Source organism: Pseudophryne corroboree, unplaced genomic scaffold (genome assembly GCF_028390025.1).
Source record: "Pseudophryne corroboree isolate aPseCor3 unplaced genomic scaffold, aPseCor3.hap2 scaffold_1582, whole genome shotgun sequence".
NCBI classification, from domain to species: Eukaryota; Metazoa; Chordata; class Amphibia; order Anura; family Myobatrachidae; genus Pseudophryne; species Pseudophryne corroboree.
In genome coordinates this window covers 8,502-80,590 of record NW_026968215.1, presented here as the reverse complement: position 1 = coordinate 80,590, position 72,089 = coordinate 8,502, and the positions used below count along the sequence as shown (strand labels likewise).

The following is a 72,089-nucleotide window of genomic DNA, read 5'->3' as shown; positions in this document are numbered from 1 at the left end:
AAATTGTGAATAAAGTTGCACTACTGTGAGGCATAAGTTGAATTGGGGTAATATTGTGTGGCCATGCCCCTTGCCAGCAAAAACACATACCTTTTTGGGCTGTGCGCTGAATTTACACACTGTTCTTATTTAAAATACAGTGGGTAGGAAAACAAAAAAAAGGACTGCTATGGGTGGGGGGTGATAGTGCTGGGAAAGGGGTGCAGGGTCAGAGGCGGAACTAGCGGTGGTGCTAGGGGGCACCAGACAAAATTTTACCTAGGACATCATATTGGTTAGGGCCGGCTCTGTATGCGCCCATGCCATAATCGCCACTAATATCTTTTAAGATAGCATGCCATTGTATAGCATACCTCCCAACATGACCTTCTCCAGGAGGGACAGAATGCTCTGCTCCTGGACTTCTCTATTAATCTATGATTGCCAGCACCTGTGCTGAAATGCCTTTCTCATCTATTAACGCATTCAACACAGGTGTCGGCAATCATAAATTAAGAGAAAAGTCCAGAAGCAGAGCATTGTGTCCCTCCTGGAGAGGGTCATGTTGGGAGGCACTGACCATTCCGACAGCTGCAGCTATCATATTCAACAGCTGCAGCTGTTGTTGTCCCACCACCACAGCAGTGATAGCTCTGTCCCTGGCTGCAGGATGGTTGCAACATCTTGAACATGCCCAGTAGAGCCGACCTGGAGGTGAGACACAGCGCATCAGCACCAGGCGGCAGGGATTGCTGATGGGGGAGTTTTCCCTCCCCACTCCGGCATCTCAGATGTTAATACATCGCGTTGGTGCTGCTTCCTGCTTCACCTCTGTAAAATGGCAAAGTAGGAAGCGCTTTAGCTGCACAATGCATGCTGCTATAATACATATGCCCTTAATTTTCTCTGTTACTGTGTTACTGTTGTAATATTTTGTTAAATAGATAGGGAAAGGCTGGGAATTTAAAAAATGGTTGCACAGAGTGCTAGTACAACTGGGGTCGGCCCTGGAAACAGCGATATGTCTCTATACGGGAATGGAACATCAAAAAATTTGGAGAGGGAATCTGGCAATGCAGTCTTCTAGGAATGAGTGTGGGCCTGTACATGAACATTGAAGCATATTTGCCTACCCTCCCGGAATGGGCGGGAGGCTCCCGAAAATCGGGTGACCCTCCCGGCCACCCGAAAGGGCAGACAAGTCTCCCGATTTCAGCGGTCACCCCCTGCCCGGCCGCCCACTTAGCGAGTAAAGTGGGCGGTCCGAGCAGGCGATGACGCGATTCTTGTTGAATCGCGTCATCATAGCCACGCCCCCTGCTGTATAATGCAGAGAATAGCGGCATTACACAGCGGGGGGCGTGGCTTACATGACGCGATCAATCAGCCACGCCCCCGTTCCGCCTCTGGTCCGCCCCGTTCTGCCTCTGGCCCGCCCCCCTCTGGACGTCACCTCACTTCCTGCCTGCCCTGATGAGCCGACCGGCTGCTCTCTCCCGGAGAGAGCAGCCCAGAAGTAGACAAGTATGCATTGAAGCCCTTTTTTTATTGAGTGCAGTCAACGCCAGAACCTATCTTCAAGCCTCAGTACTGCTTTACACCCTGCAATGGTGGAAATTATAAAAGTCATAAAAGGGAAAAGGATTGGTGGCGAATAACAGCTCAAAGCTAAAGGATCATATAAGCATTTCATTTAAAAACATGTTTTTTTTAAAGGGTTTTTTTTCGGTTAAATGCTTTTTTGTTTTCATATATTATGTCCTCTAAAAATAGTAGTGAATTATAGAGCTGAGCGGGTTCGGTTCCTCGGAATCCGAACCCCCCCGAACTTCACCCATTTTACACGGTTCCGAGGCAGACTCGAATCTTCCTGCCTTGCTCGGTTAACCCGAGCGCGCCCGAACGTCATCATCCCGCTCTCATATTCTCGCAAGATTCGTATTCTATATAAGGAGCCGCGCGTCGCCGCCATTTTCACTCGTGCATTGGAGATGATAGGGAGAGGACGTGCAGCGTTCTCCCAGTTGTGTTCAGTTTGCTGCAAATATCTGTGCTCAGTGTGCTGCAAATATCTGTACTCAGTGTGCTTGCAAATATCTGTGCTCAGTGTGCTTGCAAATATCTGTGCTCAGTGTGCTGAAAATATCTACGTTCTTTGCCTGAAAAATGCTCCATATCTGTGCTCAGTGTGCTTTATTGTGGGGACTGGGGACCACCAGTATTATATATTAGGAGGACAGTGCAGAGTTTTGCTGACCAGTGATCACCAGTATTATACGTTCTCTGCATGAAAAACGCTCCATGTCTGTGCTGCATTGTAGTAAATAGTAGGAGGACAGTGCAGAATTTTGCTGACCAGTGACCACCAGTATTATATCCGTACGGTACAGTAGTCCACTGCTCTACCTACCTCTGTGTCAAGTATACTATCCATCCATACCTGTTGTGCATTTTAGTTGTTGTGCGCAGTATATATAGTAGGAGGACAGTGCATAATTTTGCTGACCACGAGTATATAATATATAGCAGTACGGTACAGTAGTCCACTGCTCTACCTACCTCTGTGTCGTCAAGTATACTATCCATCCATACCTGTGGTGCATTTTAGTTGTGCGCAGTATATATAGTAGGAGTACAGCGCATAATTTTGCTGACCACCAGTATATAATATATAGCAGTACGGTACAGTAGGCCACTGCTCTACCTACATCTGTGTCGTCAAGTATACTATCCATCCATACCCGAGGTGCATTTTAGTTGTTGTGCGCAGTATATATAGTAGGAGGATTGTGCATCATTTTGCTGACCACCAGTATATAATATATAGCAGTACGGTACAGTAGGCCACTGCTCTACCTACCTCTGTGTCGTCAAGTATACTATCCATCCATACCTGAGGTGCATTTTAGTTGTTGTGCGCAGTAGTAGGAGGACAGTGCATAATTTTGCTGACCACCAGTATATAATATATTGCAGTACAGTACAGTAGGCCACTGCTCTACCTACCTTTGTGTCGTCAAGTATACTATCCATCCATACCTGTGGTGCATTTTAGTTGTTGTGCGCAGTAGTAGGAGGACAGTGCATAATTTTGCTGACCACCAGTATATAATATCTAGCAGTACAGTACAGTAGGCCACTGCTCTACCTACCTTTGTGTCGTCAAGTATACTATCCATCCATACCTGTGGTGCATTTCAGTTGTTGTGCGCAGTATAATATAGCAGGACAGTGCATAATTTTGCTGAACACCAGTATATAATATATAGCAGTACGGTACAGTAGGCCACTGCTCTTCCTACCTCTGTGTCATCAAGTATACTATCCATCCATACCTGTGGTGCATTTTAGTTGTTGTGCACAGTATATATAGTAGGAGGACAGTGCATAATTTTGCTGACCACCAGTATATAATATATAGCAGTACGGTACAGTAGTCCGCTGCTCAACCTACCTCTGTGTCGTCAAGTATACTATCCATCCATACCTGTGGTGCATTTTAGTTGTGCGCAGTATATATAGTAGGAGTACAGTGCATAATTTTGCTGACCACCAGTATATAATATATAGCAGTACGGTACAGTAGGCCACTGCTCTACCTACCTCTGTGTCGTCAAGTATACTATCCATCCATACCTGTGGTGCATTTTAGCTGTTGTGCGCAGTATATATAGTAGGAGGACAGTGCATAATTTTGCTGACCACCAGTATATAATATATAGCAGTACGGTACAGTAGGCCACTGCTCTACCTACCTCTGTGTCGTCAAGTATACTATCCATCCATACCTGTGGTGCATTTTAGTTGTTGTGTGCAGTAGTAGGAGGACAGTGCATAATTTTGATGACCACCAGTATATAATATATAGCAGTACGGTACAGTAGGCCACTGCTCTACCTACCTCTGTGTCATCAAGTATACTATCCATCCATACCTGTGGTGCATTTTAGTTGTTGTGCGCAGTAGTAGGAGGACAGTGCATAATTTTGCTGACCACCAGTATATAATATATAGCAGTACGGTACAGTAGGCCACTGCTCTACCTACCTCTGGGTTGTCAAGTATACTATACATCCATACCTGTGGTGCATTTTAGTTGTTGTGCGCAGTATATATAGTAGGAGGACAGTGCATAATTTTGCTTACCACCAGTATATAATATATAGCAGTACGGTACAGTAGTCCACTGCTCTACCTACCTCTGTGTCGTCAAGTATACTATCCATCCATACCTGTGGTGCATTTTAGTTGTGCGCAGTATATAAAGTAAAAGTACAGCGCACAATTTTGCTGACCACAAGTATATAATATATAGCAGTACGGTACAGTAGGCCACTGCTCTACCTACATCTGTGTCGTCAAGTATACTATCCATCCATACCTGTGGTGCATTTTAGTTGTTGTGCGCAGTATATATAGTAGGAGGACAGTGCATAATTTTGCTGACCACCAGTATATAATATATAGCAGTACGGTACAGTAGGCCACTGCTCTACCTACCTCTGTGTCGTTAAGTATACTATCCATCCATACCTGTGGTGCATTTTAGTTGTTGTGTGCATTATATATATTAGGAGGACAGTGCATAATTTTGCTGACCACCAGTATATTATATATAGCAGTACGGTATAGTAGGCCACTGCTCTACCTACCTTTGTGTCGTCAAGTATACTATCCATCCATACCCATGGTGCATTTTAGTTGTTGTGTGCAGTAGTAGGAGGACAGTGCATAATTTTGATGACCACCAGTATATAATATATAGCAGTATGGTACAGTAGGCCACTGCTCTACCTACCTCTGTGTCGTCAAGTATACTATCCATCCATACCTGTGGTGCATTTTAGTTGTTGTGCGCAGTAGTAGGAGGACAGTGCATAATTTTGCTGACCACCAGTATATAATATAAAGCAGTACGGTACAGTAGTCCACTGCTCTACCTACCTCTGTGTCATCAAGTATACTATCCATCCATACCTGTGGTGCATTTTAGTTGTGCACAGTATATATAGTAGGAGGACAGTGCATAATTTTGCTGACCACCAGTATATAATATATAGCAGTACGGTACAGTAGTCCACTGCTCTACCTACCTCTGTGTCGTCAAGTATACTATCCATCCATACCTGTGGTGCATTTTAGTTGTGCGCAGTATATATAGTAGGAGTACAGCGCACAATTTTGCTGACCACCAGTATATAATATATAGCAGTACGGTACAGTAGGCCACTGCTCTACCTACATCTGTGTCGTCAAGTATACTATCCATCCATACCTGTGGTGCATTTTAGTTGTTGTGCGCAGTATATATAGTAGGAGGACAGTGCATAATTTTGCTGACCACCAGTATATAATATCTAGCAGTACAGTACAGTAGGCCACTGCTCTACCTACCTTTGTGTCCTCAAGTATACTATCCATCCATACCTGTGGTGCATTTCAGTTGTTGTGCGCAGTATAATATAGCAGGACAGTGCATAATTTTGCTGAACACCAGTATATAATATATAGCAGTACGGTACAGTAGGCCACTGCTCTACCTACCTCTGTGTCATCAAGTATACTATCCATCCATACCTGTGGTGCATTTTAGTTGTTGTGCACAGTATATATTGTAGGAGGACAGTGCATAATTTTGCTGACCACCAGTATATAATATATAGCAGTACGGTACAGTAGTCCGCTGCTCTACCTACCTCTGTGTCGTCAAGTATACTATCCATCCATACCTGTGGTGCATTTTAGTTGTGCGCAGTATATATAGTAGGAGTACAGTGCATAATTTTGCTGACCACCAGTATATAATATATAGCAGTACGGTACAGTAGGCCACTGCTCTACCTACCTCTGTGTCGTCAAGTATACTATCCATCCATACCTGTGGTGCATTTTAGCTGTTGTGCGCAGTATATATAGTAGGAGGACAGTGCATAATTTTGCTGACCACCAGTATATAATATATAGCAGTACGGTACAGTAGGCCACTGCTCTACCTACCTCTGTGTCGTCAAGTATACTATCCATCCATACCTGTGGTGCATTTTAGTTGTTGTGTGCAGTAGTAGGAGGACAGTGCATAATTTTGATGACCACCAGTATATAATATATAGCAGTACGGTACAGTAGGCCACTGCTCTACCTACCTCTGTGTCATCAAGTATACTATCCATCCATACCTGTGGTGCATTTTAGTTGTTGTGCGCAGTAGTAGGAGGACAGTGCATAATTTTGCTGACCACCAGTATATAATATATAGCAGTACGGTACAGTAGGCCACTGCTCTACCTACCTCTGGGTTGTCAAGTATACTATACATCCATACCTGTGGTGCATTTTAGTTGTTGTGCGCAGTATATATAGTAGGAGGACAGTGCATAATTTTGCTTACCACCAGTATATAATATATAGCAGTACGGTACAGTAGTCCACTGCTCTACCTACCTCTGTGTCGTCAAGTATACTATCCATCCATACCTGTGGTGCATTTTAGTTGTGCGCAGTATATAAAGTAGGAGTACAGCGCACAATTTTGCTGACCACAAGTATATAATATATAGCAGTACGGTACAGTAGGCCACTGCTCTACCTACATCTGTGTCGTCAAGTATACTATCCATCCATACCTGTGGTGCATTTTAGTTGTTGTGCGCAGTATATATAGCAGGAGGACAGTGCATAATTTTGCTGACCACCAGTATATAATATATAGCAGTACGGTACAGTAGGCCACTGCTCTACCTACCTCTGTGTCATTAAGTATACTATCCATCCATACCTGTGGTGCATTTTAGTTGTTGTGTGCATTATATATATTAGGAGGACAGTGCATAATTTTGCTGACCACCGGTATATTATATATAGCAGTACGGTATAGTAGGCCACTGCTCTACCTACCTTTGTGTCGTCAAGTATACTATCCATCCATACCTGTGGTGCATTTTAGTTGTTGTGTGCAGTAGTAGGAGGACAGTGCATAATTTTGATGACCACCAGTATATAATATATAGCAGTACGGTACAGTAGGCCACTGCTCTACCTACCTCTGTGTCGTCAAGTATACTATCCATCCATACCTGTGGTGCATTTTAGTTGTTGTGCGCAGTAGTAGGAGGACAGTGCATAATTTTGCTGACCACCAGTATATAATATAAAGCAGTACGGTACAGTAGTCCACTGCTCTACCTACCTCTGTGTCATCAAGTATACTATCCATCCATACCTGTGGTGCATTTTAGTTGTGCACAGTATATATAGTAGGAGGACAGTGCATAATTTTGCTGACCACCAGTATATAATATATAGCAGTACGGTACAGTAGTCCACTGCTCTACCTACCTCTGTGTCGTCAAGTATACTATCCATCCATACCTGTGGTGCATTTTAGTTGTGCGCAGTATATATAGTAGGAGTACAGCGCACAATTTTGCTGACCACCAGTATATAATATATAGCAGTACGGTACAGTAGGCCACTGCTCTACCTACATCTGTGTCGTCAAGTATACTATCCATCCATACCTGTGGTGCATTTTAGTTGTTGTGCGCAGTATATATAGTAGGAGGACAGTGCATAATTTTGCTGACCACCAGTATATAATATATAGCAGTACGGTACAGTAGGCCACTGCTCTACCTACCTCTGTGTCGTCAAGTATACTATCCATCCATACCTGTGGTGCATTTTAGTTGTTGTGCGCAGTATATATAGTAGGAGGACAGTGCATAATTTTGCTGACCACCAGTATATAATATATAGCAGTACGGTACAGTAGGCCACTGCTCTACCTGCCTCTGTGTCGTCATGTATACTATCCATCCATACCTGTGGTGCATTTTAGTTGTTGTGTGCAGTAGTAGGAGGACAGTGCATAATTTTGATGACCACCAGTATATAATATATAGCAGTACGGTACAGTAGGCCACTGCTCTACCTACCTCTGTGTCGTCAAGTATACTATCCATCCATACCTGTGGTGCATTTTAGTTGTTGTGCGCAGTAGTAGGAGGACAGTGCATAATTTTTCTGACCACCACTATATAATATATAGCAGTACGGTACAGTAGGCCACTGCTCTACCTACCTCTGTGTCATCAAGTATACTATCCATCCATACCTGTGGTGCATTTTAGTTGTGCGCAGTATATATAGTAAGAGTGCAGTGCATAATTTTGCTGACCACCAGTATATAATATATAGCAGTACGGTACAGTAGGCCACTGCTTTACCTACCTCTGTGTCGTCAAGTATACTATCCATCCATACCTGTGGTGCATTTTAGTTGTGCGCAGTATATATAGTAGGAGTACAGCGCACAATTTTGCTGACCACCAGTATATAATATATAGCAGTACGGTACAGTAGGCCACTGCTCTACCTACATCTGTGTCATCAAGTATACTATCCATCCATACCTGTGGTGCATTTTAGTTGTTGTGTGCAGTATATATAGTAGGAGGACAGTGCATAATTTTGCTGACTACCAGTATATAATATATAGCAGTAAGGTACAGTAGGCCACTGCTCTACCTACCTCTGTGTCGTCAATTATACTATCCATCCATACCTGTGGTGCATTTTAGTTGTTGTGCGCAGTATATATAGTAGGAGGACAGTGCATAATTTTGCTGACCACCAGTATGTAATATATAGCAGTACGGTACAGTAGGCCACTGCTCTACCAACCTCTGTGTCGTCAAGTATACTATCCATCCATACCTGTGGTGCATTTTAGTTGTTGTGTGCAGTAGTAGGAGGACAGTGCATAATTTTGCTGACCACCAGTATATAATAAATAGCAAGCAGTATGGTACAGTAGGCCACTACTCTACCTACCTCTGTGTCGTCATGTATACTATCCATCCATACCTGTGGTGCGTTTTAGTTGTTGTGCGCAGTAGTAGGAGGACAGTGCATAATTTTTCTGACCACCACTATATAATATATAGCAGTACGGTACAGTAGGCCACTGCTTTACCTACCTCTGTGTCGTCAAGTATACTATCCATCCATACCTGTGGTGCATTTTAGCTGTTGTGCGCAGTATATATAGTAGGAGGACAGTGCATAATTTTGCTGACCACCAGTATATAATATATAGCAGTACGGTACAGTAGGCCACTGCTCTACCTACCTCTGTGTCGTCAAGTATACTATCCATCCATACCTGTGGTGCATTTTAGTTGTTGTGTGCAGTAGTAGGAGGACAGTGCATAATTTTGATGACCACCAGTATATAATATATAGCAGTACGGTACAGTAGGCCACTACTCTACCTACCTCTGTGTCGTCAAGTATACTATCCATCCATACCTGTGGTGCATTTTAGTTGTTGTGCGCAGTAGTAGGAGGACAGTGCATAATTTTTCTGACCACCACTATATAATATATAGCAGTACGGTACAGTAGGCCACTGCTCTACCTACCTCTGTGTCGTCAAGTACACTATCCATCCATACCTGTGGTGCATTTTAGTTGTTGTGCGCAGTATGTACAGTAGGAGGACAGTGCATAATTTTGCTGACCACCAGTATATAATATATAGCAGTACGGTACAGTAGTCCACTGCTCTACCTACCTCTGTGTCGTCAAGTATACTATCCATCCATACCTGTGGTGCATATTAGTTGTGCACAGTATATATAGTAGGAGGACAGCGCATAATTTTGCTGACCATTAGTATATAATATATAGCAGTACGGTACAGTAGTCCACTGCTCTACCTACCTCTGTGTCGTCATGTATACTATCCATCCATACCTGTGGTGCACTTTAGTTGTGCGCAGTATATATAGTAAGAGTGCAGTGCATAATTTTGCTGACCACCAGTATATAATATATAGCAGTACGGTACAGTAGGCCACTGCTCTACCTACCTCTGTGTCGTCAAGTATACTATCCATCCATACCTGTGGTGCATTTTAGTTGTGCGCAGTATATATAGTAAGAGTGCAGTGCATAATTTTGCTGACCACCAGTATATAATATATAGCAGTACGGTACAGTAGGCCACCGCTCTACCTACATCTGTGTCGTCAAGTATACTATCCATCCATACCTGTGGTGCATTTTAGTTGTGCGCAGTATATATAATAGGAGGACAGTGCATAATTTTGCTGACCACCAGTATATAATATATAGCAGTACGGTACAGTAGGCCATTGCTATTGATATATTACTGGCATATAATTCCACACATTAAAAAATTGAGAACAAAAATGTAGAAGTTAAAATAGGGAAAGATCAAGAACCACTTCCACCTCGTGCTGAAGCTGCTGCCACTTGTCATGGCCGAGATGATGAAATGCCATCAACGTCATCTGCCAAGGCCGATGCCCAATGTCATAGTAGAGAGCATGTAAAATAAAAAAAACAAAAGTTCATCAGAAGTCAGTGACAAGTTCAAAAAGTTTGGGTGACAGCGGAAGCAGTCCACTGACAACTAAATCCCTTCCTCTTGTAACCAAGCTCCTGCATACCACACCATCAACTCCCTCAGTGTCAATTTCCTCCTCAGACAGGGAAGCCAATAGTCCTGCAGGCCATGTCACTGTCAAGTCTGACGAGTCCTCTCCTGCCTGGGATTCCTCCGATGCATCCTTGAGTGTAACGCCTATTGCTGCTGGCGCTGCTGTTGTTGCTGCTGGGAGTCGATCGTCATCCCAGAGGGGAAGTCGGAAGACCACTTGTACTACTTCCAGTAAGCAATTGACTGTCCAACAGTCCTTTGCGAGGAAGATGAAATATCACAGCAGTCATCCTGCTGCAAAGCTGATAACTCAGGTCTTGGCAGCTTCGGTGGTGTTAAACGTGTGTCCGGTATCCAGCGTTAATTCAGGGAACTAGAGAATTGCTTGAGGTAGTGTGTCCCCGGTACCAAATACCATCTAGGTTCCATTTCTCTAGGCAGGCGATACCAAGAATGTACACAGATGTCAGAAAAAGTGTCACCAGTGTCCTAAAAAATGCAGTTGTACCCAATGTCCACTTAGTCACGGACATGTGGACAAGTGGAGCAGGGCAGACTCAGGACTATATGACTGTGACAGCCCACTGGGTAGATGTATTGCCTCCCGCAGCAAGAACAGCAGCGGCGGCACCAGTAGCAGCATCTCGCAAATGCCAACTCGTTCCTAGGCAGGCTACGCTTTGTATCACCGCTTTCCATAAGAGGCACACAGCTGACAACCTCTTACGGAAACAGAGGAACATCATCGCAGAATGGCTTACCCCAATTGGACTCTTCTGGGGATTTGTGGCATCGGACAACGCCACCAATATTGTGCGTGCATTACATGTGGGCAAATTCCAGCACGTCCCATGTTTTGCACATACATTGAATTTGGTGGTGCAGAATTATTTTAAAAACGACAGGGGCGTGCAAGAGATGCTGTCGGTGGCCCGAAGAATTGCGGGCCACTTTCGGCATTCAGCCACCGCGTGCCGAAGACTGGAGCACCAGCAAACACTCCTGAACCTGCCCCGCCATCATCTGAAGCAAGAGGTGGTAACTAGGTGGAATTCAATCCTCTATATGCTTCAGAGGATGGAGGAGCAGCAAAAGGCCATTCAAGCCTATACAGCTACCTACGATATAGGCAAAGGAGGGGGAATGCACCTGACTCAAGCGCAGTGGAGAATGATTTCAACGTTGTGCAAGGTTCTGCAACCCTTTGAACTTGCCACACGTGAAGTCAGTTCAGACACTGCCAGCCTGAGTCAGGTCATTTCCCTCATCAGCCTTTTGCAGAAGAAGCTGGAGAGATTGAAGGAGGAGCTAAAACAGAGCGATTCCGCTAGGCATGTGGGACTTGTGGATGGAGCCCTTAATTCGCTTAACCAGGATTCACGGGTGGTCAATCTGTTGAAATCCGAGCACTACATTTTGGCCACCGTGCTCGATCTAAAGGTGTGTACACACGGTAAGATATTTTCTTCCGATTCTGACTATATAGTCAGAATCGGAAGAAAAGATAGTGCAGATCGCAAGGTGACAGTCACCTTGCGATCCCGATCCGATGCCGATGCGCGGCCCCGCGCGGTCGGCATCGGCAGAAAAAATAGGCTGTGCAGGCAAGTCAATCCTGGCTATCTCTATAGAAGAGATAGTCAGGATTGACATCGCACATAGCCAGCATCGCAAGCACACTCATTATGTGCTTGCGATACTGGCTAAGTGCCGACCCGGCCCCCTGTCGCACGGTGAGAATCGGATAAGTCCGAATCTCACCGTGTGTATGCACCCTTAGATTTAAAATCTATGTTGTATCTCTCTTTTCGGCAGACACAAGTCTGCAGAGGTTCAAAGACCTGCTGGTGAGAAAATTGTCAAGTCAAGCGGAACGTGACCCGTCAACAGCTCCTCCTTCACATTCTCCCGCAACTGGGGCTGCGAGGAAAAGGCTACGAATTCCGAGCCCACCCGCTTGCGGTGATGCAGGGCAGTCTGGAGAGAGTGCTGACATCTGGTCCGGACTGAAGGACCTGCCAACGATTACTGACATGTCGTCTACTGTCACTGCATATGATTCTGTCACCATTGAAAGAATGGTGGAGGATTATATGAGTGACCGCATCCAAGTAGGCACGTCAGACAGTCCGTACGTATACTGGCAGGAAAAAGAGGCAATTTGGAGGCCCTTGCACAAACTGGCTTTATTTTACCTAAGTTGCCACCCCCTCCAGTGTGTGCTCCGAAAGAGTATTCAGTGCAGCCGGTCACCTTGTCAACAATCGGCGTACGAGGTTACTTCCACAAAATGTGGAGAAGATGATGTTCATCAAAATGAATTATAATCAATTCCTCCGTGGAGACATTCACCAGCAGCAATTGCCTCCAGAAAGTACACAGGGACATGAGATGGTGGATTCCAGTGGGGACGAATTAATAATCTGTGAGGAGGAGGATGTACACAGTGAAAGGGGTGAGGAATCGGACGATGAGGAGGTGGTAGACATCTTGCCTCTGTAAAGCCAGTTTGTGCAAGGAGAGATTGATTGCTTCCTTTTTGGTGGGAGCCCAAACCAACCAGTCATTTCAGTCACAGTCGTGTGGCAGACCCTGTCGCTGAAATGATGGGTTTGTTAAAGTGTGCATGTCCTGTTTATACAACATAAGGGTGGGTGGGAGGGCCCAAGGACAATTCCATCTTGCACCTCTTTTTTCTTTAATTTATCTTTGCATCATGTGCTGTTTGGGGACTATTTTTTAAATCTGCCATCCTGTCTGACACTACAGTGCCACTCCTAGATGGGCCAGGTGTTTGTGTCGGCCACTTGGGTCGCTTAGCTTAGTCACACAGCGACCTTGGTGCACCTCTTATTTTCTTTGCATCATGTGCTGTTTGGGGACTATTTTTTTAATCTGCCATCCTGTCTGACACTGCAGTGCCACTCCTAGATGGGCCAGGTGTTTGTGTCGGCCATTTGGGTCGCTTAGCTTAGTCACAAAGCTACCTCATTGCACCTCTTTTTTTCTTTTGGATCATGTGCTGTTTGGGGACTATTTTTTAAAACTGCCATCCTGTCTGACACTGCAGTGCCACTCCTAGATGGGCCAGGTGTTTGTGTCGGCCACTTGGGTCGCTTAGCTTAGTCATCCAGCGACCTCGGTGCAAATTTTAGGACTAAAAATAATATTGTGAGGTGTTCAGAATAGACTGGAAATGAGTGGAAATTATGGTTATTGAGGTTAAAAATACTATGGGATCAAAATGGCCCCCAAATTATATGATTTAAGCTGTTTTTGAGGGTTTTTTGTAAAAAAACACCCGAATCTAAAACACACACGAATCCGACAAAAAATTTTCAGGGAGGTTTTGCCAAAACGAGTCCGAATCCAAAGCACGGCTGCGGAACTGAATCCAAAACCAAAACACAAAACCCGAAATATTTACGGTGCACATCTCTAGTAAATTATTAATTTTATATTTAAATCAACTTCAGTTGTTAAGCCAGATAAGAAGTGTTTAAAAGATTATTACCCAACACTTAATCCTTAGACATCTGCTCTTCACAACTACATGTTCACCACAAAGCAGAGCTGCCTTTCAAGTAAAGCCTTCTCTCCTTTATTGTGCTGCCCTTGAGGAACTTAACATCCTGCGCCTGTACAACACTAACAGTCAATGGTGTGACTATTACTTCCTGGGCAATGGTGGTCATTCCGAGTTGATCGCTCGCTAGCTAGTTTTAGCAGCCATGCAAACGCTATGCCGCTGCCTACTGGGGAGTGTATTTTAGCTTAGCAGAAGTGCGAACGCATTTGCAGCCGAGCTCTGCAAAAACAGTTTGTGCAGTTTCAGAGTAGCTCTGAGCCTACTCAGCGCTTGCGATCACTTAAGCCTATTCGTGTCCAGATTTGACGTCATACACCCGCCCAGCGAACGCCCAGCCATGCCTGCGTTTTTTCAGACACGCCCGCGTTTTTGCAAACACTCCCAGAAAATGGTCAGTTGACACCCAGAAACGTCCCCTTCCTGTCAATCTTGTTGCGGATGTCAGTGCGACTGAAAACTTCGCTAGAAACTGTGCAAAACAACAACAGGCTTTGTATCCGTACGACGCACATGCGCATTGCGGTGCATGCGCAGAAAAGCCGTTTTTTAGCCTGATCGCTGCGCTGCGAACAACGGCAGCTAGCGATCAACTCGGAATGACCCCCAATAGGTACAGGACTTTTTTTTAACAAGTCTTTAAGTAGTCTTTAATCCATTGTAACGTCAATAATACAAGTGCACAGTAGGGGGCGCATTGGTTCCAGTACAGGTCTGCTATGAACATTTTGCTTGTTTGTACTCTAGCTATCTGCATCACCCAAGCTGTTATGTGCAGTCATTGCAGCAATCAAAAGTTAAACCATAGATTTTGTGTGAAATACATTACAGCTCTTGCAATAACAAAATCTTTTGTCTTATTATCACTTCACTACTACAATATTTTGTCATTTTAAGGTCTACCATTTTACAGTAGTACCATTTTAGTAGCAACCACTCACGGGTTACTATATTAGCAGTATGGGGGTCATTCCGAGTTGTTCACTCGTTGACGATTTTTGCTATACTGCGATGTCGCTTACTGCGCATGCGCAAGGTTCACAGAGCGCATGCGCTTAGTTATTTTACACAAAAGTTAGGTATTTTACTCACGGCATAACAAAGCTTTTTCATCGCTGTGCTGATCGGAGTGTGATTGACAGGAAGTGGGTGTTTCTGGGTGGAAACTGGCCGTTTTATGGGAGTGTGCGGAAAAACGCAGGCGTTCGAGTTGCAAAACACAGGAGTGGCTGGAGAAACGGGGGAGTGGTTGGGCAAACGCTGGGTGTGTTTGTGACGTCAAACCAGGAACGAAAAGGACTGAGCTGGTCGCAATGGCTGAGTAAGTCTGGAGCTACTCAGAAACTGCTAAAAAATTTATATTCGCAATTCTGCTAATCTTTTGTTCGCACTTCTGCTAAGCTAAGATACACTCCCAGGGGGCGGCGGCTTAGCGTGTGCAATGCTGCTAAAAGCAGCTAGCGAGCGAACAACTCGGAATCACCCCCTATATGCAGTAGTTGCCAACCTGATCTCAAATGACAACTCTGAGCACTGTACTGTACATGTCCTTGGAAATGTCTCTCTATTCTTCAGCAGTACAATGTATTGGAAGGCTTCAGAGATTTTTAATTAAATATACTTTCTATACATGGAGTATACTGGAGTATTAGAAATGCAGAAATACATTACACCAGAATTTAGTATGTAACACTTCATGATTGATCATTTACAATTTTTAATACTATGATTGTTCAGATAGAAAAATGAATGGCAACCACAAACCCCAACTGCAGCGACAGTGGTGATTATGGGGAATAGAATATGCAAGGGACAAATATCACATGATGTGTAACTAGCTAGACTTATTACTTTTAAATATGGATCAATCAGATGAAGATCATGTGCTTAGTTTTAAGTGAATAATAGTACATATTGTGCACTAAAAATCACTACTATAGTGTTTGCATGAAATACATCTACAGTAGATCATGATTTGTTATCACAGTACCCCATGTGAGGGTACAGTAAATTGGTGTGCCAAAGTTTATAGTAAGTATACATACATATATGTACATACACCTTTACAAATGTATGTATGTATGTATGTATGTATGTATGTATGTATGTGCTGTAAGTATATTTATCAAAATCACATCCTGACTTGACTTCTTATGATTTCAAATGTTTTAAAAATAATCAGGATGGGTAAGTTTCATATATTTACTAATACAGTTACTGTTATTTTGAGTTATGTGTTCCTGAAAACACACTGTTGGGGTACAGGTATCATAGATTGAGAACCTAGGTTATAGAACATTATATCCCATAGTTGTGGTCTGTGGGCCTAATTCAGTAGGGTTACCACCTCACCCCTTTAATTCTGGACACATTCATTACACAGGTTCTGTGGCTGATTAAAACCAGGTGAAATGGAGTCTTGAAATCAGCCAGCAACAGAACCTGTGTAAAATTAATATGTGTCCAGAATTAAAGGGTTGAGGTGGTAACCCTATAATTCAAAGATCTACTCAAACCGGATTGTTAAGTACATCTACAGTGTTAGGTGATCTGCCCATGCACAGGGTCTGTACTGTGCATGTGAAGACCTATTTCTGCAATGACTGATGCAGTGCCCCCTAAGACGCCACATGATTTATATCAGGCGGCAACTCCCAGTGTTTCAGGGGTGCGCTAATGCATTTTCTGGTCATGCAAAGGCCAGTGGCTGTGTCCTTGGACACAGATTTACTGGCCCCGGCAATGTGAAAACACTGGACATTTGAGTTACCTGAGGGTAACCAGATGACTGATGTTCTTCGGATACAGCAGAGGATCAGAGAAGCAGGCAGGAGGCATCTATTTCATACTTGCCTACTCTCCCCGGAAGATGCAGTAGGCTCACGTTTTTTGGGGTAGCCCCCCGCCCCCCCGGAAGAGTAGGCAGGTCTCCCGCATCCTGCTCGCACCCTAGTGATCCGGGCAGGATGGAGATAATCTCCCGTATTCACTGGTCTGTGCGGTGGGGAAGGGGTTAAAATTATGAAAAATTGATGATGTCACAGCCCGGCCATGCCCCCCGAAGTCTTCTGCAGCGTCAAGTAAGTAAGTATGGTCTATTTACACAAGACATCTCAAGCGGCATTAGCAATTAGCATATTATTCCACAGCGGCTGCATACAAAATCACAGCAGCTGTGCAATAGTGTCCATCTCTGATCACTGTTTCAATGCATAACAAGACATTTTCCAGAAGCTTGAAGTTCCAGTGATACAATCTTTATGTTTGAATTGTTCTTTCTAATTCTGTGGAATTCCATTTAGAACCTTCACTTATAGTATATTTATTAAGCCCAAAAATGAGGCCAGACCACAGAAACGTCTGTTTTCAGAGGACTGTCATATTTTTGCGCCTCCTCCTGATATCAGGGAGGTGCCTGCTACAATACAGCTGTTCACATTGCTTAATAGCAATTCTACTGACAGAATTCAGTACTTTGACAGCAGAATCATTTAAGTGTGACAACGTGTAATGTTGAGGAAGTGTATCTAAGCATACTGTATACGAAAGCTGCAACTTCCTGTTCAGACAATCGCAACACTTGGATGACCTTGCTCAAAGTCATTGCTACAGTACGTGCACGAGACAACAAATATCTCGCAAATGGAACGGGCCTGTTTGAAGTCTCTGATAAACAAAAATTGTGCAGTTAAATTAATATACAGTGGGGATTGAAAGTTTGGGCACCCCAGGCAAAAATTAATTTTAATGTGCAAAAAGAAGCCAAGGAAAGATGGAAAAATCTCCAAAAGGCATCAAATTACAAATTAGACATTCTTATAACATGTCAAAAAAAGTTTGATTTTATTTCCATCATTTACACTTTCAAAAGAACAGAAAACAAAAAATGGCGTCTGCAAAAGTTTGGGCCCCCTGCAGAGTTAATACCTTGTACTGCCCCCTTTGGCAAGTATCACAGCTTGTAAACGCTTTTTGTAGCCAGCCAAGAGTCTTTCAATTCTTGTTTGAGGTATCTTCGCCCATTCTTCCTTACAAAAGTCTTCCAGTTCTTTGAGATTCCTGGGCTGTCTATGACGCACTGCTCTTTTAAGGTCTATCCATAGATTTTCAATTATGTTGAGGTCAGGAGACTGTGAAGGCCATGGCAAAACCTTCAGTTTACGCCTCTTGATGTAATCCACCATGGATATTGAGGTGTGTTTAGGATCATTATCCATTTGTAGAAGCCAGCCTCTCTTTAACTTCAGCTTTTTCACAGATGGCATCAAGTTAGCGTCCAAAATTTGCTGGAATCTTATTGAATCCATTTTTCCTTCTACTCGTGAAATGTTACCTGTGCCACTGGCTGCAATACAACCCCAAAGCATGATTGATTCACCCCCATGCTTAACAGTTGGACAGAGGTTATTTTCATTAAATTCTGTGTCCTTCCTTCTCCAAACGTACCTTTGCTCATTCCGGCCAAAAAGTTCTATTTTAACCTCATCGGTCCACAGAACTTTATTCCAAAATGCATCAGGCTTGTCTATACAGTATGTTCATTTGCAAACTTCAAACGCTGATTTTTGTGGTGAGGACGTAGAAGAGGTTTTCTTCTGATGACTCTTCCATGAAGACCATATTTGTACAAGTATCTCTTTATTGTGGAATAGTGTACCACAACTCCAGTGTCTGCCAGATCTTCCTGGAGGGATCGTGCAGTCAAACTTGGATTTTGACTTGCTTTTCTCACAATCCTGCGAGCTGTTCTGTCTGATATTTTTCTTGGCCTTCCAGATCTTGCTTTAACTTCCACTGTTCCTGATGACTGCCATTTCTTAATTACATTCCGAACAGAAGATATGGGCATCTGATAACGCTTTGCAATCTTCTTATAGCCTTCTCCTGCTTTGTGAGCATCAACTATTCTCAGTTTCAGTGTTCTACACAACTGCTTAGAGCAGGCATTCCCAACCACGGTCCTCAAGGCACACCAACAGTGCAGGTTTTAGTGATATCCAGGCTTCAGCACAGGTGACTTAATTAGTAGCTCTGTTATTTTGATTTAACCATCTGTGCTGCAGCCTGGATATCACTAAAACCTGCACTGTTGGTGTGCCTTGAGGACCGTGGTTGGGAATGCCTGGCTTAGAGGAACCCATGGTGCTGATTGTTGGAGCAAGGTCAGATGAGTCTGGGCTTTTAAAACCTTTGATATTGACATCACCTGGTCTTTCCAGACGATGACTGAGAACAATCCATGACACTGCCAGGTCTCAGCTGTCCAAAGGGGGCAGTACAAGGTATTAACTCTGCAGGGTGCCCAAACTTTTGCAGACGCCATTTTTTGTTTTCTGTTATTGTTATTGTTATTGTGATAGTGTAAATCAGAGGTTCTCAAACTCGGTCCTCGGGGGCCCACACTGTGCATGTTTTGCAGGTCTCCTCACAGAATCGCAAGTGAAATAATTAGCTCCACCTGTGGACCTTTTAAAATGTGTCAGTGAGTAATTAATACACCTGTGCACCTGCTTGGTTACCTGCAAAACATGCACCGTGTGGGCTCCCGAGGACCGAGTTTGAGAACCTCTGGTGTAAATGATGGAAATAAAATCAAACTTTTTTTGACATGTTATAAGAATGTCTAATCTGTAATTTGATGCCTTTTGGAGATTTTTCCATCTTTTCTTGGCTTCTTTTTGCACATTAAAATGAATTTTTGCCTGGGGTGCCCTGTAACTATGAGTGCCATTACTCTAATATTTATTCACATTTTAAACATTCTGCCTTCAAGTATCACTAGGCTAAACAGAGTGATTATCGTGCAGGAATGGCTGCAGTAGGCATAATTTTGAAATGGATCTATCATACAAACTACGCCCCATCCTCCAGGCTGATCAAAATGGCATTAAAGTAACTGGAATTCTTTTTCATTATTATCATTATATATATATATATATATATATACAGTATATGTGCTGGCACTGTATGTGTTAAATTGAATGTGCACGTACACACAACTCCTACAATCCTCCCTTTTTTAGGAGACGCCCTGCAGTATATTTCAACCAATCAGCTGTTTTTGCAACGTGGCAGGAATTAGTATTGTGTTGCTAGTGCATCATGGGAGATGGGCAGGCCCCTGCTGGGACTTGCAGTTGCTAGGTAACCGCTGTTGGTATGCAGAGTGTACAGGCACTTGTGCTCTTTGTACATAGACACTTCTGCTTGCTGAGATTAACCCTTTCTCCTCTCCGCAGTGCAGCACAGTAAAAAAGAAAAATATGTATTTGATCTACAGTTCTCCTTTATAGCAATAGAACAATTTCTGCTACAAGAAACATTTAGTGGTATATTTGTTCAAATGTATTAGTTGTGAAACAAAGGCATTTGTAACAGAAAAAATACCTATTATTATTATTATTATTATTATTATTATGTTTATTATTAAGTCAGCGCAAGCATTCCATTTCACTGTACAAGGGGATAAAAATGACAACAGGATACATAAGTACAGACTAATACAAACAGTATAGAAATTCAAATACACATAATTACATTGAGCAATTGCCATAATAATGTAGAAAACACAAAGGGGAAAGGGTCCCATACATATGAGTTTACACTCTATAGGGGATATGGGTAGACACAATGGGAAAAGCACACTGAGGGGCAGGTACAATTAGCCACAATGACGTTATGCAGGATGTTATGGTAGTGAAAGATTGTTTATTTTTGCTCACACCCCATGGAGGTAATATCGACTGTAATGCAGCTCCTGGCTAATTGAGAATGTCCTTAAACATATGTAACAATAGATGTTCTTTGTCTTCGTCAGGCTTTCACGTACAGCACATTTAATTCATCTCTACTAACCTGAGCCATGTCACAGTGTATGACTATCTTAGGTGCAGGGTCACAGGGGCATTTTAAAGCAGTGATTCTCTGACCATTACATAACATTAAGGTGAATGGGGATGCTGCAGTTCAGCTGTGATAGCATAAAAAAGAGATAACATGCACAAGGGACAAACATTGTGTTACTACTGCATAAGTTCCTAGTTAACCAAATTTAGAATATGGTGTACAGTTTTGGGTATGTTATTGTTAGAAAGGTATATGTTCAGGATCCCGGCTGACGGGAATCACAGCAGCTGAAATACCGATTCTGACATCTGTCAGAACACTGACACCAGAACCCCAACCAGGTCAGCAACCCTGTGGGGGAGTGGGGGGGGGGGTTTGTTAGGTTTAGGTGCCAACCTGGGGAGTTAGGGTTAGGCTGCGGGGGGAGGGGGAGGTTAGGATTAGGCTCCAGGGAGGGGGGTTGGGGTTCGGCACTACCAGGGAGTAGGGGGGTGTTAGGTTTAGGTACCAAGGGAAGGGAGGGTTAGGGTAAGGCTACATAAAGGGGTGGTTAGGTTCAAGCACTAAGGAGGAAGGTTAGGGTTAGGCACTAAGGTGGGAAGTTAGGGTTAGGCACTAAGGGGGAAGGTTAGGGTTAGGCACTAAGGGGGAGGTTAGGGTTAGGCACTAAGGGGGAAGGTTAGGGTTAGGCACTAAGGGGGAGGTTAGGGTTAGGCACTAAGGGGGAAGGTTAGGTTTAGGCACTAAGGGGGGGTTAGGCACTAAGGGGGAAGGTTAGAGTTAGGCACTAAGGGGGAAGGTTAGGGTTAGGCACTAAGGGGGAGGTTAGGGTTAGGCACTAAGGGGGTAGGTTAGGGTTAGGCTGCGGTAAAGGAAGGTTAGAATACTTATCTCACCCCTGTCGGGATTATGAACATCAGGGTGCCGGTGTTGCTATTGTGAGTGACTGTTGGCATCCCGGCCCCCGGGATCACATACCGATCCAGTAGAAGGTTATAGAGGAACACAATAGGTGTGCAACCTCATTAATAAAGGGAATGATGATGAGTTATGTTATAAATAAAGGTTAGAAAAAGTAGGTTTGTTTAGTTTGGAAAAAAAGACATTTAGGGGGCAATTCAATTGATATCGCCCGTCTAAAGTGACGATAGATCACAGGGGCGATATTCAATTGATGCCATTATCACGCTTATTTCACCCAATAGTGTTAGGTTTAACTGCATAAAGCAGCTAAACCTGACTAAACTAATGGGCACGACACAAATAAGTCCCATTTGAGCACTCGAACGGATCACTTTTTGTGCATTTCAGCTCACCACCCCCAGGGATGCAAGCTGAAATGCCGGCGCTGGCAGCTGATTGCGCCCAGAGTGAGCTACAACTGAATAGCTCCGTTGGGTGCTATCTGCTGGCTGCCAGCGAAAATAATTGAATTACCCTTTAGAGGTCACTTAATTAATTTCACCCTTGACTACTCTCCCAGAATGTTTGCAAACAACACTCCTACATCCTATCCACGTCTGCAGTCATGTGGGCAGAGTGAGGCTGTGAAATGCGTTTCCCTGTGAATCTTGTCATCGTGGCCCTGCCTCCCATGAACGGCTGTATTTTGCCACAGAGTGAGGACAGTGATGATGCAATTTACAGAGCCACAGTCTGCACAAATGCCCCTGGGACTACCCACTACAAAGTTGTCTATTATGATTGAAATGTATAAATATATCCAGGGTAACTACAAACATTTAATTAATTAATAATGAATTAATAATTAACTAATAATTACCTTTTCCTACCAATGACCATGCACAGGACAAGGGATCATCAGAGAGGGGTGGTCTTCTGGTTGCCGACTGCCGGCATACCATACTACACCCTCAGAGAGAAGGTTTCACCACAGGGAAGGTGCATACACACTTAGCCTATATCGCTCATTTTTCACCTCCTGAGCGATTTAGTTTACTATATCACCCAGTGTGTATGCAGCTGACGACGAGAGATGTGTGGCCTCGTGGGTCGCTAATGACGTGCATGCAGCTCAATTTGGACTCATCGTCCAAAGCTGCATGCTCCGGCCGGCGATATCGCATAGTGTGTATGCCTGCCGTCGGCAGTCCGGCTCGGGAGAGGAAACACTAGGCGAGGTCGCTTACCGAGCACTTTGTCTAGTGTGTACCCACCTGGAGAGGGTCATACCTTTCACATGAGGTGGTGCTGGCAAATTCATTAAATAAAATGTAACAACGTATGTGGTGTCCTTCTTATTGTTATTATTTATTTATTAACAGTTTCTTATATAGCGCAGCAAATTCCGTTGCGCTTTACACTTGGAAATAACAATGATATAACAAACTGGGTGATAACAAACAGTCAGAGGTAGGAAGGCCCTGCTCGCAAGCTTACAATCTATAGGGAAATAGGCATGGATACACAAGGAAAGGTGCTATCTATTGCATAGTTGTCCGCCAGATTGCAAAGGTTCTTGGTGGGCTGTATGATATGGTCATGCAGCAATGATGAACGGGTTCGAGAGGAAGGGAAAGTGAAGAATGAGAAGACATGTGAGGATATGTGTGGACTGTACAGAGTGGATGCAATTTGATAGCGGTTAATAGCGTCCTACAAGGGGATAGAGATGACTACAAGATGCATGAGTGCAGACTTACATATACAGTGTGAACTATATTTACTTAAATAGACAGGATGCATTAATTCTACAGACAAATCACATACTGATAGTGCCAATTGATGAGTTTATTATATAAGACAACTAAATACTTGGCTGTACAGGAGACACAATTTGGAGGTAAAGAGATTTAAAGGTGTTTTTTTTAGGTATTCTTTCAGTCCTCTGTTCTGCAATTCCCCATATTAGTCACATTCTATATATGATATGCATACCCTCCAACTGTACCTTTTTAATAGGTACAGTACCTTTTTTTCATGGTCTGTACCCATTTTTGGCTCTCCAAACTTCCATTGAAAGTATAGGAAAAGGGGCGTGACCACGCCCCCTTTACCCGCGGCCACGCCCCTTTTTCGGATTTGTACCGATTTTTCTGTGTAAAATGTTGGAGGGTATGTATATGGGTATGGGACTCATGGTCGACAGTGTTTAGGTTGACACCCATTAGGTCGACAGTGGCTAGGTCGACACTAGAAATAGATCGACGTGGTCATTAGGCCGACATGAAAAAGGTCGACATAAAAAAGGTAGACGTGAGTTTTTCATGTTTTTTTGGTGTCGTTTTCTTCGTAAAGTGACCGGGAACCCCAATTAGTGCACCGTGTCCCCTCGCATGGCTCGCTTTGCTCGCCATGTTTCGGGCAAGGTGCCTCCCTGCGCTTGGTACAGGTTACCATTCCCAATCGTAGTCCAGGTAAATCGTAAAATATGAAAAAGTAAAAAAAAAATGTGAAAAACTCATGTCGACCTTTTTGTTTGTTGACCTTGTTCATGTCGACCTATTTCTAGTGTCGATCTAGTCACTGTCAACCAATGGGTGTCGACCTAAGTGGTGTCGACCCAGAGTCCGGATACCATATGATATGCTATCTATAGTTACGCCCTTGAGTAAACCCAGAAACAGCGTAGAACAGTCATATAAATGTCCAAGGCTAGCTGCATACTGAACTCGTTAGTTGAGATTTGTTAGTCATTAAATGTTTCAGTTGTGGTTGTTGTTTTTTTTTTAAACATCTTGTGTCTTAGCTATACAGACCATCTATTTTAATTACTCATTTAAGCTTGTTTGTATGTTGACAGACAAATTGGAACAAAGAACATTGCATGGCTACACCCTATTCTTTAAATGCCTATATTTATTATTGGAAGTGAAACTCATTTATAGCACAATGATCTAGAACGTGATTATCACTATTAAAACTGGTGTATTTTGTTACTGCTTTATAAACATATTTTTGCTTGATGATTAAGTGTAAAGATCAAAAATTAATTAATAGTACTATCATAATGAAACATAATTTGGTCTTGTATCTTGCTTAGAAATCTTAATAACTGCTGATGTATAATAAATCTGAATATCATTGTAAATACATTGGGGTAAACTTACTGAAGCTTCTAAAACAGAGAATTGGTGATGTTGCCCATAGCAACTAATGAGCTATTGTCTATCATTTTCTAAAAGGCAATAGAGAAATGATAGACAGAATCTGATTGGTTGCTATGGGCAATATCACCAATTTTCTGTTATAGAAGCTTTAGTAAATTTACCCCCTTGGCTCCACACATAAGACATCAGGGAAATATATATCTGCTTCTGACTTTTTGTCTGATGAAACTGAGCATACAGGGGCAGATATATTGACCTGGAAAAGGCATAAGGAAGTGATAAACCAGTGATATGTGCAAGGTGATATAGGCAGCAGCCAATCAGCTCCAATATGTAAATTAACAGTTAGGAGCTGATTGGCTGGTGCATTATCACCTTGCACTTAACACTGGTTTATCACTTCCTTATGCCTTCTCCAGGTTAATACATCTGCCCCACAGTACTTTATACTTGCCTACTTTTGAAAAAGCATTTCAGGGACATTGTGAAAGTAACACCTATAAGCGCAGACGAGCACTGATTCACGTGAGAGGTGTGTCATGAAAATTACTCTCATCCAAATGTAAATGAGCCCCAAAATTAGTAATGGGAGGTACATACGGAGAGAGCCGTGCTTAATTTCTAAGCAATCTGACTAGATTGCATCGCTATCGCCGGTACTAGATTGGCCTTGCGCTGAGCTGAGTGCTAAGCGGGAGGAGAGATGTGTGCTGAGCGTTCTGTGCTAGATCGCTCAGCACACATCTTCCGGTGTGTAACCCCCCCCCCCCCCCCCCCATCCCCCCTTAAGATCTGCTTGTTTAAAAGACACTGATATGTTTCAGAAATTGTTTGTGTTTTGTATTTTACAAAAGCTTCCATATACTGTAAGTGGGCACTAGAAAAGTGTATTTAAGATGCATGTAGCCATAGGGATCATTGTGCCTTATAAACAATGCAGGGAAATAGCACTGATGAGCTCATACGAATGTATATGTATATATCTCTGATTTCTCCCCACCAAGAATGTAACAGCTACTTAATGCATACCTCCCAACTTTACAGTTACCTAAAGAGGGACACACGCGCCCCGAAAAGGGGTGTGCAGAGCCGGCCCTAACCAATATGATGCCCTAGGCAAGATTTTGGCTGATGCCCCCTAGCCTCTGACCTTGTATCCCCTATATTTTAAATAGGAACAGTTCGCACATTTGGCGCACAGCCCAAAAAAGGGTGTGTTTTTGCTGGCAAAGGGCATGGCCACACAATAACCCCAATTCCAATTACGCCACACAGTACTGCAACTTTATACACATATGATCATGCGATAGTGTTCATAATTCATATTACATCCCACAGTAGTATCACTTTACCTTATAAACGTTACTCCTCACAGTAGAGCCCCTTATTCACATTACATCACACTGAATTGCTTCTTATTCACATTACACCACACCCTATTGCTCTTTATTCACATTAGACGACACAGTAGTGCCCTTTCTATACGCAACGCCACATAGTAGAGCACCTTATACACATAATGCCACACATTAGTATTGCATTTACACACATTCCACACAGTAATGCCCCTTACACATGAGACACCTTATTAATGTCCTTATAAACATAATGCGCCTTACACATTATGACAACCTTTATTAATGCCCTTTTACACATAATGTCCCTTACACATATGCCAAACCAATATTAATGCCCTTATACACATAATGACACACATAGTGCCCCCTACACATTTGCTGCACATTATTAGTGCCCCTATACACATAATGACACACATACAGTAGTACCCTGTTACACATATGCCGCACATTATTAATGCCCTTATACACATAATGACACACATAGTGCCCCTTACACATATGTTGCACATTATTAATACATTTTACATGACACACATAATGCTCCTTACACATATTCTGAACACTACTGCACAACCAACCCACTCACATGCACACAGCACTCACATTGCCACTAGCACTGTGACCTCTGCCTCTGCTTGGATACAGATGTGTCCTCATAAATCTTGCCTCAATGCTAACGTCGGGCACACCTTTTTTTATGAAAATGCATCTTATTTGCTTTGCTATGTGGCTAGGATGCACAAGCAGCTTCTGCTGATTAAAATTATATGTGGCACGCATATATACTGTGTGAGACTGTGGCTGTATCTGCATATGAAATGCTACACACAGAATATAGGCATGCTGCATATCATTTTAATCAGCAGAAGCTGCTGATGCCCTTGGGCATAGCAAATGCCCTAGGCAATTGCCTAGTTTGCCTATGCCTGTGGCCGGCTCTGGGGGTGTGCCCTAAGAAAAGGGGGTGTGGCTTCGCTGGAGGACCCGCGAATGCGAGCCACGACCCCGTTTTCGTCACTGAGGGGACATGCCCAGCGCTCTGTGAGCCGCTGGCATGCCCCCTCTCCCTCTGAATCCAGTGAATAGACCCTGTGTGCATGCGCACAGCGTCTATTCACCGCTGCCCTGCTAAGCAGGGCAGCGAGACACAGAGACTCCCAACTGCCCCCCCCCCACCGCGGGACACTGCGGCCCGCGGGTGGGACAGCGGGACAGTCCCCAAAAAACGGGACTGTCCAGCGAAAATCGGGACAGTTGGGAGGTATGTTAATGGGGGAAGGTGCAATCAGGGAGATTGCTGGTCTATTCAGGGAGTGAGGGAGGTTGCTTCTATTTCAAGGAGTCTCCTGCAGAATGAGGGTGGGTAGACAAGTATAGCATACTTATGTGATATAATACATACCTTTCCCATCAAGTTAATTAAAAAGTTTGTGCTGTCAAAAAAAAGTAGTAAGGAAGGACAAGAGCAGACAAACATGTTCCTGATTCATCAGGCTGACAACTATGTGATCTGTAGGAAGCTCTAGAATACAGCCTGTTATGCTGGAATAGTGACTCTTTTCTCCTCTGAGGGTCATTGTGTCTGATTGGTTATCCACTTGGAACAGGAAGCGATTGTCCACAGTACTTATATTTAGCAGACCGAGCAAGCAGTGCTGTGTATTCAGGGGAAAAATATGTGGCCGGTGCTGTAAGCTCGTGTGGATAAATTGTTTACAAAAGCAGAAGTGGTGCAATTCTGTATAGTAATATCTAGAGATGAGCGGGTTCGGTTCCTCGGAATCCGAACCCGCCCGAACTTCATTTTTTTTTACACGGGGCCGAGCGACTCGGATCTTCCCGCCTTACTCGGTTAACCCGAGCGCGCCCGAACGTCATCATCCCGCTGTCGGATTCTCGCGAGACTCGGATTCTATATAAGGAGCCGCGCGTCGCCGTCATTTTCACACGTGCATTGAGATTCATAGGGAGAGGACGTGGCTGGCGTCCTCTCCGTTTATAGAGAAGAGAGTGAGACTAGAGTAGAGAGAGACACAGTAGTAATTTTGGGGAGCATTAGGAGGAGTACTACTACTTGCTGAAGTGATAGATAGTGTGACTGTATATCTGACTTGTGGGGGAGACACTGACAGTGGGGAGCAGTTAGAGTCTGAGAGCAGGACTCAGGAGTACATATAACGTACAGTGCACACTTTTGCTGCCAGAGTGCCACACTGCCATTGTGACCACACTGACCACCAGTATATATTGTGATTGTCTGCTTAGGAGTACTATTTGCAAGTTGCTGATAGTGTGACCAGTGACCTGACCACCAGTTTAATTAATCACCACCAGTTTAATATATATAACGTGTAACTCTAAATTTGTGGTGTATCTCTTGTCTTGCCCATGTGGATTGCACTATGTGGGCAAGACAGAGTGCACATTCAAAGTGAGGATGACACAACATAGATCGGCCATTAGGGCAGCATTAACAGCAGGAACCAGCGAACAACCGGTAGCTAGGCATTTTGCCATAGCTAAACACTCACTTTCAGCACTCAGGTACCGTATTGTGGACCAGGTGCCCTTCTCCATTAGGGGGGGTGATAGATCCAAGCGCCTCCTACAATTAGAAACTAAATGGATTATCGCACTGGAAACATTGAGACCAAGAGGACTCAATGAATCTCTGGGTATGAGTTGTTTTGCTTGAAACCTGGGGATGTTTGACTAAGTATAATGAAAATGTCAATTTGGTAGTGATAGATCAGATTAACAGTTCCTCCCCTGAAAATGCAGGCCATTGTGAAGTAAATGTTTATATTTGGCAAATAGAACAAACATGCTTACCTGTACAGAACGGTTTCTGGAATACGGGGTTCTGAACTTATTAGATGTAACCAACTGTTAAAAAATCTATTTTAAGCATTCACAGTTCATACACATGTTTTTAAAGTTTTAATGTTTACTTTATCACACGATATGTCTCAGGCAGATGTGAGATTGCCTGTCTTGTTTTAAGAATTGCACTATGATCTGTGTGTTTTGTATGTGTTTACAGCTCGCACCATAGCAACGGCCTCCCCCGCCCCCTGCATGACGGCACTGGGAGCTCGCGTCACGGACCAGGGTCACCTGACCGGAAGCGCTGAGTCCGGAAGTCGGGCAGCGGCGAGGAGAGCACGGCTGGAAGCGCGCCTGGTAAGTCTATTTAAATGTTTATTTTTCACTTGTTTTATCACTGTGTGTCCTGATGACGGGGGCTTGCACCCCGAAACGTAGATAAAGTCTCACTTGACAAAGTTTGCTGCTTCACCAAAGTCTCCAGAGTGCCGCCTCGTTTCTTCATTCCATATATACAGACCAACGGGTTTGCCTGGGAGGGCACCGGAGCGTGAGCCTTGCTCTATCAGCCCACGGGAGAGTGCCAGACATATTTCTTCTATATATGTCCAGTGCAGCAGTGAAGTCCTCACTAGCATTGGTAGTCGTGGCACCTCAAGGCTTTGTTTTAACCTATTCAGGACGCTTCCAGCAATATCTTTTTATTCACATTTTTTTGCACAGCACAGGAGTTGTGACTCCTAGCACTTTATTTGCACATAATCAGCAGTTTTTTGCACATATCACGGCTGGTGATATATACCGGCTGAGTTCACAGCGGGTGGATAGACATCTTGCAGGATCAGCACATTGCATGGACTTTTTCACGTTTTAAACTTTTCATAAAATGGCACAAGGGGGAGAAGATGCAGATGATTTGTCTGCATACTTCCAGCAGTGTGATAATTTTGAAACATTGAGTTTCTCAGAAGCCGAGGCTGAGAATATCCTGTACAGCGAACCTGCATTTAGTGCGGAAGATGTCACTACGAATGATGATTTGTATAGAGATTTGTTCAAACTTAAAAAGAGAGAGATTGATTTCCTGTTTCATGGCAAGACCCTGTCAGACTACTACAGGGCAAAACAAATTCCACGTGGGTTTCGGATTCACAATATGCCTACCATAGGCAGATACAGCATCCCTTTCTGCAAACGCTGGATCTCGGTGTTAAACAAATGCTCTATGGACTTAATCCTCTTGGTGATTGAGGAATCCAAGAGAGAGCTGTCCCTGACCAAACAAAATATCACCAAATTTGAATCAGAACATCTGGCCAGTTTGTCCGCAGATACCACCACTAAATGGATGGACAAACTGACACAGCAGTTGGAGCAATACCAACGCGAGCTGATCAAATACAAGAAAGACAAATTGGTGCGAGTACAGCAGGATTACTCACAACATAAAGTATACTCGTGGTTGGGAGCGAATGCACCTAAACAACAGCAAGGACCCAAGGGAGCATTTAGGAGAAGAACCAATGTGCGGTTCATTAGTACATCTGCAAGTGATACAGACGAGCCTAACACCAGCACAGGAGCTGACACCACGCAGGGTGGCCCTTTAGGGGCACATACCCGGGCTGGAGGCAACAACAGAAGAACAAACCCACGAGGAGAGGGGGGCAGACGAGGCGGAGGGAGAGGATCAAAGACAGACAAAAAGCCTCCGAGAGGAACGCGCAATTAATTTTCAACCTATCCTCTAGACCCCTTTCGCCTGAAGCCATTGGGGTATTGAGTAAGGGACTGTCATATGTTCCTACACATACCCCAGATGAGACACAATGGAAAATTGACAATTACCGGCTTCAGAGGAAACTAAAATTACAGGAACATTACGGTAAAAATCCTAAGGCTGCTGACAGTACGGACAACACGTTGGCTTCCCAGGTCTTGCGCAGAATTAGACCTAAGTCGAGCTTTGAGCCCGTATCAGTAAATCCCTCAATAAAAACTTTTTCGCGGATGCTTGAGGGTACTTTGACAGAGGATCGGGGAAGAACCCGGCCCAATCTGACTAAAGATGAGAAGTTGGCCTTGAAGGAGTTGGGAGCACGTGAGGACATAGTGATTCGTGGAGCAGATAAGGGAGGGGCCATTGTGGTGATGGACAAAGAACAATATATGAGGGAATGCACTAGATTATTGAGTGACACTGTAACATATATAGGCCTGCCTCGGGATCCCACTCAACAGTTTCAGAAAGAATTGAACACATTACTGTCTGAGGCAGTTGGTCAAGGCATCATATCAGAAACAGTGTTTAGAGCTTTGTCCAAACCACACCCAGTAGTCCCACTATTCTACATTATCCCTAAAATACATAAAGATGAACATAACCCCCCTGGCAGACCCATCATTTCTGCCCGGGGGTCATTATGTGAGGCCATATCTATTTATTTAGACGCCTTTCTGCAGCCGTGCATTCAACATACACACACCCACCTAAAGGACACCTCTACTTTGTTACGAAAGTTTGAAGAACTGGGGACAGTACCTGAAAGCACTTTATTGGCTACCCTTGATGTGTCCAGCCTTTATACCTGTATTCCCCACGAGATGGGGATACAGGCAGTAAGAGCACTGATAACTAATAATGTATTGTATGAAGGCCCAGAGACAGAGTTTTTCTTAAAACTATTAAGGTTTACGTTAACTCACAATTACTTTGTTCATGACAATAAGTTCTATATACAGTTAACGGGGTGTGCGATGGGGTCGTGTGTGGCCCCGTCGTTCGCCAACACATACATGTGGGCAGTTGACCAGGATTTATTTCTCAGTCAGCCAGTCATAACACAGTACATAATTTTGTATTTCCGTTACATTGATGACCTGTTACTTTTCTGGTCAGGGCCACAATATATTCTGGAAGATTGGATTGCAGCTCATAACAACTCCTCCAGCCCGGTCAAGTTAACTATGACTGTGGACCCACAGCAAATAGATTTTCTTGATGTACATATTACAATTAGAAACAGTAAGATTAATACATCAATGTACATCAAAAGCACTGACCGCAACACTTTGTTGCGGTATGATAGTTTTCATCCAAGGGCCACAATCAATAGTTTGCCGTACTCACAGATGCTACGGGTCTGTAGGATCAATAATGATCTACAGGTGAGGGATCAGCAGCTGGACGAGATGTACATTAAGTTCAAAGACCGGGGGTACCCTGACAAGTTACTACGTGAGGCTAGGGCCAAAGTCATTGGGCTACCTAGGCAACAATTGTTAACTGAACGGGTCCAAACTACCAAAGAGAAAAGGGTCCCCTGGGTTAATCAGTTTAACACGTCCAGCAGACACACCAGTAGAAGAGCTAAGGAATTTTGGCCCATCATAAATACTGACCCTGAGCTTAAGATGTTCAAAGATACCAAATTGATGCCGTGTTACACCAGGAGCCGAAACATCAGAAGCCTAGTTGTTAAAACTGATGTGGCTAAAAAAATTAGATCAGAGGGCGGTCTAATTAGGTCTAGAAAGGGATGTTACAGGTGCGGGTGCACTACATGTAACTTTCTGGTACCTGGGGATTCGTTTAAACATCCTTACACGGGCAAGACCATTAAATTGAAGGACGCCTATACGTGTAACTCTAAATTTGTGGTGTATCTCTTGTCTTGCCCATGTGGATTGCACTATGTGGGCAAGACAGAGTGCACATTCAAAGTGAGGATGACACAACATAGATCGGCCATTAGGGCAGCATTAACAGCAGGAACCAGCGAACAACCGGTAGCTAGGCATTTTGCCATAGCTAAACACTCACTTTCAGCACTCAGGTACCGTATTGTGGACCAGGTGCCCTTCTCCATTAGGGGGGGTGATAGATCCAAGCGCCTCCTACAATTAGAAACTAAATGGATTATCGCACTGGAAACATTGAGACCAAGAGGACTCAATGAATCTCTGGGTATGAGTTGTTTTGCTTGAAACCTGGGGATTTTTGACTAAGTATAATGAAAATGTCAATTTGGTAGTGATAGATCAGATTAACAGTTCCTCCCCTGAAAATGCAGGCCATTGTGAAGTAAATGTTTATATTTGGCAAATAGAACAAACATGCTTACCTGTACAGAACGGTTTCTGGAATACGGGGTTCTGAACTTATTAGATGTAACCAACTGTTAAAAAATCTATTTTAAGCATTCACAGTTCATACACATGTTTTTAAAGTTTTAATGTTTACTTTATCACACGATATGTCTCAGGCAGATGTGAGATTGCCTGTCTTGTTTTAAGAATTGCACTATGATCTGTGTGTTTTGTATGTGTTTACAGCTCGCACCATAGCAACGGCCTCCCCCGCCCCCTGCATGACGGCACTGGGAGCTCGCGTCACGGACCAGGGTCACCTGACCGGAAGCGCTGAGTCCGGAAGTCGGGCAGCGGCGAGGAGAGCACGGCTGGAAGCGCGCCTGGTAAGTCTATTTAAATGTTTATTTTTCACTTGTTTTATCACTGTGTGTCCTGATGACGGGGGCTTGCACCCCGAAACGTAGATAAAGTCTCACTTGACAAAGTTTGCTGCTTCACCAAAGTCTCCAGAGTGCCGCCTCGTTTCTTCATTCCATATATATATAATTGTATATAATATATATATAATATTGTATACCACCTACCCGTGGTTTTTTTTTTTCTTTCTTCTTTATACATACTACTATAGTAGCTTACTGTAGCAGTCTGCGGTGCTGCTGAGCTGACAGTGTCCAGCAGGTCCGTCATCAGTCATTACATAATAAATATATATACCTGTCCGGCTGCAGTACTAGTGATATTATATATATATATATATATTAATTTCATCTCATTATCATCCAGTCTATATTAGCAGCAGACACAGTATGGTAGTCCACGGCTGTAGCTACCTCTGTGTCGGCAGTCGCTCGTCCATCCATAATTGTATACCACCTACCCGTGGGTTTTTTTTTTTTTTTCTTCTTTATACATACTACTATAGTAGCTTACTGTAGCAGTCTGCGGTGCTGCTGAGCTGACAGTGTCCAGCAGGTCCGTCATCAGTCATTACATAATAAATATATATACCTGTCCGGCTGCAGTACTAGTGATATTATATATATATATATATATATATATATATATATATATATATATTGATTTCATCTCATTATCATCCAGTCTATATTAGCAGCAGACACAGTACGGTAGTCCATGGCTGTAGCTACCTCTGTGTCGGCAGTCGCTCGTCCATCCATAATTGTATACCACCTACCCGTGTTTTTTTTTTCTTTCTTCTTTATACATACTACTATAGTAGCTTACTGTAGCAGTCTGCGGTGCTGCTGAGCTGACAGTGTCCAGCAGGTCCGTCATCAGTCATTACATAATAAATATATATACCTGTCCGGCTGCAGTACTAGTGATATTATATATATATATATATATATATATATTGATTTCATCTCATTATCATCCAGTCTATATTAGCAGCAGACACAGTACGGTAGTCCACGGCTGTAGCTACCTCTGTGTCGGCAGTCGCTCGTCCATCCATAATTGTATACCACCTACCCGTGGTTTTTTTTTTTTTCTTCTTTATACATACTACTATAGTAGCTTACTGTAGCAGTCTGCGGTGCTGCTGAGCTGACAGTGTCCAGCAGGTCCGTCATCAGTCATTACATAATAAATATATATACCTGTCCGGCTGCAGTACTAGTGATATTATATATATATATATTGATTTCATCTCATTATCATCCAGTCTATATTAGCAGCAGACACAGTACGGTGGTCCACGGCTGTAGCTACCTCTGTGTCGGCAGTCGCTCGTCCATCCATAATTGTATACCACCTACCCGTGGTTTTATTTTATTTTCTTTCTTCTTTATACATACTACTATAGTAGCTTACTGTAGCAGTCTGCGGTGCTGCTGAGCTGACAGTGTCCAGCAGGTCCGTCATCAGTCATTACATAATAAATATATATACCTGTCCGGCTGCAGTACTAGTGATATTATATATATATATATTGATTTCATCTCATTATCATCCAGTCTATATTAGCAGCAGACACAGTACGGTAGTCCACGGCTGTAGCTACCTCTGTGTCGGCAGTCGCTCGTCCATCCATAATTGTATACCACCTACCCGTGGTTTTTTTTTTCTTTCTTCTTTATACATACTACTATAGTAGCTTACTGTAGCAGTCTGCGGTGCTGCTGAGCTGACAGTGTCCAGCAGGTCCGTCATCAGTCATTACATAATAAATATATATACCTGTCCAGCTGCAGTACTAGTGATATTATATATATATATATTGATTTCATCTCATTATCATCCAGTCTATATTAGCAGCAGACACAGTACGGTAGTCCATGGCTGTAGCTACCTCTGTGTCGGCAGTCGCTCGTCCATCTATAATTGTATACCACCTACCCGTGGTTTTTTTTTTTCTTTCTTCTTTATACATACTACTATAGTAGCTTACTGTAGCAGTCTGCGGTGCTGCTGAGCTGACAGTGTCCAGCAGGTCCATCATCAGTCATTACATAATAAATATATATACCTGTCTGGCTGCAGTACTAGTGATATTATGTATATATATATTGATTTCATCTCATTATCATCCAGTCTATATTAGCAGCAGACACAGTACGGTAGTCCACGGCTGTAGCTACCTCTGTGTCGGCAGTCGCTCGTCCATCCATAATTGTATACCACCTACCCGTGGTTTTTTTTTTTTCTTTCTTCTTTATACATACTACTATAGTAGCTTACTGTAGCAGTCTGTGGTGCAGCTGAGCTGACAGTGTCCAGCAGGTCCGTCATCAGTCATTACATAATAAATATATATACCTGTCCGGCTGCAGTACTAGTGATATTATATATATATATATATATATTGATTTCATCTCATTATCATCCAGTCTATATTAGCAGCAGACACAGTACGGTAGTCCACGGCTGTAGCTACCTCTGTGTCGGCAGTCGCTCGTCCATCCATAATTGTATACCACCTACCCGTGTTTTTTTTTTTCTTTCTTCTTTATACATACTACTATAGTAGCTTACTGTAGCAGTCTGCGGTGCTGCTGAGCTGACAGTGTCCAGCAGGTCCGTCATCAGTCATTACATAATAAATATATATACCTGTCCGGCTGCAGTACTAGTGATATTATATATATATATATATTGATTTCATCTCATTATCATCCAGTCTATATTAGCAGCAGACACAGTACGGTAGTCCACGGCTGTAGCTACCTCTGTGTCGGCAGTTGCTCGTCCATCCATAATTGTATACCACCTACCCGTGTTTTTTTTTTTTTTTTTCTTTCTTCTTTATACATACTACTATAGTAGCTTACTGTAGCAGTCTGCGGTGCTGCTGAGCTGACAGTGTCGGGCAGGTCCGTCATCAGTCATTACATAATAAATATATATACCTGTCCGGCTGCAGTACTAGTGATATTATATATATATATATTGATTTCATCTCATTATCATCCAGTCTATATTAGCAGCAGACACAGTACGGTAGTCCACGGCTGTAGCTACCTCTGTGTCGGCAGTCGCTCGTCCATCCATAATTGTATACCACCTACCCGTGGTTTTTTTTGTTTTCTTTCTTCTTTATACATACTACTATAGTAGCTTACTGTAGCAGTCTGCGGTGCTGCTGAGCTGACAGTGTCCAGCAGGTCCGTCATCAGTCATTACATAATAAATATATATACCTGTCCGGCTGCAGTACTAGTGATATTATATATATATATATATATTAATTTCATCTCATTATCATCCAGTCTATATTAGCAGCAGACACAGTACGGTAGTCCACGGCTGTAGCTACCTCTGTGTCGGCAGTCGCTCGTCCATCCATAAGTATACTAGTTTCCATCCATCTCCATTGTTTACCTGAGGTGCCTTTTAGTTGTGCCTATTAAAATATGGAGAACAAAAATGTTGAGGTTCCAAAATTAGGGAAAGATCAAGATCCACTTCCACCTCGTGCTGAAGCTGCTGCCACTAGTCATGGCCGAGACGATGAAATGCCAGCAACGTCGTCTGCCAAGGCCGATGCCCAATGTCATAGTACAGAGCATGTAAAATCCAAAACACCAAATATCAGTAAAAAAAGGACTCCAAAATCTAAAATAAAATTGTCGGAGGAGAAGCGTAAACTTGCCAATATGCCATTTACCACACGGAGTGGCAAGGAACGGCTGAGGCCCTGGCCTATGTTCATGGCTAGTGGTTCAGCTTCACATGAGGATGGAAGCACTCAGCCTCTCGCTAGAAAAATGAAAAGACTCAAGCTGGCAAAAGCAGTAGCACCGCAAAGAACTGTGCGTTCTTCGAAATCCCAAATCCACAAGGAGAGTCCAATTGTGTCGGTTGCGATGCCTGACCTTCCCAACACTGGACGTGAAGAGCATGCGCCTTCCACCATTTGCACGCCCCCTGCAAGTGCTGGAAGGAGCACCCGCAGTCCAGTTCCTGATAGTCAGATTGAAGATGTCAGTGTTGAAGTACACCAGGATGAGGAGGATATGGGTGTTGCTGGCGCTGGGGAGGAAATTGACCAGGAGGATTCTGATGGTGAGGTGGTTTGTTTAAGTCAGGCACCCGGGGAGACACCTGTTGTCCGTGGGAGGAATATGGCCATTGAATGCCTGGTGAAAATACCAAAAAAATCAGCTCTTCGGTGTGGAAGTGTTTCAACAGAAATGCGGACAACAGGTGTCAAGCCGTGTGTTGCCTTTGTCAAGCTGTAATAAGTAGGGGTAAGGACGTTAACCACCTCGGAACATCCTCCCTTATACGTCACCTGCAGCGCATTCATAATAAGTCAGTGACAAGTTCAAAAACTTTGGGTGACAGCGGAAGCAGTCCACTGACAAGTAAATCCCTTCCTCTTGTAACCAAGCTCACGCAAACCACCCCACCAACTCCCTCAGTGTCAATTTCCTCCTTCCCCAGGAAAGCCAATAGTCCTGCAGGCCATGTCACTGGCAATTCTGACGATTCCTCTCCTGCCTGGGATTCCTCCGATGCATCCTTGCGTGTAACGCCTACTGCTGCTGGCGCTGCTGTTGTTGCTGCTGGGAGTCGATGGTCATCCCAGAGGGCAAGTCGTAAGCCCATTTGTACTACTTCCAGTAAGCAATTGACTGTCCAACAGTCCTTTGCGAGGAAGATGAAATATCACAGCAGTCATCCTGTTGCAAAGCGGATAACTGAGGCCTTGATAACTATGTTGGTGTTAGACGTGCGTCCGGTATCCGCCGTTAGTTCACAGGGAACTAGACAATTTCTTGAGGTAGTGTGCCCCCGTTACCAAATACCATCTAGGTTCCACTTCTCTAGGCAGGCAATACCGAGAATGTACACGGACGTCAGAAAAAGACTAGCCAGTGTCCTAAAAAATGCAGTTGTACCCAATGTCCACTTAACCACGGACATGTGGACAAGTGGAGCAGGGCAGGGTCCGGACTATATGACTGTGACAGCCCACTGGGTAGATGTATGGACTCCCGCCGCAACAACAGCAGCGGCGGCACCAGTAGCAGCATCTCGCAAACGCCAACTCTTTCCTAGGCAGGCTACGCTTTGTATCACCGGTTTCCAGAATACGCACACAGCTGAAAACCTCTTACGGCAACTGAGGAAGATCATCGCGGAATGGCTTACCCCAATTGGACTCTCCTGTGGATTTGTGGCATCGGACAACGCCAGCAATATTGTGTGTGCATTAAATATGGGCAAATTCCAGCACGTCCCATGTTTTGCACATACCTTGAATTTGGTGGTGCAGAATTTTTTTAAAAACGACAGGGGCGTGCAAGAGATGCTGTCGGTGGCCAGAAGAATTGCGGGACACTTTCGGCGTACAGGCACCACGTACAGAAGACTGGAGCAACACCAAAAACGCCTGAACCTGCCCTGCCATCATCTGAAGCAAGAAGTGGTAACGAGGTGGAATTCAACCCTATATATGCTTCAGAGGTTGGAGGAGCAGCAAAAGGCCATTCAAGCCTATACAATTCAGCACAATATAGGAGGTGGAATGCACCTGTCTCAAGCGCAGTGGAGAATGATTTCAACGTTGTGCAAGGTTCTGATGCCCTTTGAACTTGCCACACGTGAAGTCAGTTCAGACACTGCCAGCCTGAGTCAGGTCATTCCCCTCATCAGGCTTTTGCAGAAGAAGCTGGAGACATTGAAGGAGGAGCTTACACGGAGCGATTCCGCTAGGCATGTGGGACTTGTGGATGGAGCCCTTAATTCGCTTAACAAGGATTCACGGGTGGTCAATCTGTTGAAATCAGAGCACTACATTTTGGCCACCGTGCTCGATCCTAGATTTAAAACCTACCTTGGATCTCTCTTTCCGGCAGACACAAGTCTGCTGGGGTTCAAAGACCTGCTGGTGAGAAAATTGTCAAGTCAAGCGGAACGCGACCTGTCAACATCTCCTCCTTCACATTCTCCCGCAACTGGGGGTGCGCGGAAAAGGCTCAGAATTCCGAGCCCACCCGCTGGCTTTGATGCAGGGCAGTCTGGAGCGACTGCTGATGCTGACATCTGGTCCGGACTGAAGGACCTGACAACGATTACGGACATGTCGTTTACTGTCACTGCATATGATTCTCTCCCCATTGAAAGAATGGTGGAGGATTATATGAGTGACCGCATCCAAGTAGGCACGTCACACAGTCCGTACTTATACTGGCAGGAAAAAGAGGCAATTTGGAGGCCCTTGCACAAACTGGCTTTATTCTACCTAAGTTGCCCTCCCACAAGTGTGTACTCCGAAAGAGTGTTTAGTGCCGCCGCTCACCTTGTCAGCAATCGGCGTACGAGGTTACTTCCAGAAAATGTGGAGAAGATGATGTTCATTAAAATGAATTATAATCAATTCCTCCGTGGAGACATTCACCAGCAGCAATTGCCTCCACAAAGTACACAGGGAGCTGAGATGGTGGATTCCAGTGGGGACGAATTGATAATCTGTGAGGAGGGGGATGTACACGGTGATATATCGGAGGATGATGATGAGGTGGACATCTTGCCTCTGTAGAGCCAGTTTGTGCAAGGAGAGATTAATTGCTTCTTTTTTGGTGGGGGTCCAAACCAACCCGTCATTTCAGTCACAGTCGTGTGGCAGACCCTGTCACTGAAATGATGGGTTGGTTAAAGTGTGCATGTCCTGTTTATACAACATAAGGGTGGGTGGGAGGGCCCAAGGACAATTCCATCTTGCACCTCTTTTTTCTTTAATTTTTCTTTGCGTCATGTGCTGTTTGTGGAGTATTTTTTTGAAGGGCCATCCTGCGTGACACTGCAGTGCCACTCCTAGATGGGCCCGGTGTTTGTGTCGGCCACTAGGGTCGCTTATCTTACTCACACAGCTACCTCATTGCGCCTCTTTTTTTCTTTGCGTCATGTGCTGTTTGGGGAGTGTTTTTTGGAAGGGCCATCCTGCGTGACACTGCAGTGCCACTCCTAGATGGGCCAGGTGTTTGTGTCGGCCACTAGGGTCGCTTATCTTACTCACACAGCTACCTCATTGCGCCTCTTTTTTTCTTTGCGTCATGTGCTGTTTGGGGAGTGTTTTTTGGAAGGGCCATCCTGCGTGACACTGCAGTGCCACTCCTAGATGGGCCAGGTGTTTGTGTCGGCCACTAGGGTCGCTTATCTTACTCACACAGCTACCTCATTGCGCCTCTTTTTTTCTTTGCGTCATGTGCTGTTTGGGGAGTGTTTTTTGGAAGGGCCATCCTGCGTGACACTGCAGTGCCACTCCTAGATGGGCCAGGTGTTTGTGTCGGCCACTAGGGTCGCTTATCTTACTCACACAGCTACCTCATTGCGCCTCTTTTTTTCTTTGCATCATGTGCTGTTTGGGGAGTGTTTTTTGGAAGGGCCATCCTGCGTGACACTGCAGTGCCACTCCTAGATGGGCCAGGTGTTTGTGTCGGCCACTAGGGTCGCTTATCTTACTCACACAGCTACCTCATTGCGCCATTTTTTTTCTTTGCGTCATGTGCTGTCTGGGGAGTGTTTTTTGGAAGGGCCATCCTGCGTGACACTGCAGTGCCACTCCTAGATGGGCCAGGTGTTTGTGTCGGCCACTAGGGTCGCTTAGCTTAGTCATCCAGCGACCTCGGTGCAAATTTTAGGACTAAAAATAATATTGTGAGGTGTGAGGTATTCAGAATAGACTGAAAATGAGTGGAAATTATGGTTTTTGAGGTTAATAATACTTTGGGATCAAAATGACCCCCAAATTCTATGATTTAAGCTGTTTTTTAGTGTTTTTTGAAAAAAACACCCGAATCCAAAACACACCCGAATCCGACAAAAAAAATTCGGTGAGGTTTTGCCAAAACGCGGTCGAACCCAAAACACGGCCGCGGAACCGAACCCAAAACCAAAACACAAAACCCGAAAAATTTCAAGTGCACATCTCTAGTAATATCTTACATAAGGAAATGCAGCAAGACTAGTAATCTAATGTTCATTCACATTCTCTAACTCTAATCATATTGTCAGGGGTATGCTATGCACAAAGGCACACATTGCAGATAATTACCGTAGAGCTACATTGCAAATTTGCCTGTGCACCTCTGTAGGATGCAAACGAAAAAGTGTGTTTGTGGCCGCACTTTGCATGTACATACAGCACATTACAGGGAGGGAGCACACGTTACTCACGGCCATCACTATTAATTGAATTGCCCCAAAAAATGTGAAACAATAGTTGAGTTTAGTATAGTGTATAACTAATTTTAATATAAATACCCATTCAATTCCCTTTTTATTATATAAATATGACCACAATGGTATTAAGTAAGTTAAGTAGTCTCTAAATCCACTAACTTGTGGCTAAAATCTGACGATGAGGTGCTTTGGCTCAATGGGCAATGTTTATTGCAGGTGGCTGATGACCACACAGTCATGAAGCAATGATAGGACAACCATTATTTCTTCCAGCACAACCACCAGCTCTCCTATTACTATAACCCAGAGGTTCTCAAATGCGGCCCTGAAGGTACCCCAACAGTTCAGGTTTTAAGTATATCCATGCATGGCCACAGGTAACTTAATTAGTATCTCAGTATATTTGATTTAACCATCTGTGTTGAGCCATGGATATACTTAAAACCTGGACGGTTGGGGTGTCTTGAGAACCGCGTTTGAGAACCTTTGCTATAACCAACATAACTGTCCATATTATCATGTATGGGCATCAGGGTCGAAACTGGGCTCCACACCACCCTGTGCCGGCCCTGCCCTGTAAACTCATGATGTCATGACTCTAGGAAGGAGTGTACTGCTCACTTCACACGCTGCAGGGTGAATGGCCATAATGTCCATTGGATACTCCCGGAGGCTCTGCAGCATCGCCTAAGCCAAAAGTTTCTTATTGAGAATTTCTGCAAAACTTATTACACTCAGTGAATGTAATCCTTAGGTTCAGTTATGTGGTAGTGGACCGGTTGTATTTCTGTTTGTCCATGTCATTTATGATTGCGAGCCCCCATCATTGATTTTGCCTATCTCACTGATCACAATTTCATTTGGTAATGAACTACCAACCCGTGGCACCCCTGCAAGTGCCTTAAGGTACCCTGGGTACCACAGCACCTAGTTTGGGTACCACTGGGTTAACCCACCAACAATGGAAGTTGAAAACTAGGTACTAATATAAAGAGGAAAGAAATTGAAAAGGAAATACACGCATTACATTTGTACATATTGGGCTCTGTCCACATGAACATTCTTTTTTTTAGCTAAACAGATGAGAGACTTAAGGACAGATGTACAAAGCCTTGGAGAGTGATAAAGTGGAGAGAGATAAAGGGCCTGATTCAGAGATGGATGAAAATGCAGTGCTGCATGCAAGCAGCATTGTATTTTCATCCAATCTCCAGGAGGTGCATGCAGGCGACGTCTCAGTAGAAGAGACGCCTCCTGCATGTAGCTGCAATTCCAGCACTGCAACCGATTTCGCAAGTTGGGATCCAACATTGCAACCACCGCTCCAGCTTACTCAGCTGACCTATGGAAGTAGGGGTTGTGAGGCCAGGACGTCTGCATGATGACACGCAGACCCCTAGCTCTCCTCTCCCAGAAAATGGGGGTGATGTGCCCCGTTTCTGAGAATGCTGGCCAGGAACGCCCCCGCACCGCCTCCCAAATTCCTCTGCCTGTCTATCAGGCAGAGGCTTGGGGGAACTGCGTGTGGTATCGTGGGACCCATTCTTCACATCTGCAGAATGGGTCATGCGCAGGCGTTTACCCCAAAATATTGGAGATGTTCATTAATTGACGGACTAACCAGGCCAAGTACCAACCAACCAGCTCCTAAGGCTGGGTACACACTAGAATGATGTGTATCCGGCCAGCCGATGACCCGATATATCGTATCTGTGGTACACATCAGAATTATGTAATGAAGGACAGACTGATGCCTCGTCCAGCGGTGCAAGTGGGCAGATACGGGTGGGTACGACCAGGGGCGGATTGGGATCGAATACCAGCCCGGGAAATTTATGAAAGCAGCCCTAATGAGGGTGGAGTCTGTTGAGGGGGAGGGGCCTGTCAAGAGGGCGGGTCACTCCTCCGAGGTCCTGATTCTGAGATAGACACAGTTGGGGCCTCCTTTGCCTTATGTTATGCTAAAGTTTACCTGTGACTGTGGCCCTCATTCTGAGTTGACCACTCGCTAGCTAATTTTAGCAGCCGTACAAACGCGTTGTCGCCACCCACGGGGCAGTGTATTTTCGCTTTGGAAGTGTGCGATCGCATGTGCAGCCGAGCGACACGAACATATTTTGTGCAACACAAGACCAGCCCTGTAGTTACTTATCCTGTGCGATGATTCTAGCGACGGAGGTCCTAGAATTGACGTCAGACACCCGCCCTGCAAACGCCTAGACACGACTGCGTTTTCCCAAACACTCCCAGAAAATGGTCAGTTGCCACCCACAAACGCCCTCTTCCTGTCAATCTCCTTGCGATCGGCTGTGCGAATGGTTTAGTTGCTTAAAGCATTGCACAACAACGATGCTCTTTGTACCCGTACGACGCACGTGCGCATTGTGGTGCATATGCATGCGCAGTTTTGCCATTTTTTTACCTGATTGCTCGCTGCCGATTTTCGCAGAGCTGCGATCAACTCGGAATGACCCCCTTTATGCATTTGCTGCTACAATACCCTTCCCTGATGCACATCTGTACGTCTGAATATACAAGGATTGATATGCCCACTTCCATTGTCTACTGACACTGCAGTCATGCCTTTAATCTACTTCTGATTTTATTGATTTTTCATTCTACAAACCCCTTTTTTAACCTTATATGTTTCAAAGTACAGGGAGGAGGAGCACACACTACATACAGCACAGTACAGGGATGGAGCACACACTACATACAGCACAGTACAGGGAGGGAGCACACACTACATACAGCACAGTATAGGGAGGGAGCACACACTACATACAGCACAGTACAGGGAGGGAGCACACACTACATACAGCACAGTATACGGAGGGAGCACACACTACATACAGCACAGTGCAGGGAGGGAGCACACACTATATACAGCACAGTATAGGGAGGGAGCACACACTACATACAGCACAGTACAGGGAGGGGGAGCACACACTACATACAGCACAGTATAGGGAGGGAGCACACACTACATACAGCACAGTACAGGGAGGGGGAGCACACACTACATCCAGCACAGTACAGGGAGGGAGCACACACTACATACAGCACAGTACAGGGAGGGAGCACAGCACACATTACATACAGCACAGTATAAGGAGGGAGCACACACTACATACAGAACAGTACAGGGAGGGGGAGCACACACTGCATACAGCACAGTATAGGGAGGGAGCACACACTACATACAGCACAGTACAGGGAGGGAGCACACACTACATACAGCACAGTACGGGGAGGGAGCGCACACTACATACAGAACAGTACAGGGAGGGAGCACACACTACATACAGTACAGTACAGGGAGGGGGAGCACACACTACATACAGCACAGTATAAGGAGGGAGCACACACTACATACAGCACAGTACAGTGAGGGGGAGCACACACTACATAGAGCACAGTACAGGGAAGGAGCACACACTACATACAGCACAGTATAGGGAGGGAGCACACACTACATACAGCACAGTGCAGGGAGGGAGCACACACTACATACAGCACAGTACAGGGAGGGAGCACACACAAGTAGTGAAACACAGACACAGGGGACCAGCGCAGCAGAATCTGTCCCAGTGGCTAATCCGCCCCTGATTACATACATAGCCACCATATTACATACATAGCCACCACATTATTACATGAATAGCACCACATTATGCAAATAGCACTGCATTACACATATAGCACCACATTACACGTATAGCATCGCATTACATGTATAGCACTACACGTATAGCACTGCATTACACAAATAGCACCACATAACACGAATAGCACAACATTACAGGTAAAGCACCGCACTACGGGGGTAATTCCAAGTTGATCACAGCAGGAATTTAGTTAGCAATTGGGCAAAACCATGTGCACTGCAGGGGAGGCAGATTTAACATGTGCAGAGAGAGTTAGATTTGGGTGGGTTATTTTATTTCTGTGCAGGGTAAATACTGGCTGCTTTATTTTTACACTGCAAATTAGATTGCAGATTGAACACACCCCACCCAAATCTAACTCTCTCTGCACATGTTATATCTGCCTCCCCTGCAGTGCACATGGTTTTGCCCAATTGCTAACTAAATTCCTGCTGCGATCAACTTGGAATTACCCCTACATGTATAGCACCGCATTATACGACTAGCACCATATTACATACATAGCCACCGCATTACATACAAAGCCACCGCATTACATACGAAGACACCACATAAATAGGCCCATCATCATGGACAGACATTGGGCAGCTCTAGGGCTGAAGGACATTGCATTAGAGATTGTCCCAGGGCTGGCTGTGAGTGCTGCCTGGTCAGCTGGCATCCTGAGAACAAAGTACATCCTGCTCCTGTCCAGTCCCCAAACCATACACTGTGACCGGAGCACCCTAACCCTTACACTAACATGATAACGCAAATAATGTAATTAAAAATAACCTCTCTGCCGGGTCCCCTTTAGTGCTCAGACGCCGCTTTGGCCAGTTCAGTGAGAGTGCGGGAGCTGGGGTGGTGGCGGGTGTAGTGAACCCGGCTCCGACCATCGTTTTGCTGCTGCTCCTGGGCCGGGCTCATTGAAGAGACTTTTGGGCGGGGCCAGGGAGAGGATGCTGCTGGGCTGGTTATCTTTCCCAAGGTCCCACATTGGTAGAACAGCATCACCACTTTTCACAGCTAGCAGCACCTGGAAGTGCCCGCTAGCCTAACTTCCGGATTGCATTCCAATGAACCACAAGTACTGGAAGCAGTGTGAGCCAGCCCAGTCTGAGTGTGAATCGGCCTGGCTGAGGGGGATATGGGACCAGCCCATCAAAATTCTGTCATGGTGTCCTGGTGGGCCAATCGCCCCTGGTAGCTGCACTCCCTGCACTTATGGTAGCTACGTCCTTGTATATAACACATGTAACTGTGACAGGGAAGGTGGCCCCTCTCAGCTCTGCATAGCAGCTGCACTCCCTGCACTTATGGTAGCTACGTCCTTGCATATAACACATGTAACTGTGACACGGAAGGTGGCCCCTCTCAGCACTGGGCCCGATAGCAGCTGCACTCTTCGCACCTATTGTAGCTACACCCTGTATATAACACATGTAACTGTGACAGGGAAGGTGGGCCCCTCTCAGCACTGGGCCCCATAGTAGCTGCACTCCCTGCACCTATTATAGCTACACCCTGTATATAACACATGTAACTGTGACAGGGAAGGTGACCTCTCTCAGCTCTGGGTCCCATAGCAGCTGCACTCCTCGCACCTATGGTAGCTACTCCATTGTATATAACACAGGTAACTGTGACAGGGAAGGTGGCCCCTCTCAGCACTAGGCCCCATAGCAGCTGCACTCCTCGCACCTATGGTAGCTACACCCTTATATAACTGTGACAGGGAGGTTGGCCTCTCTCAGTTCTGGATCCCAAAGCATCTGCACTCCCTGCACCTATGGTAGCTACACCCTGTATATAACACATGTAACAGTGACAGGGAAGGTGGCCCCTCTCAGCTCTGGGCCCCATAGCAGCTGCACTCCCTGCACCTATGGTAGCTACACCCTTGGCGAGCCCGCATGGGGCTCAGTTGCACTCGTACCCCCACTGGCAATCTGGCGGCCAGGATCCCGACACCAGGATGCTGACCGCTGGGATCCCAACCGCCGGTTACACGATCTCAACGCATGATAGAGCATATGGTACTTGCCTATTCTCCCGCAATGTCTTGGATACTCCAGGATAGCAGGCACCAAGGTGTAGGCATATCTTCAGTAACGCCTCAGTTCCACACGCTGATGCCCACTTCCCGTGTGAAGTGACCAGTCCAGGCGAGCTGATGACGCTATTCCTGCTGAATCCCATCATCATGGCCCCTTCCCCCGCTTTACAATGATGTAATCGTGGCTTTATATACAGTACTGTGCCGTGATGATGCCATTCTGCTGTCATGCCCCTGCACTGCCCACATGGTTGCACCATACCCCTCCCAACTGGCAGCCAAGAACTTGGTAAGTGTGTGATATCTGGGCCCTGTAGCTCACCAGCAAAAAATATCTATTTTTTAACCATTTTATCACCCCCACATCCACTGCATACAATGGGGCCTATGTACTAAGCCTTGGAGAGAGATAAAGTGGATGGAGATAAAGTACCAGCCAATCAGCTGCTGTCATTTTTCAAACCCAGCCTATAATATGACAGTTAGCAGCTGATTGGCTGGTACTTATCTCTGTCCACTTTATCTCTCTCCAAGGCTTAGTAAATAGACTCCAGTATTTGTAACGAGCTCCAGTGCTTCAGCCTACCAAACACCCACCACCAATTCTGCAACTAAACACTGTAAAGCATGAGAGGACCTGGGCTGTTATCCGATGTCTCCACTGTACAGCTGGCCACACGCAGGCCCATCCCGCCTCTGGAGCTGCGGCCAGGATTATTGATCAATTTGACCTCACACTTGGATGGCAAAATCTGACTTGGACCAGTAAAACAGCCCCATGGGGTTTCTGGAGGATCTATGGGCCCGATTCAGACCTGATCACTCGCTAGCTGTATTTTGCAGTCCTGCGGTCACAGTCACCGCCCACCGGGGAGTGTATTTTAGCTGTGCAAGTGTACGATCGCATGTGCAGCCGAACGGTAAAAAAAGATTTTGTGACAGTTTCTGAGTAGCCCAGGACTTACTCAGCCGCTGCGATCACTTCAACCTGTCCGGGACCAGAATTCACGTAAGACACCCGCCCTTCAAATGCTTGGGAACGCCTGCGTTTTTCCAACCACTCCCAGAAAACAGTCAGTTGACACCCACAAATGCCTTCTACCTGTCAATCTCCTTGCGATCGCCCATGCGAATGGATTCTTTGCACAAACCCATCGCAGAGCAACGAACCGCTTTGTACCTGTGCAACATGCCTGCACATTGCGGTGCACACGCATGCGCAGATCTGACCTGATGGCAACGCTGCAAAAAACGCTAGCGAGCGATCAGGTCTGAATTAGGCCCTATAAACACTGTGTTATGTGCACATTAAGTGGTATAAATGAAAATGTATGGAACATGAGTAATTAACATGAATAAAAACAAATCATCACGTTTTTTGAAGTCCAGTAAACATGACACGATGGGAGTTGTAGTTCACCAAGGTCTTCCTAGACAGATCTGCACATGACATTCCACCATGCACTGGGCTCAGCCACCAAGCATTCCTGGAACTTGTTATAAAATGTTGCCAAGTATGACAGTCACATATCAAAGTAAACTCTAAGTGTATCTACTATATAAAAGCGAAAATCCGTCCTTCTGTCTTTCTATACAAATCCACAGTTTACAAGTGACGATTAAATTTTACATACAAGCATATTAAAACTAGAGATGAGCGCCTGAAATTTTTCGGGTTTTGTGTTTTGGTTTTGGGTTCGGTTCCGCGGCCGTGTTTTGGGTTCGACCGCGTTTTGGCAAAACCTCACCGAATTTTTTTTGTCGGATTCGGGTGTGTTTTGGATTCGGGTGGTTTTTTCAAAAAACCCTAAAAAACATCTTAAAACATTGAATTTGGGGGTCATTTTGATCCCATAGTATTATTAACCTCAATAACCATAATTAACACTCATTTTCAGTCTATTCTGAACACCTTACACCTCACAATATTATTTTTAGTCCTAAAATTTGCACCGAGGTCGCTGGATGACTAAGCTCAGCGACCCTAGTGGCCGACACAAACACCGGGCCCATCTAGGAGTGGCACTGCAGTGTCACGCAGGATGTCCCTTCCAAAAAACCCTCCCCAAACAGCACATGACGCAAAGAAAAAAAGAGGCGCAATGAGGTAGCTGTGTGAGTAAGATTAGCGACCCTAGTGGCCGACACAAACACCGGGCCCATCTAGGAGTGGCACTGCAGTGTCACGCAGGATGTCCCTTCCAAAAAACCCTCCCCAAACAGCACATGACGCAAAGAAAAAAAGAGGCGCAATGAGGTAGCTGACTGTGTGAGAAAGATAAGCGACCCTAGTGGCCGACACAAACACCGGGCCCATCTAGGAGTGGCACTGCAGTGTCACGCAGGATGTCCCTTCCAAAAAACCCTCCCCAAACAGCACATGACGCAAAGAAAAATAAAAGAAAAAAGAGGTGCAAGATGGAATTGTCCTTGGGCCCTTCCCACCCACCCTTATGTTGTATAAACAAAACAGGACATGCACACTTTAACCAACCCATCATTTCAGTGACAGGGTCTGCCACACGACTGTGACTGAAATGACGGGTTGGTTTGGACCCCCACCAAAAAAGAAGCAATTAATCTCTCCTTGCACAAACTGGCTCTACAGAGGCAAGATGTCCACCTCATCATCATCCTCCGATATATCACCGTGTACATCCCCCTCCTCACAGATTATCAATTCGTCCCCACTGGAATCCACCATGTCAGCTCCCTGTGTACTTTGTGGAGGCAATTGCTGCTGGTCAATGTCTCCGCGGAGGAATTGATTATAATTCATTTTAATGAACATCATCTTCTCCACATTTTCTGGATGTAACCTCGTACGCCGATTGCTGACAAGGTGAGCGGCGGCACTAAACACTCTTTCGGAGTACACACTTGTGGGAGGGCAACTTAGGTAGAATAAAGCCAGTTTGTGCAAGGGCCTCCAAATTGCCTCTTTTTCCTGCCAGTATAAGTACGGACTGTGTGACGTGCCTACTTGGATGCGGTCACTCATATAATCCTCCACCATTCTATCAATGGTGAGAGAATCATATGCAGTGACAGTAGACGACATGTCCGTAATGGTTGTCAGGTCCTTCAGTCCGGACCAGATGTCAGCATCAGCAGTCGCTCCAGACTGCCCTGCATCACCGCCAGCGGGTGGGCTCGGAATTCGGATTTGGGATTTCGAAGAATGCACAGTTCTTTGCTGTGCTGCTTTTGCCAGCTTGAGTCTTTTCATTTTTCTAGCGAGAGGCTGAGTGCTTCCATCCTCATGTGAAGCTGAACCACTAGCCATGAACATAGGCCAGGGCCTCAGCCGTTCCTTGCCACTCCGTGTGGTAAATGGCATATTGGCAAGTTTACGCTTCTCCTCCGACAATTTTATTTTAGGTTTTGGAGTCCTTTTTTTTCTGATATTTGGTGTTTTGGATTTGACATGCTCTGTACTATGACATTGGGCATCGGCCTTGGCAGACGACGTTGCTGGCATTTCATCGTCTCGGCCATGACTAGTGGCAGCAGCTTCAGCACGAGGTGGAAGTGGATCTTGATCTTTCCCTAATTTTGGAACCTCAACTTTTTTGTTCTCCATATTTTATAGGCAGAACTAAAAGGCACCTCAGGTAAACAATGGAGATGGATGGATTGGATACTAGTATACAATTATGGACGGACTGCCACGGTTAGGTGGTATAAAAAAACCACGGTTAGGTGGTATATAATACAATTATGGATGGACGGACTGCCTGCCGAGTTCCGACACAGAGGTAGCCACAGCCGTGAACTACCGCACTGTACACTGGTTGATAAAGAGATAGTAGTATACTCGTAACAACTAGTATGACACTATGACGACGGTATAAAGAATGAAAAAAAAACCACGGTTAGGTGGTATATATTATAATAATAATACAATTATGGATGGACGGACTGCCTGCCGACTGCCGACACAGAGGTAGCCACAGCCGTGAACTACCGCACTGTACACTGGTTGATAAAGAGATAGTAGTATACTCGTAACAACTAGTATGACACTATGACGACGGTATAAAGAAAGAAAAAAAAATACCACAGTTAGGTGGTATATATTATAATAATAATACAATTATGGATGGACGGACTGCCTGCCGACTGCCGACACAGAGGTAGCCACAGCCGTGAACTACCGCACTGTACACTGGTTGATAAAGAGATAGTAGTATACTCGTAACAACTAGTATGACACTATGACGACGGTATAAAGAATGAAAAAAAAACCACGGTTAGGTGGTATATATTATAATAATAATACAATTATGGATGGACGGACTGCCTGCCGACTGCCGACACAGAGGTAGCCACAGCCGTGAACTACCGCACTGTACACTGGTTGATAAAGAGATAGTAGTATACTCGTAACAACTAGTATGACACTATGACGACGGTATAAAGAATGAAAAAAAAACCACGGTTAGGTGGTATATATTATAATAATAATACAATTATGGATGGACGGACTGCCTGCCGACTGCCGACACAGAGGTAGCCACAGCCGTGAACTACCGCACTGTACACTGGTTGATAAAGAGATAGTAGTATACTCGTAACAACTAGTATGACACTATGACGACGGTATAAAGAATGGAAAAAAAACCACGGTTAGGTGGTATATATTATAATAATAATACAATTATGGATGGACGGACTGCCTGCCGACTGCCGACACAGAGGTAGCCACAGCCGTGAACTACCGCACTGTATACTGGTTGATAAAGAGATAGTAGTATACTCGTAACAACTAGTATGACACTATGACGACGGTATAAAGAATGAAAAAAAAACCACGGTTAGGTGGTATATATTATAATAATAATACAATTATGGATGGACGGACTGCCTGCCGACTGCCGACACAGAGGTAGCCACAGCCGTGAACTACCGCACTGTACACTGGTTGATAAAGAGATAGTAGTATACTCGTAACAACTAGTATGACACTATGACGACGGTATAAAGAAAGAAAAAAAAATACCACAGTTAGGTGGTATATATTATAATAATAATACAATTATGGATGGACGGACTGCCTGCCGACTGCCGACACAGAGGTAGCCACAGCCGTGAACTACCGCACTGTACACTGGTTGATAAAGAGATAGTAGTATACTCGTAACAACTAGTATGACACTATGACGGTATAAAGAATGAAAAAAAAACCACGGTTAGGTGGTATATATTATAATAATAATACAATTATGGATGGACGGACTGCCTGCCGACTGCCGACACAGAGGTAGCCACAGCCGTGAACTACCGCACTGTACACTGGTTGATAAAGAGATAGTAGTATACTCGTAACAACTAGTATGACACTATGACGACGGTATAAAGAAAGAAAAAAAAATACCACGGTTAGGTGGTATATATTGTAATACAATTATGGATGGACGGACTGCCTGCCGAGTTCCGACTGCCGACACAGAGGTAGCCACAGCCGTGAACTACCGCACTGTACTGTGTCTGCTGCTAATATAGACTGGTTGATAAAGAGATAGTATACAATACATACAACAATATACTACTATACTGGTGGTCAGGCACTGGTCACCACTAGTCACACTGGCAGTGGCACTCCTGCAGCAAAAGTGTGCACTGTTTAATTTTAAATTAATATAATATTATGTACTCCTGGGGGCTCCTGCTATAACAACCTGCAGTGCTCCCCAGTCTCCCCCACAATTATTATAAGCTTTGCCTTTTATACATTGATGTGCAGCACACTGGGCTGAGCTGAGTGCACACAGACTGAGTCACACTGTGTGACTGGCTGCTGCTGTGTATCGTTTTTTTTCAGGCAGAGAACGGATATAGCAGAGAACGGATATATTATATTAAAATAAATAAAAGTTAACTAACAACAACTGCACTGGTCACTGTGGTAAACTCTGTCTGACTCTGCACAATCTCTCTCTCTCTTCTAATCTAATTTCTAATGGAGAGGACGCCAGCCACGTCCTCTCCCTATCAATCTCAATGCACGTGTGAAAATGGCGGCGACGCGCGGCTCCTTATATAGAATCCGAGTCTCGCGAGAATCCGACAGCGTCATGATGACGTTCGGGCGCGCTCGGGTTAACCGAGCAAGGCGGGAGGATCCGAGTCTGCTCGGACCCGTGAAAAAAACATGAAGTTCGTGCGGGTTCGGTTTCAGAGAAACCGAACCCGCTCATCTCTAATTAAAACACGGCGGAGGCAACTAAAACAATTAGAAATCCCTAGCACCCCTAGGGGGGCAGACAGCAGCACAGAGAGTATATCAGGATACAGCATAACTCCGGAATTGCTGGAGCAATGTACTCAAAACTTGGTACACATATGCCTTACAATCTGGGAACAAACACTGGGGGAGGAAGACACCGCTAGCACCCCTAGCGGTGAGGCAGCAGCACTGAGTATTTCGGCAGACAGCATAACTCGGGAATGCCTGCAGCAATTACAACAAACTTGGTACACATATGACTTTCACTGTGGAAACAAACACTGTGGGGTCAGACACCCCTAGCACCCCTAGGGGTGGGACAGCAGCACAGAGTATGTCAGAAGACAGCATAACTGTGGAAGGCCTGGAGCAATTTGCACCAAACTTGGTATACATCTGACTTACAATCTGCAAACAAACTCTGTGGAGGTTAGACACCCCTAGGGGTGGGCCAGCAGCACAGAGTATGTCAGGAGACAGCATAACTCACGAATGCCTGGACCAATTTACAACAAACTTGGTTCACATATGACTTGCAAGCTGGGAACAAACACTGTGGGGGTAAGACACCCCTAGCACCCCTAGGGGTGCGGCAGCAGCACAGAGTTTTTCAGCAGTCAATATAACTCTGAAATGCCTGGAGCAATTTACACCAAACTTGCTACACATATGACTTACACTCTGGGAACAAACACTGTGAGGGTAACACATCACTAGCACCCCTAGGGGCGGGCCAGCAGCACACTATATCAGGACATGCATGATATGTCAGTGACGACAGGGCTGCATGTGACAGGGCCAGTGACATGAGGTGAGGAGGGGAATGGAGGCAGCAGGAAGCCACAGACCGAGAGTTGTATAGTGGGAAGAACAGGGTCCCTTGGGGGACCAAAAAGGGGTGCGGCCACTACACAAAGTGCATCAGGGAGGCAAGATATGCTTATATACTAGATCTCCAATCAACATAAATTAACAAACTATCATTCTAATTTACCATCCTCATCCCGTACCAAAGCATGGGTATTCAGCTATCTACAATGTTATTTTTACTGTGTGTCTAATATTTACATTTATTTTTGTAAACAGACATTCTTAAAATCCGGGGTAATGCCGGGTACTCCAGCTAGTATATACTAAATCATCTGTCACAGTAGCAATATTCTGAGCATATTAGAAGTCACGCAATAGAACATTTATAGATGGAATTTAAGATCATACATGTTAACATTCAACAATATGCTATGTCGGCATGCCCTCTTATGGAGTCTATGTAAGTCATTAGCAAAACCAAATGCTCCGTCTACATACAGTACAGCGCAGGCACAAGGTCGTCATGCAATAAGTGATATGCCGGCCAGACACTTATATCTAAGTTTCCTTTTGATGCTTGATCCAAATAATGTATCACTAACAATGACATTACTGTGAAGTGAAGGAGAGATGATTAGGATGGTCACCTGTAACACATGCACAATGTTTCTGTGACATGGAAGAAATGTTATGGAGTCACCTTCATTGTTGTCCTTGTTGATAGGCAGTAGCGGATCTTGCCACGGGCAAGCAGGACTTTTGCCCGGGGTGCCGCCTTCCGGAGGACGCCGCACCATGGCAAGATCCGCTGCTGCTGTGCCCCCCACTGCCCGCTCTGTCCCGCTGCTGCTGCCCACCGCTGCCCCCCGCTGTGAAGGGAACTAGACGCGTAGCATCTAGTTTCCCTTCGTAAAGAGAACCTTTACTGTTTGGTGCGCGATGACGTCATCGCGCACCGCACAGCAAAGGTCCTCTCCGTAGCGTCTAGTTTCCCTTCGTGGAAAGGACCTTTGCATTGCGGTGCGCGATGATGTCATCACGCACCGCACATCATTTCAGTGGCGCTACTACTGTACAGGGGGCGTAACTGACCATGACCCCTGTATGAAACCACGCCCCCATTGCCCGGCCGGGGCGCAAAAAGCCCTAGAACCGGCCCTGTTGATAGGATAACCAGAAAAGTAGCTTTGGGTGGAGTGTCATGAGATGAAATGAAAACCAAAAAGTTATGTACCCTCCAGGTTCCGTTCTCAGCAGTCTGGCTGTCGGTACAATGGTGCCACGTGGTGCCACAGGGCACAGCCATGCTCACTGTTCACTCAACCTCTTTCCAACATGTCCAGCGGGTGTGAACAAGTCGAGTGGATGTCATTACCTATTCCCTGTGAATGTCACCTTGCGGGCCCACCTTACAGTTTTATATATGCTGGTATTGAATAATACATTTCTAGTGCGCCATAAAAAAGACAACTCTTATTTCTTCTCCTCTTTATACGCTCATTGGTTACACAGGTTCTGTGGCTGATTAAACAAGGTGACATGTATCACACGCCATAGGCGGCGTTCACCGCGCTTACCCCTGCGTGCCTGCTGGTCTGTGTTGCGGCCTCCGCCTTCGGTGGTCCACGGGCTCCGGCATCTGGTTGGCGCGGCTCCCGGCGGTTCCCCGGGGCAGGGGCGCCGCCATGACACCCGGCATCACGTGGGCGGGGAGCAGGTGACGTCATCGGACTGTACCGCCAATCCAGCGGAGGCGCGAGATTCAAAGTCAGACGCCGGGCAGAGCCTCGGCGCCTGAGTATCGTCTTTTCCCCTGACGTGGATGCCAGTGCTCTTGTTCCCGACGTATCTCTCTGCAGTCGTACCCCAATGTCTCCTGCAGTTCCAGGTGCCAGTTGCTGCACAGTTCAGCGTATACCGCGGCTGGTGTGTTCTCTGCAATCCAGTCACCAGTGCTTCTTGGAGTCAGCGTGTGCTGCGGGCTAATCACCGCTCTCAAGTTCTACAAATCATCAGTGTCTTTAATCACCGCTCTCAAGTTCTACAAATCATCAGTGTCTTTAACCACCGTTCTCAAGTTCTACAAATCATCAGTGTCTTTAACCACCGTTCTTAAGTTCTACAAATTATCAGTGTCTTTAACCACCGCTCACAAGTGTTTCAAATCATCAGAGTCTTTAACCACCGTTCACCAGTTCTTCAAATCACCGGTATCTTTAAAAACATCACTTACAAGTTCTTCAGTCATTATTATCTTGTACCAACACTCACAAGTACTTATTTTCCTGGAATCCTTAACATTGCTTACAAGTTCTCCTATAGGCCTGGACATTTCCCCATACGTTCCTTCTCTGCTATGTGACATTGTGTTGCTCTCTTCCTGCAATAAAGTTCTTTAATATTTTCACCAAGCTTTACTGTCAGAGTCCTGTATGAGGAAGACCTATATTAAGCCATCCCTGTTCCGACCCAACTGTGGTTCCTCTCCCCTACCATCGGGAGAACCCCCGAGTTCACAACACCTCCAACCTAGGTCAGTGACAGCATGCAGACTTGAGGTCAGCCAGCCACAGAAACTGTATAATTCGTGAGTTTCCTGGTTTAATGGGATAGTATAGTTAGTATAGCTATCTCTCTCTCTCTCTCTCTCTCTATATATATATATATATATATATATATATATATAGAAACATAGAATTTGACGGCAGATAAGAACCACTTGGCCCATCTAGTCTGCCCCTTTTTTATTTTATCCTGTAGGCCACTGGTTTCCAAACTTTTTTGAATCACGGCGCCCTAGAATATCAGAATTTTTTTCACGGCACCCCTAGGCCAAAAATTTCTTATTAAGAGATTTAGAAATAAATATTACATTAAGTAGATCGCGTTTATATGTCATCCTTAGGGTCAGTTGTGTGGTGAGGGACAAGATTTGCTTATGATTGGCAGCTACCAGCACTGGTTTTGCCTATTATATTGACCATGAATCATTTGAACTGGTCCTGGACCACCAACCCAGGGCACCCCTGCAAGTGTCCCGAGGCACCCCAGGGAGCCACGGCACACAGTTTGGGAACCTCTGCTGTAGGCAATCTCAACCCTTTTTTAACCTTAATTCTTTGTAAGGATATTCATATGCCTGTCCCAAGCATGTTTAAATTGCCCTACAGTCTTAGCCTCTACCACCTCTGATGGGAGGCTATTCCACTTATCCACTACCCTTTCTGTGAAGTAATTTTTCCTTAAATTTACACACACACACACACACACACACACACACACACACACGGAAAATGATTAATTCAGCCTCTTAGATAAAGAGCTTTATTTCCTTATAAAATATAAGCAGTGATTTAGTCTAGAAATTCCTGTCACTTATGTTTTCCTGTCACTTATGTTTTACCTATATATTGAGGCACTCTGTACAACATTGCCTTATACTTCATTTTCTACACTAGTCTAATTTTTTTTTAAACTAGAAACTCATGTATATCCAGTTGTAATTGTAGAAAATGTATATGTAAGATAGCTGTAACTCTGTAGCTTTGCTGCTGGTTACTGTGACATCACACCTAGCCTGTGAGATCACTAGCCCGTGACATCACAATGCTTCTTCCTGTAACATTCTATCGACAGCTGCTGAAATTTCCAGTTTCCATGCAGGAAGACAGGTAGGAGCAGGTGAGTCCTACATAGCTGGGTATGATGGAGAGGGGTAAGGAAGACAGCGTGCTGAAAGGCAAGACAAGATAGACAGAACAGGGAATACAGGTACATGGCCACAATAATAGGAGAAGCGCAGGAAGAAACGACATATTTAGGAATAAAAATGTAGCGTTACAGGAATAAAGAGGGCAGTATGGAGGATAAGCACACATACAGGTTATGGCTTTGGGATGAAAAAGTTAATAAAATAGATAAATGGGATATTGATAACTTTGAAAGTATCTTGTTTGGTTTAAGGAAAATTGGGAAACTGGTTGACTCATGGACATTGTATTGTACTTAAACTAGTACTATGCTTAATGATAGTCTTTTGTGTTTTTTAGATCATCTGGCAAAGAGATTTGCAGAGTGTCGGGTGACCGGCAAAGAGATCTGCAAAGTGTCAGTTGAAGATGACGGGAGGGGTCGCAGAGGTAGCAACGACTGGAGTATAACATGCAGGAGGTAAGTTACCATACTCTCTCTGCACATGTTACATCTGCCCCACCTGCAGTGCACATGGTTTTGTCCATTAGAGAACAAATTTGCTGCTGCGATCAGGTCTGAATTAGGCCCAGTGTATGATACTAACATGGTCCTAGCACTAGGGAAGATAAAACCTGGAGCAGATAACTTGGGTCTCTATGAGAAAGGATCTTGGGTTTTGGATAAAAAGTCAATAAAATAAATTGAAAATTAATAAAAATGAAAGTACGTAACAAAATGTAGTATAAGGAAATTCTGGTTATTTAGATCATCATTTGGCAAAGTTCTGGCAAAGAGATTTGCAGAGTGTCGGGTGACCAGCAAAGAGATCTGCAAAGTGTCAGTTGAAGACGACGGGAGGGGTCGCAGAGGTAGCAATGACTGGAGTATAACATGCAGGAGGTAAGTTACCATACTTGTGTAATTGTGTGTGTGGTGGGGGGTATTGAGAGCACAGTACAAAACATAGGGTCTATGGTGGGGGAGAGTGGACAATACAAAACATGCAGAAGGGGGCAACTTGGTATACCACATACAGATGGTGTGGGGGCACAATACAAAAACATAGAAATTGTGGCGTACTCTATAGGACATATAGAGGAAGGACATACACTTTTGGTGGTTGCGAGATGTAGAACATACTGTAATACAGAAAAGCAGGAAGGGTGGGGAGAGCATGATACAGAACATACAGATCGGGGTAATAACAATACAGATCGGGGGAGATAGTGAAATGGCTGACATTTACAGTATATCAATAAACTGGGGGCAGGTGTACAAAGCCTGGGAGAGTGATAAAGTGGAGAGATATAAACTAACAACCAATCAGCTCCTATTTGTCATTTTTCAAACACAGCCTGTAACATGGCAGTTAGGAGCTGATTGGCTGGAACTTTACCTCTCTCCACTTTATCACTCTGCAGGGCTTAATACATCTCCCCCATAGAATAACCAAATGATGAAATGGTACAGAATGGTATACATGATGTGAATTGAAGCTGTAACAAGTGACTGTTTCCCTATCTTTACATAAAATAAAGGTGACATAGTCCTTTCCCTAGAGTCCTTCTCCTTACCGCTCAAGGTGCCTGATTCAGATGCAGACGCAGAGCTGCTGTTGCACCAAGTGGCTGAATGCTTTTCACTGTGCATGCGTGTAAGCTGCACTGCGCACAAAATTAAATCAAGCTCACATAGAGGATCCCATCGCAAAGTGATTGACAAGAAGTCAGCGTTTGAGGTGGTAACGGGGGTGGCTAACTGTATACAGGCGTGTCAGGTCCGTTCAAACGCCGTTCCATCTGCGTGCATAAATTACCCATTGCGACCTGTGTTGCTGCTGGAGAGCCCCCTGTGTCTAGGAGACTGGCTCAGCCTACGACTGCTCAGACTCACAATGCAATTGTGAATGGCAAGATTGCAGCAGCGATCGCTTCAACAACCACAACTGAATCAGGCCCACAATTACACCATTATATTTTACTATTTTATCACATTTAACAACTAAGGGGTCAGTTGAATTAGGTGCGAGTTTGTCTTACAACAGCCGCACTTTCCGGTAGCCCCATAGGCTGAATCTGGCCATGAAGGGTGTGAGTTTGGAAGCTGTTGAAACGTCGCAGCAATGGAAACTCATACCTAATTGGATTGACCCCTAAATGTTAGCAATTTATAGCTTTTATTATTTAATGGACAAATTTATTTTCTGAAGGTACTCACCAATTACTATAAGAGAGAACTTATCCCCTCAATGTGTGTATTGTATAAAAACAATGGGCCCTTTGAGATAATTGTCCTTATTTTAGGTATTTTCCATGTCCTCGGTAGTTAGAGTAACATATTTACATAGAGAGATTTTTCTCTCTACATAACCACACCACTGTTTGCAGTTTGTCTCTCTGCTTGTTCATCCACTAACAATGATTTTCATCTCTTCCTCTTCGTCTACACGCAGTGGGTGATCCCTGAATAGTTGCCCTGGGAGGAGAGCTGCGGACACATGCTCCAAATGTTGGGACATATGCATTACCTATTAGGAGATGCGGTAAAGATGCCGACTGTCGGGTTTACGGCAGTCAGAATACTGACACTTGGATCCCGACACTCTTCAGAATCCCGACGTTGGAACTCCGAATGGGCAAGGATACCGATGCTCGTATCCCCACGATCATAGGTTTAGGGCTGGGCAAGGGGGGCTAGGTTTAGGCATCAGGCACGGTAGGGAGGGGGGTGGTTAGGCTGCGGGGGATGGAGGGTTAGGTTTACGTGTCAGGCGTGGGGCTAGGGTTAGGCTGCAGGTGGGGGAAGGTTAGAGTTAGGCTGTGGATAGGGTGGGTTAGGCACCCCCGGGGGAGGTTAGGCTGCATGGGAGGGAGGGTCAGGTTTAGGCATCAGACGGGTGGGTTAGGTTTAGGCGTTAGACGGGGGAAGCTTAGGGTTAGGAACCCCCGGTGGTGGTTAGGCTGCGGGGGAGGGAGGGTCAGGTTTAGGTGGGGGGATTAGGTTTAGGCGTCAGATGGGGGGGTTAAGGTTAGGCTGCGGGTAGGGTGGGTTAGGGTTAGGCACCCCTGGGGGTGGTTAGGCTGCGGGGGAGGGAGGGTTAGGTTTAGGCATCAGACGGGGGTTAGGTTTAGGCATCAGGCGCTGGGTTAGGTTTAGGCTGTGTGTGGGGCGAGGTTAGCGTTAGGCTGCGGGTAGCGTGGGTTAGGCACCCCCGGGAGTGGTTAGGCTGCGAGGGAGGGTTAGGTTTAGGCAGCAGGGACAGAGGGGGGGGGGGGGGGTTAGGCTGCGGGAGAGGGAGCGTTAGGTTTATGCAGCAGGGATGGAGGTTAGGATTAGGCACCTCCGTGGGAGAGTTAGGCACAAAGGCGGGAGGTTAGGGTTAGACTGCGGACAGGCAAGTTTAGGGGGTGGGGAAAGGGAGAGGGTTAGGCATCAGGTGGAGGGGTTAGGGTTAGGCTGCGGGTGGGGGGAGGATAGGGTTAGGCTGCGGGTAGGGTGGGTTAGAGTTAGGGACCCTCGGGGGTGGTTAGGCTGTGGGGGAGGGAGGTTTAAATTTAGGCATCAGGTGGGGGGATAGGTTTAGGCATCAGGTGGGGGGTTAGGTTTAGGCTGCGGGTGGGGAGAGGATAGGGTTCGGCTGCGGGTGGGGGGAAGTTAGGGTTAGGCTGTGGGGAAGGGAGGGTTAGGTTTAGGCAGCAGGGATGGAGGTTAGGATCAGGCACCTCCATGGGAGGGTTAGGCACAAAGGGGGGAGGTTAGGGTTAGACTGCGGACAGGCAGGGTTAGGGGGGTGGGGAGAACACCCCTTACTCACCCCTGTCGGTCTTTTCTGTACTGGGATCCCTGCATCGGTATGACAACCACCGGGATCCCATGCGCTGGGATAGCATACTGACCCCTCTATTAGTACACCTCTTAATGCCCAGAGGGAAGGGCGATCCTGAGGCCATGGTTCCCCAGAGGTTTCCCCCCAAGGGGGTTTTTCTCTCCTGAGTGCTGAAGGATGACTCTTTGTGAGTCCAGAGGTGTAGCTTTTATGCCATAATGAGTACCAATCTTATGCCCGCCCTGCAATGTATAAGAAGTAAAATAATTGCTAATGCGATCACTTTACTTCTGGGTTTAGACCCCGGCTGCGCTAGTTCACATGTGCAATCGTCAGACTGCGTATGTGAGAGCAGACAGTCATGTAGAGGGATCCCAAGGATCCTTCTCCTGGGAATTATTGCATAATGTAGCCCACAGGCTACAAAAGCCATTTAGAAATGGCATTAGCTGCCAGGCCAAGCTCAGAAATGCTTTGCATTCTGGGGCTTGGTGACATTCACAGTTTACCATCTGCCGTAGAAAATTTTGGTGGCTGCCTTTGTAATCACAATGGGAGGAACACAATAGATATCTCAAATATCCATTGCAGTCCCCAATACATACATTCAGGGGCTGGTTAATATTTGTGGGCAGCCCCCAAAACCGACTGTTTTTGGAGATGTCTCACAAATATTATTTATTAAATATTCCACTTAATAAACTTTTTATATTTTAACATAAACTAAAAAATGTTTTATGTATTCACTGACTGAGTCTCCCGTCTTTACTGAATGCTAATTTCACAGGGTCCGCAAATTATTACTGGTATGACTGTTACTCTACTGTCCTGCTGTATAGCAGCCAGACATATATTTTATATACAGTACTCTTGGGGAGATGTATCAAGCCTTGAAGAGAGATAAAGTGCAGATGTCCAAACCACCCAATCATCTTCTGTCACATATCTAGCACAGTACATGAAATACCTGTAGTTAGAAGCTTCATTTGATTTGGGCAAATACTCAACTTTATCTCTCTCCACGGCTTGATACATCTCCCGGAAAATATTATGTCTTCCTTTCACTTAATTAACAAGTTTAATTAATTAATTGTCTTGGAAACAGGGTAAGAAATTCACCGTATAAGATAATGTTACAAAGGCTTGTCAATACCTCCTGAAACATTTACATTGATTTATCATTCACATTTCTTCCATGCCAGACAGGGGTAGATTGGGAGCGTAAAGTGGCCCTGGAAATATATGAAAAGTGGCCTCATGTAGGTTGGAGTAAGTCAGCTATAAGCGGGGCTCAACAGAAATTGGGCTTAAGCAAACTGTTAGCATTACCCACAGTGGTAGTAAGCAAGGCTAATGCAGCATGGTAGGCAGTCACAGCACCAGCAGTAGGATCGTGTCACAGGAGGTGGAGATCACACCAGTAGCTGAGGCATTGCACTGGTAGGCAGTCACAGCAGCAGCAGGAGGATCCTGTCGAAGGAGGTGGAGATCACACCAGTAGGTGAGGTACTGCACTGGTAGGCAGTCACAGCACCAGCAGGAGGATCCTGTCGAAGGAGGTGGAGATCACACCAGTAGGTGGGGCATTGCACTGGTAGGTAGTCACAGCACCAACAGGAGGATCATGTCACAGAAGGTGGAGATCACACCAGTAGGTGAGGCATTGCACTGGTAGGCAGTCACAGCACCAACAGGAGGATCGTGTCAAAGGAGGTGGAGATCACACCAGTAGGTGGGGCATTGCACTGGTAGGCAGTCACAGCACCAGCAGGAGGATCATGTCACAGGAGGTGGAGATCACACCAGTAGGTAGGGCATTGCACTGGTAGGCAGTCACAGCACCAGCAGGAGGATCATGTCACAGGAGGTGGAGATCACACCAGTAGGTGGGGCATTGCACTGGTAGGCAGTCACAACACCAGCAGTAGGATCGTGTCACAGAAGGTGGAGATCACACCAGTAGGTGAGGAATTGCACTGGTAGGTAGTCACAGCACCAACAGGAGGATCATGTCACAGAAGGTGGAGATCACACCAGTAGGTGAGGCATTGCACTGGTAGGCAGTCACAACACCAGCAGGACGATCATGTCACAGGAGGTGGAGATCACACCAGTAGGTAGGGCATTGCACTGGTAGGCAGTCACAGCACCAGCAGGAGGATCCTGTCACAGGAGGTGGAGATCACACCAGTAGGTGAGGCATTGCACTGGTAGGTAGTCACAGCATCAGCAGGACGATCATGTCAAAGGAGGTGGAGATCACACCAGTAGGTGAGGCATTACACTGGTAGGCAGTCACAGCACCAGCAGGAGGATCATGTCACAGGAGGTGGAGGTCACACCAGTAGGTGAGGCATTGCACTGGTAGGTAGTCACAGTACCTATGGTAGCTACACCCCTATAAAAAACAAGTGGTGCAAGTAGAAAAAAGTCTTACAGGTACTGTGTGTGCGTGCCAAAAAAATGGGTATGGCCAATGAAAATGGGGACGTGATGAACATATGGGGGAGGGGCAGATACACATATGACCCCTATAGTGCCAGACACACGTTGCCCCACAGTGCCAGATATACATTGTCCCACAGTGCCAGATATACATTGCCCAACAGTGCCAGATACACATTGCCTCACTGTGCCAGATACACAAATGCCCCCAGAGTGCCAGATATACATTGCCTCACAGACAGTGCCAGATACACATTGCCCCACAGTGCCAGATATACATTGCCTCACAGTGCCAGATACACATTGCCTCACAGTGCCAGATACACATTGCCCCACAGTACCAGATACAGATATGCCTCCAGTGCCAGATACACATGTCCCCCCGTGCCAGATATGCCTCCAGTGCCAGATACAGAAATGCTCCCACAGTGCCAGATAAGCTTCCATTGTCAGATATGCCCCCAGTGCCAGATGCACGTGTCCCCCCAGTGCCAGATATGCCGCCAGTGCCAGGTACACATGCCCCCCCTTGCCCTGCTGCTCACCGCTGCTGCTGCTGTCCTTTGTGTGAGGTGAGGAGAGCGCAGCATGCGCCTCTCCTGCCCCTCAGTCTACGGCGGCGGGGCGGGTGTCTACCTTCAATTCAGCGCCGATCCGGGCCAGCGCTGAATTGAACGTAGACACTGAGGGGCAGGAGAGGTGCACACTGCGCTCTCCTCCCCTCGCAGCATCGGCGGTGAGCAGCAGCGGAGGGAGGGAGCGACGGCCCGTTGGCGATGGGTACGGTGTACCCAAGGCTAAATTCTTAAGGGTACCACCCGTACCCGCCCTCTTGAACCGCTGAGTACAGCAGCAGCTGCAGCACCAAATATAACTAATAAGTGTGTGTGTGTGTGTATATATATATATATATATATATATATATACACTGCCCCAGGCCGATGGCATTGTTTAATACCATATATACATATACTGGACTAGTACAGACAGTACACTGTCTGTACCTCACTCAAGCAGTCAGACTCAGGCTGCTCCCCGTCCCAGGCTCCACACACTAGTCTGCGCCTAATGCGACGCGGCTCTCCCGCCTTAAGTGTCCCTGCTACTTGCCACTGCTCAAGCCTAACGAGTCACGCCGCGCCCAGCTAGCCCCCCTGACGTCACGATCACGCTCCCAGCAGGCTAAGAAGGGGAGGCGCCGATGCGGAGGCGAACAGCGGCAGCAGGAGGAGGGGGACATGGTAAGCGCATCACAGTCACAGTGAGCGGGCGGAGCGGTGAAGTGGTTACGGCGTACCCACGGCAAAATTCTTAATGGTACGCCGTACCCGCCCACTTGCAGGGCTGTATATAACACATGTAGCTGTGACAGGGAAGGTGGCCTCTCTCAGCTCTGGGCCCCATAGTAGCTGCCAGAGGCAGATTGGGATCGAACACCAGCCCGGGGAAATTTATGGAAGCAGCCCTAATGAGGGCGGAGTCTGTTGAGGGGGAGGGGCCTGTCAAGATGGCGGGGGTCACTCCTCAGAGGTCCTGATTCTGAGATAGACACAGTTGAGGCCTCCTTTGCTTTATGTTATGCTAATGTTTACCTGTGACTGTGGCCCTCATTCTGAGTTGACCGCTCGCTAGCTACTTTTAGCAGCCGTGCAAATGCGTTGTCGCCACCAGGGCCGGATTAACAATGGGGCGGATAGAGCTGCAGCTCCAGGCCCCCCATCAAAATAGGCCACAGGAGGATCTACTGTACTGCTGTAGACAGGAAAGTATATTCCTGTTACAGTAGCCTGCCAGCGGCTGTCCTACCGATTACCCCGTGACTGGACAAACATCGGGCATTCTGTTGCACTGTGTGAAAGAAGCTCCTCCAGGGCTCACTTCCACCTGCACGCAGCTCAGCCAGCAGCAACACACACAGTCAGAACGAGGCCACTCTCCCTCTCCCTTCTGACCAATCTCGTTCTTTTAGCCAGCTGCTCAGCCCTCCTCCTTCCTACAGTATGCTCCTCCCCTCTCCCCATCAGCTTCCTCCCCTCTTCCTCAGCTCTTCTTTCATCTCTCTCCCCTCACAGTTTCAAATGCCCCGCCTCTTCGCGGCAACCCGTCCCCCTCCCCCACCTCACCCCACCCTACCAAAACAGACACTCACGGCTCCAGACTCCAGCTGAAGAATGGAAGAAGTGGCCAAGCGTCATGACAGATACTGTTTTCTACATAAAGTTAAGTACATAACATACAAGTTATTGTAATTTTATTTCCACACGGCATTATCTATCTCTATCTGCATTACTACTCTTCTTTACTGTTTGTAACACACACACACACACACACACTCTCCACCCATAATGTCCTCCCTTTCCATCCCCGGCCCTTCATACAGATAGAGCCACGCTAATCACGGCTCCGTCTGTGCCGGGGAGCACTCACTAATGCGCGCCAATCGCAGCGTCCATGCGTGTGTTTGTCTGTGTGTGTGTGTCTGTGTGTATGTATATGTATATATATATATATATATATATATATATAGTGCTCAGAGTGGCACTTTGAGCACTGACAGTCAAGATCCCAGCCACCACATCTTTTCCAGTTCGGCGCTATTCACGCGCCAGTTGGAGCTCTCGAACCAGCAGCCAATCAGGAGCGGCCGTGCATCCAGTCCACGGCAGATTTGAAAATAGTGCTGCCACCCACAGCCTCCTCACCTGAGCCGCCGCCGACAGTCTTCTCTGCGCCGCAGACGCCCACACTCGCCTCTACACTGCCGCAGCCGAGGGCTTCCTCATCCACAGCACCAGTACTAGATAGTATAAGGGCTCCTGCTATTGTGGTGCATAATGTGTATAAGGGGTATATACACTTAAGGACATGCCCCCTTTTGAGTGGCCGCACCCCCTTTTCCAGATGCGCGTGCATAGTTACAGCCTTAAGTTTTCCATACCCCCACTTCAAATCGGCTCTACCCCAGCCCCTCTATCTGCTGCTCCTATCCTGTTCTCACCCATGCATTGGCCTACACCCCACCCTCTCCCATATTTACCCCATTTCCGTCAGCTGGCCAGGTCCTCCTCCTAGGCTAGGTCTGTCCTGTCTACCTATATGCATGCATGCCGGAGACAGGACACACCTTAGCTGATTAACATCATCACTAAGTGCCATTTTTATTTTATTTGTTAGATTACAGTCACATTAACAACAGTTGTTTCCCTTTATAGACTCTCACAATACACTATTATACCCCCCCATGCAGACCACACCCAAACAACACTGGTCACACATCCCACATCACAGTCACACCCTCTGCGGTAGCACATAATAGGCCTTTCATAAATTTCAGCTCCAGGCCCACGTGGACCTTTATCTGGCACTGGTCGCCACCCACGGGGGAGTGTATTTTTGCTTTGCAAGTGTGTGATCGCATGTGCACCCGAGCGACACAAACACATTTTGGGGGTCATTCCGAGTTGTTCGCTCGGTATTTTTTTCTCGCAACGGAGCGATTAGTCGCTAATGCGCATGCGCAATGTCCGCAGTGTGACTGCGCCAAGTAAATTTGCTATGCAGTTTGGTATTTTACTCACGGCATTACGAGGTTTTTTCTTCGTTCTGGTGATCGGAGTGTGATTGACAGGAAGTGGGTGTTTCTGGGCGGAAACTGGCCGTTTTATGGGAGTGTGTGAAAAAACGCTGCCGTTTCTGGGAAAAACGCGGGAGTGGCTGGAGAAACGGAGGAGTGTCTGGGCGAACGCTGGGTGTGTTTGTGATGTCAAACCAGGAACGACAAGCACTGAACTGATCGCACTGGCAGAGTAAGTCTCGAGCTACTCAGAAACTGCACAGAGAAGTATTTTCGCAATATTGCGAATCTTTCGTTCGCAATTTTGATAAGCTAAGATTCACTCCCAGTAGGCGGCGGCTTAGCGTGTGCAAAGCTGCTAAAAGCAGCTTGCGAGCGAACAACTCGGAATGACCCCCTTTGTGCAAAACAAGACCAGCCCTGTAGTTACTTATCCTGTGCGATGATTCTAGCGACGGAGGTCTCGGAATTGACGTCAGACACCCGCCCTGCAAACGCCTGGACACGCCTGCATTTTCCCAAATACTCCCAGAAAACGGTCAGTTGCCACCCACAAACGCCCTCTTCCTGTCAATCTCCTTGCGATCGGCTGTGCGAATGGTTTCGTCGCTAAAAGCATTGCACAACAACGATGCTCTTTGTCCAGTCCAGTCCCCAAACCATACACTGTGACCTGGGACACCCTAACTCTTACACTAAATGGACAATGCAATTAAAAATAACCTCTCTGCTGGGTCCCTTTCAGTTCTCAGTCGCCGCTCTGGCCAGTTCAGTGAGAGTGCGGGAGCTGGGGTGGCAGCGAGTGTAGTGAACCCGGCTCCGACCATCGCTTTGCTGTTGCTCCTGGTCCGGGCTCGTTGAAGAGACCTTTGGTAGAACAGCATCACCACTTTTCACGGCTAGCGGCACCTGGAAGTGCCCGCTAGCCTAACTTCTGGATTGCATTTCAATGAACCACAAGTACTGGAATCAATGTGAGCCAGCCCAGTGTGAATTGGCCTGGCTGAGGGGGGTATGGGACCGGCCCATCGGAATCTGTCATGGTGTCCTGGTGGACCAATCCGCCCCTGGGTACGGCGTACCCTTAAGAATTTAGCTAAGAATTTAGCTGTGGGTACGCCGTACCCACCGCCGACGGGCCACAGCTCCCCCTCGCTGCTGCGAGGGGAGGAGAGCGCAGCGCGCACCTCTTCTGCCTCTCAGTATCTCCCTTCAATTCAGCACTGGCTCGCTACGGGTGGTACCCTTAAGAATTTAGCCTTGGGTACACCGTACCCATCGCCAACGGGCCGCCGCGCCCTCCCTCCCTCCGCTGCTGCTCACCGCCGATGCTGCAAGGGGAGGAGAGCGCAGCATGTGCCTCTCCTGCCCCTCAGTGTCTACCTTCAATTGAGCGCCGGCCCGGATCGGCGCTGAATTGAAGGTAGATACCCGCACCGCCGCCGGAGACTGAGGGGAAGGAGAGGCGCATGCTGCTCTCTCCTCCCCTCACACACAGGACAGCAGCAGTGGTGAGCAGCAGGGGAGGGGGGGGCATGTGTACCTGGCACTGGGGGCATATCTGGCACTGGGGGCATATTTGGCACTGGGGGGACATGTGTATCTGGCACTGGGGCATATCTGGCACTGGGGGGACATGTGTATCTGGCACTGGAGGCATATTTGGCACTGGGGGCATATCTGGCACTGCGGGGACATGTGTATCTGGCATTGGGGGCATATCTGGCACTGGGAGCATATCTGGCACTGTGGGGGCATTTCTGTATCTGGCACTGGGGGCATATCTGGCACTGGGAGAACATGTGTATCTGTCACTGGGGGCATTTCTGTATCTGGCACTGGGGGCATATCTGGCACTGGGGGGACATGTGTATCTGGCACTGGGGGCATTTCTGTATCTGGCACTGGGGGCATATTGGGCACTGTGGGCATATCTGGCACTGTGGGGGCATTTCTGTCTCTGGCACTGTGGTGGCATTTCTGTATCTGGCACTGGGGGGGGGCAATGTATATCTGACACAGTGGGGGCATTTGTGTATCTGGCACTGTGAGGCAATGTATATCTGGCACTCTGGGGGCATTTGTGTATCTGGCACTGTGGGGCAATGTGTATCTGGCACTGTGATGCAAAGTATATCTGGCACTGTGGGGGCATTTGTGTATCTGGCACAGTGAGGCAATGTGTATCTGGCACTGTGGGGCAATGTATATCTGCACTGTGGGGCAATGTGTATCTGGCACTATTGGGGACATATGTGTATCTGCCCCTCCCCCATGTGTGTATCACGCCCTCATTTTCATTGGTCACGCCCCATGTGGCATTTGGACACACCCATTTTTTTGGGCACACACAGTACCTGTAAGACATTTTTTCTACTTGCACCTCTGGCCTCGTCCCATCCTTCATTACACTGCACGGAGCTGCATGCGATATCATCTGGGCGGTTGGTACTGCAGCACGGCCGGTCGAATTATGAAATAGCATGCAAATTGGGCATACACACTGAACAATCTGGTAAATATGTTGCTTCCAGTTTGGTCGATGTCGCTCTAGTGTGTATCTGGCTTCACTGTCATTTTTCAAACATAGCCTGTAACATGGCAGTTAGTAGCTGATTGGCTGGGACTTTATCTCTCTCCACTCTATCATACTCCAAGGCTTAGTAGATCTGCCACAGAATCTTCCAAAGAGATCATTGATCCATTTGCAGAGATGCTATGCTTAGTGAATTTTTAAGATGTGTACCGACAGAGGGTCTGATTCATTATGGATCTCTACCAAGGCTGAGATAGCGATGTTCACAAATCTGCTATTGCTAAAATTAGCATGTGAAGAGCTGCCCAGAAAGGATAAAAGACGCCCACTGATGCATTTACAATTTGCAGATCTGCGTAGGCATTAGCAGATTCACAATGTATACGCAAAAAAAGGACACCAACGACATTTGCGGCTGTCCCCAACATATTCAAATCAATGAGAATGTAGTCACACCGGACCCATGTTTTTAAACACAGCGTTCGCAGATACACGCCATGAAAATGGCCATGACACGCCTGCGTTTTCTCAACCACTTCCCACAAACGCCATGTTACCACCCACAAACAGTCACTTCCTGTCAATTAAAATGCATTCACTTTACAATTAGCCTGCATAAGCAAGGCAATCGCATTTTGCCCTTCGCGCACACGCAGTTTTCCGATAATCACTCAGTGTAGCATTCACGTATGAACACAGCACCACTTTACAGCTACACTGGATATATCTGCCTGGACTGATGCAGCACAATACACTGACTACACTGGACTGGACAGCACAACACAGCACCACTTTATACAGCTACACTGGATATATGGCAGCAGAGGACACCAACATTGTGACTGACTGAGCAGATACAGCACAATACACTGAGTGACTACACTGGACTGGACAGCACAACACAGCACCACTTTACAGCTACACTGGATATATGGCAGCAGAGGACACCATCACTGTGACTGCCTGGACTGATGCAGCACAATACACTGACTACACTGGACTGGTCTACACAACACAGCACCACTTTACAGTAGAGATGAGCGGGTTCGGTTTCTCTGAATCCGAACCCGCACGAACTTCATGTTTTTTTTCACGGGTCCGAGCGACTCGGATCTTCCCGCCTTGCTCGGTTAACCCGAGCGCGCCCGAACGTCATCATGACGCTGTCGGATTCTCGCGAGACTCGGATTCTATATAAGGAGCCGCGCGTCGCCGCCATTTTCACACGTGCATTGAGATTGATAGGGAGAGGACGTGGCTGGCGTCCTCTCCATTTAGATTAGGAGAGAGAGAGAGAGATTGACCTGAGGCTGATACTGTAGAAGAGAGTGCAGAGTTTAGTGACTGACCACAGTGACCACCAGCAGTGCAATTGTTTTATTTAATATATCCG

General features: G+C 45.8%; 1 long non-coding RNA gene across 1 annotated transcript; it reads left to right on the top strand.

The window, feature by feature from the left end:
- Window positions 1–33,394: 33,394 nt before the first annotated feature.
- LOC135000861 (uncharacterized) lies at window positions 33,395–61,022 on the top strand. The gene is made up of 4 exons (XR_010202602.1): window positions 33,395–33,608; window positions 58,672–58,792; window positions 59,081–59,215; window positions 60,768–61,022. It is a non-coding gene; the product is annotated as an uncharacterized LOC135000861 (long non-coding RNA).
- The last annotated feature ends 11,067 nt before the right edge of the window (window positions 61,023–72,089 follow it).